Raw genomic sequence first — 72,089 nt, forward strand, 5'->3', positions numbered from 1 at the left:
CTGTTGGGGTCCCTCAAGGCTCTGTCCTCGGGCCCCTTCTCTTCTCCATCTATACCTCCTCCCTTGGCCAACTCATACACTCTCACGGCTTCAACTACCACCTCTATGCCGACGACACACAAATCTATCTCTCAACCCCCCACCTCACCCCCTTGGTCTCAGCCCGAATCACACACCTACTGAGCGACATATCAATCAAACACAGATAATAAACAATAAAACAGTGACTGTGTGCTAATAGAGCCACTGGATGGTGGCTATGAAGTGAAGGAAGTGAAACAGTCCAATGGAGGAGTGCTCTTAAGATCCAGGATGATCCTCAGACGTCCAATATTAGGAACCGTCAGGTGATAAAAAATGTAAAGACTGCGCACTCACCAGATACGCAACCTTTATGCGCATTTGTGTATAATATCACTGGACCTCCTGTGTCATCATCCTGGTCTGGTCAAATCTGGTCAGCATATCCTCCCTTGCCTGATATCCGGATAGATGCAGCTATTCCATGGATCTGGCTGGCTCCCACCAGAACTCAAATAAACAGAAAAGGCCACATAGTGTGATATCCTCAGGTATCTTTATTGTAGGCAAAGGATAGCAGGAAAACCAACATGTAAAAAATTACTGACCCAGATGCAAAATCAAAGATGGCCGCCGGGGCCCCTCGTGGTGCCGGCGGTGAAGCGTCCAACCTGCTGTAGCTCTCCCTGACGCGTTTCGAGCGAAGGCTCGTACTCATAGGGGTGCAGCTTACAGTGGTGGACGCAAATGACAATTTTAAATACGAGCGATGGCGCATGCGCAGTACGCCGTGCGCCATCTTTCCTATGCTGAATGTCCGCGCGACGGGCGCCATTTTATTGTAGCCCAACCCGATGGCGCATGCGCAAACGCCCTGTCGTCGGGTACGCAGAGACAACCAGCAGAAACGAATGCTATGAGCACCAGGGATGACTCACTCATATGCTATAAGCGCCAGAGATGATCAAATCAATAATTTGACGCTATAGATCATCTATCTAGACACGGAAATTAATAAAGTACGAGAGAAACTCATTCCATTTAAAGATAGGAATGACTATCAATCAGAATCTGAGAAACTCAAACAATTTTTAGAACACACGGAAAAGGAACAAAAGACAAAAAAATGTAAGAAATACATACGTGATCATAGGGACTATGCCGAAAATAAAGTTTTTAAATGGCAAACAGACTTAGATGAACCCACGAATGAGCCTCCTATACCCATGGAGACTAATTCATATACATCTAAACCAAAGAAAAATAATAAAGGCGGGAGGGTCCCCAATCATTCTCGTCATACATATCATCACCAATCTCAGCCATCTGGGGAAACTAGGGTCACCTATAATAGTAATATACCCACGTCCAACCGTTTTGAACCACTGAGGTCTATGTCAGACAACAATATAGGCTCAAGAAACTATGATTGGTATCCCAATCAAGGTTATAGGGATAACCAATTCAAGAAACCATTTCAACAACAGGGTACTGGACCCCCCAACAATAATTATAACAGAGGGTATGGCAATTATAACTCCCCGAGAAGGAATTATGGAGCCTCATATAGACAGGATGAGTTCAGGACACCTACACCTAGAACACCTCAGCAGTCATTTAGGCAACCACCATATGCCCCACCATATAGAAATGATACTTACTATCCTCCTACAACTAACCATTCCACATATCAAAATGAGAATTGGAATCCCACTCCGGTTCATTTTTTAGACCAGGAAAGCTCACGCAAAAGAAACGTTCGAGCAGGGGAAAAAGGGGAGGCAAAAGGGTCAACAAACCCAAAAAAGAGGAAACTATAAAGGGTAAAGGGATTTTTAATCTTAGTGGGAAAATATTAACTTCCCAAGAGTTGGATTTATTAGATAGGGGATTAAAATTTGCACCAAATAACAAATTGGACAAATTCCATACATATATTGACATACATAGATTTGTAAGATCAATATCTTTGAAAAAATATTTTCACTCGAACCCTATCGCTAGAAATAACACTAGCATGAACACTTATTCTAACCTAAGGAATGCTTCCCTATTCAATCCTCCCCCACAAAATTATAGTTATATTAATGCCTTCAAAGAAACGGTACTGAAGGATTTAGCTGCTGTGAAGGTAAAGAACCATAAAAATCAGCATGGGACTTCCAAAGCTATTAACTCCCTCCTTGACCAGAAAGACCTAGTCATAAGGCCTGCGGATAAGGGAGGAGGAGTTGTACTAATGAATAAAGATAGCTACAATAAGGAAGTATATAATATTCTTGGAGATGTAGACACATACTGCCGTTTACCAAAGAATCCTTTGAGTACATATAAAAAATCACTTAAAAACATTATTGCCAAAGGCTATTCGGATAATGTTATAAATAAGAAAGAGAAGGAGTTTTTATGTCCATCGGCTCCTAGGATACCAGTTATGTACATTCTCCCTAAAATACATAAGAACCTAGAGAACCCTCCCGGTAGACCTATCATAAGCGGTATTGGATCTCTGTGCTCTCGAGTAGGACAATACATAGATTATTTCCTACAACCGCTAGTACGGAAAACGCCATCCTATCTGAGAGACACTAAACAAGTGTTACAAGACATCCAAGGTCTTTATGTTGATAAGGATACATTTCTAGTTACAGCTGATGTGGCTTCTCTGTACACGAGCATTGACCACACAGAGGGTATGCAAGCAGTGGATTTTTATCTTAATGAATCTACTTTGCCTCTTCTTCATAAAAAATTTATACTTACCCTTCTGGATTTCGCTATGACTAGAAACTATTTTTGGTATGACAGTAATTTTTACCTACAAACTAGGGGCGTGGCTATGGGAGCGAAATTCGCTCCAAGCCTGGCAAATCTGTTCATGGCTAGATGGGAGGAGGACATTATATATGCCAGGGATTGGCCAGAATTATACTTCTATAGACGATATATTGATGACATACTGCTTATCTGGAAAGGGGATGAACAAACATTGGTTAACTTTTTCGGTACCCTTAATAACAACACTTTAAATATTAAATTAACCTTTGACTACAGTAAGATTAGTGTGAATTTCTTGGATCTGACATTAATGAACCAAGAGGGCACCCTAATAACCTCCTCCTTCTTCAAAGGAACAGATCGGAATGGATACATTCCCATTAGCAGTTGCCATCATCCACTATGGCTTTCAAACATACCGAAAGGGCAATTCTTAAGGCTGAGAAGAAACTGTACCTCTGTTGATACCTTTTTGTCACAGGCATCTATATTAAAAAATAGATTCTTGGAAAAGGGATACGATGAGATATGTCTTACTCGCACTATGCATGAGATAGGAAATATGGATAGAGATTCTCTGCTTGTTAACAATACCTCACAAAAGTCACAAAAAATCTGCCCCTTTGTTACTACTTTTTCTAGACAATACAGGACGATTTCTAGAATCATTAATCAGAACTGGAAGATTTTGAAGGCGGATCCAGTGCTAACTAATATCCTTCCTGATAGACCTGAGATTACTTATAGAAGAGCACAATCTCTGAGAAATCTTATAGCCCCAAATATTATCGACCCTCCTAGGAACACTTCCTTTTTGAATAATATTACTGGTTTCTTCCCATGCAACAAGTGTATTATATGCACCTGTAATGGCAAAAGGAAAAAGAGGGTCGACAATTTTCTATCAACTAGTACTGGCAGGACATTTAAAATTAAAAACTTTATATCATGCTACAGCAAAAATGTCGTGTATCTTTTGCAATGTCCGTGCAAAAAACAGTACGTTGGGCGCACCATTAGAAGACTTAGGGATAGACTCCGTGAACACGTTAACAACATAAAAAAGGGCTTTAAAGATCATTCTTTATCATTACACTACAGGACCCATCATAACAGGGACCCATCTTCATTGCAGTTTGTGGGTATTGACACAGTGCAAGCCCATTGGAGAGGCATAAATAAGAAAAGAGCAGTCTCGCAAATGGAAACGAAATGGATATTCCAGATGGACTGTATGCGCCCCAATGGACTTAATATAGAATTGGATATCAATAGTTTCATTGATAACAGCTGATTGGGACTATCTAGATATCTTTCTATATACACATATGTATTTTTGCCATTGATCCTAGTGTGTATTTCACTTAATATTATATAACTTTATTTCTTTGTTATTCTGATGATATATTTTTGTTATTCAGGTAATTTTAATATTTAATGTTTTATTATTCTAACTTTCTACATGCACTAATGACCGATGGGTCTACAGATGTATGTATTATTTTATATTTGTATTGATTATATATACTGTGGATTTATGTATTTTTGGATTTTTAGTATTCAGGTATAACTTTATATATATGGGTACTTATGTTTGGCAGACTTTTTGCCAACGTTTACATATGTATGACCACCAGGTTCTCACATGAATATAATCTTTTAATTTTTTAACTTAATAATTTTTTAATTCATTTATGTGAATATAGTTTTTCATACGGAGTATCTATACATTTGCATTACTGTTGTTGTGATAAACACGGGCTATATAACATGAATTTGGATCTGTTCATTAAGATCCATCTTTGTTCTTGCCCATAATTATATTATCTTGGTTGGTTTCCACATAGGTGATCTATAGCGTCAAATTATTGATTTGATCATCTCTGGCGCTTATAGCATATGAGTGAGTCATCCCTGGTGCTCATAGCATTCGTTTCTGCTGGTTGTCTCTGCGTACCCGACGACAGGGCGTTTGCGCATGCGCCATCGGGTTGGGCTACAATAAAATGGCGCCCGTCGCGCGGACATTCAGCATAGGAAAGATGGCGCACGGCGTACTGCGCATGCGCCATCGCTCGTATTTAAAATTGTCATTTGCGTCCACCACTGTAAGCTGCACCCCTATGAGTACGAGCCTTCGCTCGAAACGCGTCAGGGAGAGCTACAGCAGGTTGGACGCTTCACCGCCGGCACCACGAGGGGCCCCGGCGGCCATCTTTGATTTTGCATCTGGGTCAGTAATTTTTTACATGTTGGTTTTCCTGCTATCCTTTGCCTACAATAAAGATACCTGAGGATATCACACTATGTGGCCTTTTCTGTTTATTTGAGTTCTGGTGGGAGCCAGCCAGATCCATGGAATAGCTGCATCTATCCGGATATCAGGCAAGGGAGGATATGCTGACCAGATTTGACCAGACCAGGATGATGACACAGGAGGTCCAGTGATATTATACACAAATGCGCATAAAGATTGCGTATCTGGTGAGTGCGCAGTCTTTACATTTTTTATCACCTGACGGTTCCTAATATTGGACGTCTGAGGATCATCCTGGATCTTAAGAGCACTCCTCCATTGGACTGTTTCACTTCCTTCACTTCATAGCCACCATCCAGTGGCTCTATTAGCACACAGTCACTGTTTTATTGTTTATTATCTGTGTTTGATTTATCATTTTGCTAAGATGTAGCGCTGCACCCCCCCCTTTTTATATTTATGTCCCTGAAGGTTTGATACGGTGCCTTTCTGGTGTACAGCCGCTGCTCATTATATCTATTTCAAGCGCTCGCTTATTTTCTGTTTTCTTGAGCGACATATCAGACTGGATATTCTGAAGGACCCTCTGCACACTGGTATATACCCTTTCAAGCAAACTATGCAACAAATAGGGATATTTGGTTCACACATATTGCAATACATGTTTAAGCTGGCCAACTGCGTCAAAGTAATCCCTCTATGGCCAGTCCTACTCTGCCCTGCCTACGCAAGTGCTACTGTGGACACAATGCTAGCATAGGGGAAAAGACACAATGGGGAGAGCTACAAGGTTCAGGTCTGGCTACTGACCCAACAATACAACAAACAAGAGATCCCTGTGCTCAAATCCATACAGCTAGTGCATGCATTTATCCATCAGGTGCTAAAGGGGTGTAACCACATTAACTCTAGAAATTCTGAAGGACCCTCTGCACACTGGTATATACCCTTTCAAGCAAACTATGCAACAAATAGGGATATTTGGTTCCAGTGGCTCTATTAGCACACAGTCACTGTTTTATTGTTTATTATCTGTGTTTGATTTATCATTTTGCTAAGATGTAGCGCTGCACCCCCCCCTTTTTATATTTATGTCCCTGAAGGTTTGATACGGTGCCTTTCTGGTGTACAGCCGCTGCTCATTATATCTATTTCAAGCGCTCGCTTATTTTCTGTTTTCTTGAGCGACATATCAGACTGGATGTCGCTCCACTTCCTTAAATTGAACCTCTCCAAAACCGAGTTTCTTTTCTTCCCCCCAGCCCGGACACCACCCCCCATTGATTTCTTCGTCACATGCAACAACGCTACCATCAAACCCGCCCTGCAGGCCAGAGTACTGGGTGTCATTCTGGACTCCAACCTATCCTTCCAGCCCCAAGTCCAATCTTTAACAAACTCGTGCAGACTCCACCTCCGCAACATCGCCAAAATCCGCACGTTCCTAACCCCAGAAACCACTAAACAGCTCATCCACTCCCTCATCATATCACGACTCGACTACTGCAACTCCCTCCTCACTGGCCTGCCTCGCCGCTGGCTATCCCCGCTTCAGTCCATCCTGAATACGGCTGCCAGACTCATTCACCTTTCCAACCGCTCTGTCTCCGCCACCCCCCTCTGCCAATCCCTCCACTGGCTTCCGATTGCGCAACGGATCAAATTCAAAATCCTAACGCTGACGTACAAAGCTGTCCACCATACTGCCCCGAACTACATCACTGACCTAATAACCAAGTACCGCCCAGAACGCACACTCCGCTCCTCACAAGACCTCCTTCTCTCTAGTTCCCTGGTCTCCTCCTCCCATGCCCGCCTCCAGGACTTCTCCAGGGTGTCACCCATCCTCTGGAACTCCCTGCCCCAACCCATCAGATTATCACCTACTCTCCTCTCCTTTAGGCGCACCCTGAAAACCCATCTCTTCAGGGAAGCCTACCCCACCCCCTGCTAACTTGCCGACCTCCTCCACTCTTCCTACCACTCCATCCCCCACAGCTATCTCCTCCTGTGCCACCACCCCCTCCCTCCTAGATTGTAAGCTCGAAAGAGCAGGGCCCTCGAACCCCTCGTGTATCACATTGTATTGGTATTGTTCTGTCACATGTTCTGTCCCCCTTTGTAATGTACAGCGCTGAGCGAACTATTGGCGCTTTATAAATACTGTATAATAATAATAATAATAGTAATGTTAGTGTAACTTCCCATTTTTCTATTAGGTGGCAGTAGCACACCTTTTATTGAACAAATTTCAGTATTATGACTTTAGTGTAACTTCCTATCTGACCACCAGGTGGCAGTAACACGCCGGTTATTGAACCAGTTTATTTCATGGTTCTGAAATGTAAGGAGTGAAAACCATAGCATTGTGATGTTTTCTATCGCTAGTGTAAATTCCTATTTGTCCACTAGATGGCAGTAACACACCAGGTTTTGTACTGCATAGAATATACTTTAGCTGTAGGAAGTCACAAGTCACAGTTTCTAGGGGGACAATTTACAAAGTTACGCCCGCAGGACACAGTCCATAGAGGTCATGCGTAGTTCTTATTTTGTCTCCATTTCGGAGCCATTTTGCGGAGGACATTGCAGCCAATATGAATGGTTCTTTGGTCCTCTTACATATGGCGGTCGCCTTGGATCCTGGAGAACTCGCTGCCCCGGCAGTGCAGACATGTTTGGTTAGCCATGTGCAGGTTTGTCTTTCCTCTGGTGTTCGGTGTGAGAGGTGTCCAGGTGGAGGGATGGTGAGTGTAGTGGCTCCGGGGTGTAGGACATACAGAGTACAGAGGGTTATGGTGATTCTTATAGGTTGTCTGGATTATACAGCTGAGAAGAAAGGCTGGTGTACATGTGATAGAGGAAAGCCAGGGGCTGCCATGGCTGACCTCCTCCTACAATACACATCTCCTGGCTCTGGCTGGCTGCAGTACTTCCCAGATGACTGAGCTGAGAGAAGGATGAGGATGTCAGTGCGGCCCGCTCTCCTGTACAGATGAGTCAGGTTCATGGAAGAAAGATTCCAGGTCCCCGGAAGTGATCTAATGTGAGCGCCATCCTGTGTACTGTGAGCTCAGGACTGGCAATGATGATGCACCCTAAGGGTGGTGTGTCCATGACAACCTGGGCTCACAGGAAGTGGGCTGTATAATGCCAGCTGTCAATAAGGTGGTATTATCCCCAAACATGAAATATATTGCAGCTTACAATTCACTAGATGTGCTAAATTAGTCTTTTTTCCCCCTCTGTTTTCACCAGGTGATCTGGCCAGTAACACACCTCCTGTATTAGAGTGCCCCCACTCTGGATGAAGGAGCATAGGGGGCACGTTTGGGCACTTCCACTAGTTTCTATTAGGGAGCCTATATATCTAAATGGAAGCATTTTATTTTCCTGTGATTTATATTCCTAGAAATAACTGGATTGTGTAAACATGGAAGGGCGACCCGTTCCATCGGAACCAGTTTCATGTGAAAGGACTGTGCTGAAGAACCCCTCTGAGTATCAGTACCTGAAGATCCAGCTGTGAGTTGCTCAGGCACAATACACTAAATATAATTATAGATGAACTTGGCCATATTTGGATCCTAGTCTGAACCCAAGGAGCGAGCCTGCCAGGAAGCTGTCGCCTGTACTGGTCCAATCATCGGTGGCCGAGTAATTCCCTGCAGCTGCACATATACCAGGGGCGTGTATACATCTGGCTGTGGAGTGGGGAATGCCTTAGCTGCAGATGATTAGCCCAGTACAGGTAACAGTTCCTGATGGGCTTGCTGACCTGGGTTCAGGCTAGGATCCCAGGTTTTATTTTGCATGTCCGGCGTCACTTCCGGTGAGTGGAGCGCACGCTGAGTGGTGCGTTCCAGCGGCCATCTTTGTGGGATTTATATATGTGTGGTCTCTGTGGAGCTTCTGCTGGAACCTGGGACTGTGATGTGAGATTCTGTGAGAGGTTACCTTGCATCTACTGTTCATCTGGAGAGAAGCTTGCCTTAATAAATATGCCTTTTTAAAGTGAAATTAATGTGAGTGGCCTTAATCCTTGATTTCACATATGAAATGGTGTCTTACAATATTACACTATTTGAGATTTTTTTCTCCCTGGTCGGATGGTGGAGCCCATGTTGGAGGAGAGGATTCCTATAGAGTGGATACGAAAGAGGGTGTAGGATCCCATAAAATTCCTAAAAGGCGTTTTATTCACCTATATCTGGTGAGTGCATTTGATATTGGTTTTCACGGGTGGAAGGTGGAAGTTTCTTTACAAGAAGAATGTGAAAAGATTTCTTTCTTTTTTTTTTTTTTTTTTTCCTTTTTTTGCACATATATTTTTGAATATTTTTGAACTTTAGTTTATTTTGATGGATTTCACTATTTATATAAGAATTTGATGGACTGCACCATTTAAATTGTATTTTGTTTTACAAAAAATTTTTTTGCACTTTTTTGATTTTATGTAGAGGTCTATGTTTTGCGCTGTTATTTTATTTTTTCATATATTTGTGTTGTTCACATTGCACAGCAGCAGGATAGTACCTGTAGTAGAGTGTCTCACTAGGCGCAGGAAGATATCTTATAATAGGATCCAACCACGCCCGTGTTCATCCCTAATTATAGGAGCTCTGTGTACTTACTGATATACTTGTGTTTGGTCTGCAGAGTATTTCAGCGTGAAGGTGTCAAGCTGACTGCAGCTCAGTACAAATCACTGATTGTGTCTGCTGTAAAGGAATTGCATGGAGAGGTAAGTACCGGTTGTGTCTGATCTTCATGGACTGTCCACTTTTATGGCTTCCAGTACCAGGATAGAAGACTGAGAATTTTTCTTCACATCCCTACATGACAAAATTGTTAATCTCCCATCACCATAACTTCCTATGCTCTTTAGTAAAAAAAAAGCACACAGCCGACTAGGCTGACACTGTTCACTGGTGTTCAGATGTAATTACATATAAAGCAGTCATGTGTGCAGGGATGGATCCGTGCCTATAGACACAGAGGGGTTGATTTACTGCAACTGAAGAGGACAAAATCTGGTGCAGCTCTGCATAGAGACCAATCGGCTTCCAGGGTTTTTGTCAAAGCTTAACTGAACAAGCTGAATTTAGAAGCTGATTGGCTACCGTGCACTGCTGCACCAGGTATTGCACTCTCCAGTTTTAGTAAATCAACCCCAGAATGTCCATGTCCTGGAGCGCACATCCATCCCGAACAGCAGATAACCACTCCATGTGCAATTACATGCAAACAGATACAGACCTTGTCAGCCTGTTATTGATTTATACAGGTTTCCTGCCCTTCCACTGCTGATTGGAACACCTGTGTTACCTCCGCAGAACTATGTTGGTCTGGGCAGTGTACGGCCCAAATCAGCTGTGTGCATGAGCCCATCATTGGAATTATTTTCACTTTTCTGATTTTAGTATTTTTTTTTAATTGATTTCAAGCATACAGCATAGCAGCCACGTTTCCATGGATCTAGTAGTGCATAGTCTCAGTGCAGTGTGTGTAGGGCTCTGTTCACGCCTATGCAGGTGTTTCTGTATTTTGGTGCATCACATTTAGGGTATACATTCATTTTGTTTGGCTTCTCATGTGCAAAAGTTGACTTTTTTTCCCCTTAATCCCACTGCACCAAAACACATCACACACATTTTAGCAAGGTGTGTTGGGGTGTCGCTATGTGCCTGCAAAAAGGATGCACGCTTTTTGTTCATTGCGGGAATTCATGTGATTTTTTTTCATGCATTACCACATCACACAAATGTGAACTTAGCTTTACAGTTGTATTCAGTGCAAGACTATCATTCAGTTGGAATGATTCACGACAACTGATTCTGTTTGTGAATAATTGTCTTTATCCCTTTGGTTCTTCAATGTGGATGCTAATCAGTAAACCACTCTATCAGAGGCCACCCTATCTGTACATGAAAAAAAAGCATAAAAATGTGGCACAGCAGGCACAACACATGTAAATATGTGAACTCATAGTAAAAATGGTCCTCTTAACAATTGAAGTGGTTGTAAACCCTTAGGGCCAGTTCACACTACATGCATTTCAGTTGCTTTTTTTCTGCCTCCACATTACACAGAAAGTAGGTTATATGGTTGTCAATGTCATAGTTCACATCAGTGCTTGCAGTTCCAGTTGCAGAAAAAAAGTAGAACAGATTGCATTTTTCCTGCACAGAACTGTATTGGAACGCAGTAAAACGCACTGGAATGCACCAAAAGTGCACTGAATTGCACATGTCCCTATTTAAATTGAAGAGAAAAAAGGGTGAAAAAGCGCATCTGGACTGCGTTTCTATGGTGTGAATTGGCCCTTTCACATACCCAGTGAAGTGACTAGCCTCAGGTGATACACAGAGATGAAACAAATCCTCCTTCATAAGTTGGACCTGTTTATCTACAGCTATCTGTCCTCTAAATCCATTCAAAGTGCAGAATTTACACAGGATCTCTCAGCTCTGAATTACAGGGGTCGGGGAGCTGAAGTTACACTCAGTGAGAAGCGTTTCCAAAGCCGATTAGAGGGAAGGGACACACACCCTCCTTCACACAGCACACAGGAACATTGCCAAGGCTGTCAGTTACAGGATGTGCCCTCTCCTGTCATCTTTTTTCTCTTGGGGTCAGGAAAACTTGTCACAAGTGACTGCAGATAGAGGAACAAGGCAGCAAAAAGAAATTACGCTTAGTGCCCTGGGTGATACAAATACACAATATAGAAGGATATATGTTGTTCATATTTCATGTCAGAGGTTTACAACCACTTTAACTCAAATTGAGAACTGCCTGAGGGTGCATTGTAGTTTCCTTTTTAACTGATTGTGACATGCAGAATACTCCATTGTTACCTGTGATTTTATCTTATTTTTCTGTGATTGGTTATAATTGCCTGTCTCATTATTAACTGGTGTAAAGAGCAACTAATAGACAGACACTAAGGACTCATTTTCTGTGCGTGAATCCACCTCAGAGCTGCATGTAGGCAGCTCATAGAAGTGGATTCACACGCAGTAGCTGCACGAACACAGAACCTGTGCATTCGGATCCATGCACCTGCTTGCATGTGAAATTATGACATGTGATTGTGTCTGTAAAGCCGCTGCACGTGCATCCACCTCTGTGGGCTGTCTGTATGAAGTTCCAAGTTGGATAACACGCAGCAGGCAGCAGCTTAGATCGGAGGATGGGTCTGATCTAGGGTTGCCACCTCATCCTTTTAAACCCGAACACTTATTAATTACACCGGTTCTGAGGCTTATTTAATGCAGACAAGGCACTATGTGAGTTTAATTGCCTCCTTAATCAGCCACAGAACCTGTGTAATTAATAAGTGTTTGGGTTTATACGGATGAGGTCTGATCACTCGTATGAATGAGCCCCTATGAATAAAATATTTCATCCCTGGCCATAATATGTAAAGCCAACACTTTTTGTTTTGGAAAGAGTATCAAGAGCTAAAACCCCTTTGCAGTTATTTTGCTGCATTTGCTCATCTGGGGACATTACTTCCTGTCCTGGAAATGCAACAGAAAGTGAGAGGAAATCCATTTCAGGGAACAGAAATTCCATTTAGAAATTTGCCACAGGAACAGCTGTCCCCATTGGAAGACTTTTCCTCACCTCTTTCTCTGGAGACAACACTTACATTTTGGATTTTTGCTCATTTATTGTCATGACAGAGGGGTGAATCTACCTATCATAGTCAGAGACCTCAATAAAAACATGACAGAGGTTTTAACTTTTCCCTACACTAGCTAAAAAAAATCCTTTATATACAGTTTAGTTCATGACAATTTCTGCTATTCAGTCCACTGAGTTATCCTTTTCTTTGTGTTTTTGTTTCTAGGTGGGAGCCTCTTGTCCCTTGGACTTGTTAAAATATGATGATAAGACGTTGTGTGCAATATTGAGAATCAACAGCAGGTATGTGAAGAACGTGTAAAGGAAGTGTGTGTGTATGTATGTATGTATGTGTAAGGTATTTGCTAAGAGGCATGGCGAGTGTTTTTCAGATCTAATTTGTTGCCACATGTTTCTGAAAAATGAAGAAAGAAAACAAAACATTTTCTTTTTTTTTCAAAACCCTGGTGACAAACATTTTATCTGTAAAATACTCCCCATGCCTCTTATCAAATTCCTTGGGTGTCTACTTTCCAAAAGGGGTCATTTGTACTATGAGGAAATATGCCCTTTGAAAGCCTGGAGGTGGTCATTGGTTTTTGGGGGCATGTATGTAGCTAGGCTGCCAAAATGTCTCTCACATGTGGTATGGCCATACTTGTAAGAAGTAGAATAATGTGTTTTGGGGTGTTATTCCACATATACCCATGGCATGTGCGAGCAATATATCATTAAAGTGACAACTTTGTGTACAAAAAAAAAGTCATATTAAAACCACTTCCAGTCCGGGCACTTTTACCCCCTTCCTGTCCAGGCCAATTTTCAGCTTTCAGCGCTATCACACTTTGAATGACAATTGTGCGGTCATGCAACACTGTACCCATATGAATTTTTTAGCATTTTTTTGAGACAGATAAAGCTTTATTTTGATGGTATTTATTCACCGCTCGGATTTTTATTTTTTTTGCTATGTAAATGAAAATGTCCAAAAATTTTGAAAAAAATTGTTTTTCTTATAAAATTTTGCAAATAAATATTTCATAATAAATCTTGACCAAAATTTATTCCATTATCTCTTTAGTAAAAAAAAAAAACCCAAATTAGTCTATAACCAAAAATTATAATGTTTAAACATTTTTTTTTTTACATTTTTATTTTATTTTCTTATATTTATTTTTATATACATACTGTCACCCTAGCAGTACAGTGTCAACATGGTGACACTGTACTACTTGTGTGTGGGGGGGGGGGTGATGAAGATTATTTATTTATTTTTTTATTTTACACTGATTGCTTTTACACCCATAAAGGCTGTAAAAGCAAACATTTCTCCTTCTCTCTGGCTGCATTGTTGCAGCCATTGAGAACTACTGTGTGAGCTGTGATTGATCACAGCTTGTCACATGGTACAAGGCTGTTGTGAATAGCCTTGTACCATGTGACCTCTGTGATCATTCATAGATTTCACACATAGTAAGCAGAGGTGTCAGAAATTACATCTTGCTTACTACTCTCCATGTGATTACTGATTGGCCAATCAGTGATCACATGATCGGGACCTTGCACAGAGGTCCCGTCTGACGATCGGTATTCCACTGTACCCGGAGGACACAGCGGGCACCGGGTTGCAGTGCTGCGCGCTCCCAGGGAGCGGGCACAAGCAGGGGGCAGGGAGGCTGTTTATAAATGGCCACCTGACCCTGCACTGCCACCGTCCAGACGTTTATATACAACAGCTGGACAGGAGGTGGTTATTATGGGAGGTAGAGGGCACTATTTTGGTTAGGCAATCTACAGCTGGCTGGAAATTTGGGAGGAGGGAGGCCATCACCCAGTGGTTGGGAACCACTTCCCAGGTGAGTCAAAGTACACGTAGTACTTTGTCCCATGTTTTAGGTGCTTTTTAACCTTAGTTATGAGGTCCGACCTACCCCTCCTTCTTTCCTGCCGCAGCCGAATAAACAAAAGCTAGAAAAGAGATGATTGATTCATTGCTGCAGCTTGTCTCGGCTATCAGTACTTTCCATTGGTTGAGAATTTCTGCCATAGGGGATAGATCTGTAAACTAAAATTCTAAAGATGGATGTTTTTTATAAAGCAAGCACATAGGATCATACATTTGCAATTTTTTTCAAAAGGTCTTATACTATTTGCAAAACTAAACACATACAGTGGGGAAAATAATTCTTTGATCCCCTGCAGATATTTGACGTTTGGCCACTTACAAAGAAATGGTCTATAATTTTTATTATGGGTGTGTTTTAAATGATAGAGACAGAATATCAATAAAAAAAACCCAGAAAAATCACATGATACAAATGTTATAAATTGAGCTGCAGTTCAGCGAGTAAAATAACTATTTGATCCCCAAGCAAAACATGACTTAGTACTTGGTGGAGAAACCCTTGTTGGCAAGCACATTGAGGTAAGATGTTTCTTTTAGTTGGTTACCAGGTTTGCACACATCTCGGGAGGAATTTTGATCCACTCTTCTTTACAGATCTTCTCTTCAGGTTTCATGGCTGTTGCTTGGCAACTTGAAGTTTCAGCTCCCTCCAAAAATGTTCTGTAGGATTGAGGTCTGGAGTCTGGCTAGGCCACTCCATGACCTTAATGTGCTTCTTCTTGAGCCACTTAATGCAGCAAAGTCAACCTGTATCTTTAGTAGAGAAATGTCCCCTAAAGCATAATGTTTCTACCTCTGTGCTTGACTGTAGGGACGGTGTTCTTGGGGTCACAGTCAGCATTTTTCTTCCTCCAAACACCGCAAATTGAGTTAATGGCAAAAGAGCTCAATTTTGGTCTCATCTGACCACAGTACTTTGTCCCAATCCTTCTCTGAATCATTTAGATGTTCATTGGCAAACTTCAGACAGGCCTGTACATGTGTCTTCTTAAGGAGGGGGACCTTGCGGGGACTGCAGGATTTCATTACGGCGTATTGTGTTACCAATGGTTTGTCTGGTGACTGTGGTCCCAACTGCCTTGAGATCATTCACAAGCTCCTCCCATATAGGTCTGGGCTGATCCCTCACTTTTTTCATGATCATCCTTACCCCATGAGGTGAAAGCTTGCATGGAGCTCCACACTGAGGGCGATTGATAGTTATTTTGTATTTCTTCCATTTGTGAATAATTGCTCCAACAGTAGTATCCTTCTCACCAAGCTTCTTGCTAATGGTCTTGTAGCCCATTCCAGCCTTGCGCAGCTCTACAATCTTTTCCCTGATGTCCTTTGACAGCTCTTTAGGTTTAATGGTGAGTTTGAATGGAAGAAAGAGATTCTGTGGACAGGTGTCTTTTATACACATAACAAGTTGTCGTTGGGAGTGCCTTCTTAAATTGACATGACTGGCTATGTGCTCATGTGGTACACAGATTAGTCTGTGGGATCCAGAATTATTGTTGGTCGGTAGGGGATCAAATACTTATTTTACTCACTGAATTGCAACTCAATTTATAACGTTTTGTATCATGTGTTTTTTCTGGAATTTTGGTTGATATTTTGCCTGTATCTTTTAAAACACACCTACGATAAAAGCTATAGACCCTTCATTTCTTTGTAAGTGGGCAAACCTAAAAATTCTGCAGAGGATCAAATACTTATTTTCCTCACTGTATGTAAACAAACCTCTAATTGCAGATGAGTAAGTTAGGAGACTGCTTTAATGCAAAGAGGTAGGATTAGAATCGTTTTCCCAACATTTAAAAATTGCACAATCCAAGGGGGTCTCGTCTTTCATTGAAAAGGAGTCTTTACATACTAAGCATGAGATCTTATCTATGGAGAATTGTGTGATTAGTTTAAAGTTCTGTACTTGCTAGCAGCACACTATTGTAAATGTATTTTCAGAACTCCATATTATGTATTGTCAATGGTTTATTGCATGTCTGATTAAGTTGACATTCTTTTCTTGCAGTGGATTTGTGAAGCAGAACCAGGAGTGCTCTTTGCGTGTTTTACAGGTAAACCTATCTGACAAGCTGTCACTGTACAGAACAATAACACTGGGTTTTCATGCAGGTCTGAGATCAGAAGCTCCTGCCAGTGAACTTTCTAACTGGACAGACTTGTTCTGTGATCCTTCTGAGCTTCTGGAATGGAAACAAAACCTAACACACCACAGATTTATTGTTACTGTTCAAGTTCATGTTTGCAAGAAAGCATACCTGGTATTTATATGCAGCTATAAAGTAGCATTTAAATATTAAGGGATCAGTCCATCACAAACATATCAGGTTTTTTTTTTTTTTTTCATCATAGAATGCCAGGGCTGAACAAATCCCAGGAACCAGGTAGACAATGTCTCTAACCTTTTGAGGTCCACTCTAGTTAGTGTATCTGGCTCCTGGGTTAGACAGACTGGAATTCATCTACATTTGTTCACCCCTGCAGTATGCATTATATTGCATCCTGGCATGACAGGTCTCAAAAGCATATAAAATTACATATAAAACTATAAACGCAAGCAGTGTTTATAAAATATACAAACATATTGATTCATGTTGATTATTAAATAAAGTATTATTTTTTCTCTATATATATAGGTTTCTCCCTTCTTGTTGGCACTGGCAGGTAACAGCAGAGAACTAGTCCTTGACTAGCTATTTTGAAAAATGTTCCGCAACTTGGTCACCCGAGGAACAATACTTGGTATTTCCAGCTGTCCATTATCATCATACAAATGGTACAACTTTGCATTGTGGCGGCCTTTACACCTGCGGGTTGGTGATAGTGCTGAGCTCCTTAGGATCTTCACTCAGAAGGACGTCGCCCTGTTCTCTGAACTTACTGGGGATACGAACCCACTGCACCTGGATGAGGAGTTTGCCAAGAAGACAAGATTTGGGAAACCTGTTGTTCATGGTGTTCTACTCAATGGCCTAGTGTCTGCGGTCCTGGGCACTAAACTACCTGGGGGAGGCTGTGTGCTTCTCTCCCAGGACATTCACTTTCCAGCTCCATTACATGCTGGGGAAGAGGTTGTAGCAAGAGCACAGATTACATCTCTAAAGAAATCCTTGGCTTTTATTAGAGTATCTTGTGTTGCAACGCAAAGCGGACAGACTGTAATGGAGGGGACAGTAAAAGCTCTTGTGCCTGAAGACTGATTCTGTAGTTCAACAGCAAAGAAGGAAAAAAGCTGAAATGTGTCCATTCTGTTCAAAACCATATCTTGCCTAGGCATAGAGTGTTGTGATGGCAGACTTTGCGTCAACATTTTGGAAACAATATTTTTTACTTTCTGCTCTAAACCATATCCAATAAAAAAAAAAAATTCACGTAAAAAAAAGTCAAGTTTGTTCAGAAATTTAGGCCAAAATGTATTCTGCTACATATTTTTGTAAAAATACCAATAAGTGTACAGTTGCAAGAAAAAGTATGTGAACCCCTTGGGATTACGTGGAGTTTTGCATGAGTTGGGCATAAAATGTGCTCTGAACGTCATCTAAGTCACAACAATAGAAGAACACAGTCTGCTGAACATAATACTACACAAACATTAGATGTTGCCATGGTTTAATTGCACATAACATTTATTTTATGTCCTGTCTTTTTAGCACACTACACTTTTTGTGAATGAGTATCGGTACTATGTACCTCATGCACATGGGGGGGCCGGGATCTGGGGGCCCCCTTGTTAAAGGGGGATTCCAGATTCCGATAAGCCCCCTGCCCGCAGGCCCCCACAACCATGCCCCTTTGACAGAAGCTGGTCGATTGGCTGGCTTCTGTCAGACGGGCTGCCATACACACAGGCCGAATGTCGGCCAGTTTCTATTGAACCGGCCAATGCCACCTGACATTCGGCCCGTGTGTACAAGGCTTTGCCTAGGTACAGTGGCTAAGAAATGAAGGTTCAGCACGGAGACAACTTTGGAATATGTAGTTCTTTAATTTCTTATAATTCTTGGCTGTGCTGATTTGTTTCAAGTTTCTGTAAATTGGATTTATTAGGCTCATGCACACTGGGTGTTTTAATAATGCTGGTATGTAAAGTCATGTTTAAAAACGTTTTTTAGCGTTTAGTGGCATTTTGCTGTATTTTTTCGTGTTTGCATTTTTTTTAGAGGTTTTTTTTACCGCGCAAAAAATTTTTTGTGGTAAAAAAAAAAGTCCAAAAACGCTGGTTTACCACGATTTACTATTTTTCAGCGTTAAAGCGTTTTTATAGCTAAAAAACTCTTCTAGAAACCAACTAGTTCTGAGGGGTTTTCCAGCCAAAAAACACCTCTGCCAGACAACATTGATTTACAGTCTATTCGTGCATGGACACATAGGATAACATGCTGGGGGTTTACTGGCTGTAGAAAAAAACCCTCAAAGCCAAAAACAGCCGCTGTAAAACGTCCAATGTGCATGAGGACTAAAAGATAACGATTCACAATACAATGTACAGTGAGGAACAGAAGTATTTGAACACCCTGCGATTTTGCAAGTTCTCCCACTTAGAAATCATGGAGGGGTCTGAAATTCACATTGTAGGTGCATTCCCACTCTGAGAGACAGAATTTAAAAAAAAATTCAGGAAATCGCATTGTATGATTTTTATGATTGTATGTGATTTTCTGAATTTTTTTTTTTTAAATTCTGTCTCTGAGTGGGAATGCACCTACAATGTAAATTTCAGACCCCTCCATGATTTCTAAGTGGTAGAACTTTCAAAATCGCAGGGTGTTCAAATATTTCTGTAAGTCAATAAAAATACAGAACAATTGGAAATTAAATGTGCCCAAGTAAGGAATATAAGAATAAATCTAGTGTGGAGTAATAGTGTTGTTTTTTTTAATGCTGGATGATTGCTCTGAGAATTAGCTGTTCATGATTCTTCTGTCATATAAATTATATGTCTGCCCATTCATTTCATGTTCTACAGAACTATAGACACCTGCGCTGATTCTCTGCACACAGATGTATGGATATTGGAAGAAGTGCTGTACTGTCACTGCTGAATTTCACACTAAAGTCTGTTTCCTCTCTTTCCGCACAAGGTCTAAGGACCATGGACCTGGATGTACTGAATATGTTCCTAATAGCTGGAGGTACTTTGCTGATCCCGATTTTGGCTTTTGTGACTTCCTTTTTCCTGTGGCCCGCCGCTCTCATCAAGATTTATTATTGGTAAGGCTGCGCTATTGAATGTGAGATGAAAATGCACGCACTGTAATATAGGACACTAGTATATGGTACCTGGAGCCCAAAAGTAGTGATTCTGATGATTACAAACGCCCACTGGTGACTGTTCTCTTAAAGGCTGAACTCCAGGAAACTTGAAATCATCCCTTGTAGCACACTGCAAAGGTTCAAGTAGAACTACAGGCAACACTATTTTACATTTTAGATAGAGTAAGGGAGGTTATTAACCCCTCTCAGTTTATTTTTTGCCATCTGTGTCCCATTGAGGAGATTTCCCTTCACTTCTTGTCCCATTGTCAGACAGGAAGTGATCGGAAATCCCTGCAAATTAAAGGAATTCCTTGGGGACGTCCAGGTCACCAGAACTAATGTCCCCATTGGAAGATTTCCCCTCTATTCCTTTTCTGGGGACAGCCCAAAATTAACCCCTCTCAGTTTATTTTATGCCATCTGTGTCCCATTGGGGAGATTTCCCTTCACTTCTTGTCCCATTGTCAAACAAGAAGTGATTGGAAATCCCTGCAAATTAAGGGAATTCCTTGGGGACTTCCAGGTCACCAGAACTAATGTCCCCATTGGAAGATTTCCCCTCTGTTACTTTTCTGGGGACAGCCCAAAATTTGAGATTTTCTTGTACTTTCACTGATAAACCGAACAAACAGAGAAGGTGAATCTCCCTAACTGGGACACAGACTTCAATAGAAAACTGACAGGGGTTCTAATCCCTCTCCACTCTATGCAAAAACTAAAAGAAGGTTTGCCTAGTTATACTTTAACTGTTTGTTTATGTCTAGGGGGTTGTTAAAGCAGTTTTACCTACCCGACCCTCTGCTCCTGCAGGCTCCTAAGCACTGCTAGACCAGTCCCCACAGCCTCTTCTCCCTGCACTCTTTTAACCTGGATCTCCTCCCTGTCTATGTACAATGATGTACTTGTCTGTTTTTTATACTATGCTTTCATTCTTAAATATATGAAAATCAAAACGTTAGCTGTTTGGAGTGCTGCCTACTATTTATTTATGGAAGTATGATTCCTGGGTCTTTCTTGAGGAAAACCAATCTGTGGTTCTATGGAATTAACCCTTTATGCACTGAGGTTGTGATTTGGATGTGCATTAGGTTACCTTTTGTTTTACACAACCACATGGTTGCCCTTTGCATGGTATAAACTAAGCTAAAGTTCCTGGGAGCCAGGACTCAGGATGTCGAGAACCACAATAAACATGGTCAGGGGGCTGACCCCAGGGATTGACTCCCCATACCTTGATCTGCACTGTGTCTCTATATCGAGGCATATGATGATTCTGTATACTATTCTTATGTTATTTCTGCCTGTCAATATTTTGCCATATGTTGTGCCCATTCTGAAGCCCATCACTCTGAAACAAACTGCCAAGAGACTAACCGGAATCTCCTTGATAATTAACTACCAAATGAGTATTTATTTTAACAGATTTAACAGTTTGACAAGATCAATGTACAGTCATAGGCATAGTTCTCATTATAGCTCAGCCCTAAAATTGATTTGATTTCATTAAAGTGTTACTAAACCCACAACAGTAAAATCAGTCTGTATATGCAGTAAAGCATGCTTGTTATACTCACTGTGGAACCTAAGGGGTTAATCCTCCGCATTGTGTAAAAAGGCCCTTTGACCCTTTCTTCTCTGTTCCTCCTCTTTTTCAAGCAACCTGCTCTTATCTCCTGAGAAGACAGACATTTTGCACATGCTCAATTTGGTGTGTATTGCTAGAGAGGTTTTTTTTTTTTTTTGGGAGAGTGCATGTGATCAGCACAGGGCCAATCAGCACAGGTCAGGGGTTTTGCATCCTCCTAGAGCAGAATGAAAACTCCTACAAGCTTTAACATGTGCTCGGCTGGACACTGCTGGAAGTCACAAGACTGCTGTAACTGCTGATGAGAAAAGGTATTTAGCAGTTTATATTCACTAAAATGGTTGCACTTCCATGTGATGTGTACTGTGGAAGACCAGAAATAGTGAATGCAGGGTCCTGGGTTTATTAACACTTACAGGAAACTGTGAATGAATGATGTGGCTATTTGGGCGGAGCCCCACATAGCCTTGCTAATTTTAAAAAGTGACAGCGGGTGCAGGGAGTGGATCCCCTGCCAGATGTCACATGGAGGGAGTGGATGGGGGGAAAGAAGGTGCAGGAGCTGGAACATGCTACATGTTCCACCCTAAAAACTTGACCTATACTAAACTTCTCCTACAAGCTTTAGCTAGTGCTTGGCTGGACACTGATAGAAGTCACAAGACTGCTCTCACTGCTGAGAAAAGGTATTTAGCAGTTTATATTTACTAAAATAATTGCATTTCCATGTTCTGTGTACTGTGGGAGACCGGATATAGTGGATGCGGGGTCCTGGGTTTAGTAACACTTTAATTTGTCTGATTGTGATTTCCAGTGCTGACACGTGTTCTTTGTTTCAGGTACTGGCGCAGGGCCTTGGGAATGCAAGTAAAATTTGCCAACTATGGAAACTACAGATTCTGCTACACATGTTGAGGTAGACCGGGGCCCAAACCATCCATCCTTATGTTACATGGATTTTCTGCCCATAAGGACATGTGGCTGGCTATAGCCAAGGTGAGAGAGGACATTAACCTTGTTTATTGGAATATTTAATTGCTCATAGCTATATATTGGAAGTGAGTTGATTGAAAAAAAAAAAAAACCTGATAAACCATATGTGAAGCAGAAGTGGACCAGTTCCCTATATTCAGGGCTTTATTCATCGTAATGGTACTTGCAGGCCAGTGCCTAGAGTAGCATGGTAAGGGGTGCAGAACCAATCCTCAAAATTAGGAGAGGAGTCCTAAGGCTCAATATAGTTCAAGAAACATTTTTTCCTTCTCCTATTTGGTGCCTAGCTATATGAAGTGCTGGTGACTATACAAAGTTCCAGCAGTTCCTAGTGGTGAAGGAGATTGCCAGCACCCTCATGTCTCTACCATATTTCTGCTGGCTGTCGAGCCAGATAATAGTAGGATTGGGTGTAGAGATGTTGTGTGAGGAAGGGGCCCAGCTCTGACACTACGTAGAGGTGTTGAAGCTCTTCCCTTTTAGAAGAGACCAATTCAGGTGTAGAGGGGTAAATGAAAGCTGCTGCAGTTATATTTCCTTGTGCATAGGACATGAAAACAAGGCTAAGTGACTCCACTATGCAAGAAAACATAGGAACTGGGTGCAGAAAAATGTCAGTCGGTGCTCTGGACTGATGAATCAAAATTTGAAATATTTGGCTGTAGCAGGCAGCAGTTTGCTTGTGAAGAGCTGGAGAGCAGTGCAATGAGTGTCTGCAGGCAACTGTGAAGCATGGTGGAGGATCCTTGCAAGTTTGGGGCTGCCTGTCTGCAAATAGAGTTGGAGAATTGGTCAGGACCAATGGTGTCCTTAATGCTGAAAAATACAAGCAGATACTTCTCTATCATGCCATACCATCGGGGATGCGTATGATTGGCCCCAAATGTATTCTACAGCAGGTCAACAACCCCAGACATACAGCTAATGTCATTAAGAACTACCATCAGTGTAAAGAAGAACAAAGTGTAAAGAGTCCTGGAAGTGATGGTTTGGCCCCCACAGAGCCCTGATCTCAACATCATGGAGTCTGTTTGGGATTACATGAAGAGACAGAAGGATTTGAGGCAGCCTACATCCACAGAAGATCTGAGGTTAGTTCTCCAAGATGTTTGGAACAACCTACCTGCCGAGGTCCTTCAAAAACAAGAGTACAAGTGCACCTATTACTATTATACAGGATTTCTAAAGCACCAACAGTTTTTGCAGCGCTTTGCAAAATTAAGGCAGACATTACAGTTCTAATACAATTTGGTACCAGAAGAAACAGAGGGCCCTTCTTGTTAGAGCGTACAACCTAGAAGAATTGATGCTGTTTTGAAGGCAAAGTGTGGTCACACCAAACTTTTGTTTGGTTTGGATTTCTCTTCTGCTCATTTACTTTCCATTTTGATAAGTGGAACTAACACTTTTTCTGAAATAATTCTTATTTTACAATATTTCTTACACCTGCCTATGACTTATGCACAGTACTGTATATATACTGTATATTGCTGATGTGAATATAGTCCGTTTAGAAATGCTGTTTATTTACAGTTCCTTCCTAAGAACTTGCATCTGATTTGTGTGGATCTACCCGGTCATGAAGGTACCACGCGCTCACCCTTCGATGACTACTCAGTCATCGGACAGGTGAACCGGATACACCAGGTACTTGCTTATACTATGTTATGTCTGTAAATGGAATAGGGTGAATTAACTAATAATGATTGGGGTGGATGGAGGGGGTGTTTCATGTTGTTTTAGGTTATAAGATTTTGGAACATTCTTATATTCTGAGATTATATTTTACTGTTCATCTTGAAAGTAAAAAGGCCATTGTACCCAAAACACATACCGTATTTTTCGCTCCACAAGACGCACTTTTTCCCCCTCAAAAATGGGGGGAAATGTGTGTGCGTCATATGGAGCGGCTGGCCTGGTATTCCCGCCGCTGCTGTGTCAGAATACCGGGCCGGCCGCTTGGCTCTACTGTGCAGAAGAACCCGCTCCTTGGTCCTACCTGTCCCGCGGTCCAGTGGTGTTCCGCTTTCACCGGCCGTCTTCTCTCCCTCACGCCGGCATCTTCAGTGCCGGCACCCGGCTGTAACAGCTTGCGCTTCACAGCCGGGTGCCCACTGTGCATGCGTGAGAAGCGCTGCACTTTCTGAATGGCCCCATAGTCTTCAGGGACCTATCGCATGTCCCACAATACTACGGGGAGGGAGGGGGGAGGACATCTACACGGAAGTAGTAGTGGGTACCTGTCAAATTCGGGTACCCGCCCCCCCCCCCCTCCCCAAAGGTCTGCAGTCTCTGGTCATCTCCTGTACTGTATCCACAGTCTCTGGTCATCTCCTGTACTGTGTCCGCAGTCTCTGGTCATCTCCTGTACTATGTCCGCAGTCTCTGGTCATCTCCTGTACTATGTCCGCAGTCTCTGGTCATCTCCTGTACTATGTCCGCAGTCTCTGGTCATCTCCTGTACTATGTCCGCAGTCTCTGGTCATCTCCTGTACTATGTCCGCAGTCTCTGGTCATCTCCTGTACTATGTCCGCAGTCTCTGGTCATCTCCTGTAGTAGGTCCGCAGTCTCTGGTCATCCCCTGTAGTACGTCCGCAGTCTCTGGTCATCTCCTGTAGTACGTCCGCAGTCTTTGGTCATCTCCTGTAGTATATCCGCAGTCTCTGGTCATCTCCTGTAGTATGTCCGCATTCTCTGGTCATCTCCTGTAGTACGTCCGCAGTCTCTGGTCATCTCCTGTAGTACGTCCGCAGTCTCTGGTCATCTCCTGTAGTACGTCTGCAGTCTCTGGTCATCTCCTTTACTATGTTCACAGTCTCTAGTCATCTCCTGTAGTATGTCCGCAGTCTCTGGTCATCTCCTGTAGTATGTCCGCAGTCTCTGGTCATCTCCTTTTACTATGTCCGCAGTCTCTGATCATCTCCTGTACTGTGTCTGCAGTCTCTGGTCATCTCCTGTACTATGTCTGCAGTCCATTGGTTCAGAATATTTTTTTTCTTGTTTTCCTCCTCTGTTTTCCCTCTTCTATGCAAAAACCCATTCCTCTCATCTCAGAAGGTCACTATACTCTATGAGCTGTGAGTTTGTAGTGTATCGCTCCAAACTCTCACAGGACTCCTTTTAGAAATGCAGTCAAAACGCAGTGCAGTTTAATTGCATGTATGTGAACCACCTCCATAGGAACACCTACTATCTGGCCTGTCATGGGAATCTGTGTCCATGAAAATGCATCACTCTTTGTTTAAAAGTTACCATTCTCGGTGGATTGGATTGGTGAATTAAGATGGGCTAACATAAAGTTCTATCCAGGACAAAATGCTGTTCTGGGTATCCTCTTTTGCCTACTTTGGGGCCAGTTACCTAGTTATTTAGTAATGTGATTTCTGTTGAAACTATAACAATTAAATGAGATGATTTTCTCCTTCAACAATATTCACATGAACAAATGTCTAGGTAGGAGGCCCTTTTATTTTACTTTTGGATAGAAGGAGGAAGAGTTAATACCTATCTCAGGTTTATATTGCTGTCTCTGTGTTTTTATTGAAGACTTTTCTCTGGTGACTGCTATTCCAGAGACAAGGTATAATGAGAAAAGTGGTTGTACACTGCCGAAATAAAAAAATGAACAAAGCAAACCATTCTATAGTGTGTACATGCCTCAATCCAAAACACTTAGTGTGATTTCTGTCTCCTTTCTCCTTCCTCTGCTATCTGCACTTCTGACAGTTGATGCCGACTCCAAGGGATCCAGGGGGAAGGGAAGGATGCTCCAGGACACAGCCTGTGATAGACAGCCTCAGCTGTCCATGTTTCCTTATGAGACTGTGATGAGGGGGGTGTCCATTCCACAGCTGTTCCCTCTGTGCTGTGGAGCGTGACATCAAAGCCCCCCAACTTCTGACAATCAGAAATTCTGTGTAAAGTGTATACTTTAGAAGGCTGTACAAGACAGAGGGCTGCAGATAAACAGGTACAGCTTACATATCATCTCTGTGTATCATCTGAGGCTATTCTCTTCTCTGGGTATATGTAAGGGTTTACAACCATTTTCAACTTGAAAGAAGACAGCAGTAAAAAATCTGACATAGATTGTAATCCTTCTTCAGTCTATTTAAAACTAAAATGTAAGGCATGGACGAGAGCTACTCTTTAAGAGATGCAAACTTAGGCTTGAAATGCGAAACGTACTTCATACTGAACCCTACATGAGCTGAAGTTTATTTTGTAGGATTCATTTGAAGATCATCACATGCAATGCCTAACTAATGTAATTATTTGGTCAGAATTCTCCCCTGATGACAGCAGTGCTCACAGCTATGAATTAGTTTGTGGCTTTCTAAAATATTATCATCTGATGTGATATTTAAAAACAGAGGACTGGTGAGCCCCTAAGCTCTGCTCAACCTTGAAGCCAGCTTCAACACAACTACGTAACTGTTCCATAAATGTATTTGTGAATGTAAATCTGATGTGAGGAAGAACAACAAAATCACATTAACAGCACTCTGATAAATTGCTCTTGCTGATAAACACGTCACATTCTCTTCTACAGATCTGCCACTGCTCCCTAATTCTTCCCAGATTAAAATCTTCCCTGTCATGCCACGTCTAAGATGATTACATTCCATCTGCTTCATCTTTCACTTAATAGAATCAAAAAGCTCAGGCAAAGTTGTGATGAATTTAACAAAACACATCCTCGTGAATTAATGTCATAATTATCATTTCATCTTTGAATGTACTACCATTGTAACCTAATTACCTGAAAATGTTACTAATTCAAAGGTATGCTCCAAGCCATCAAGATTTACCTCTTAATTTAGAAAATACAGCTCAGAAGTACTTCTTTTATTGCCTACATTTGGCATTCATTTTGTCCAGCTAGCTACCATGTTTATGAAATCCCTTTGAATGTCAGTATTCATGTTTTGTTAAAAACCCAAAATCTGATCACTCAGAACATCAGGCCAAGTGTTTCCTGGCTCTGGGCACCACCCTCTGTAGTTCTAAAGCTTAATGAGAAAATTGGACGACCAAATGTCTGATTTTTCATAAAAGCGCAAATCATGATGTAGTCGGAATGGTATTGACTTGTGAGAAAATGCTAGCCTGACAAAGGAAAAAGTAGGCAAATGTAGCTACGTACTAGTAGAAGAGGAAGTGTAGGGTCCTTCTTTGCTTCTGATCACGCTCATTTTTTTTCTATTCAATTATTTCCATATGATTACTGTACACATTAAATGAAAATCGGACATTGTGTTTACGTACAATAAAAGTTTTATAGCTTGCACCCTCAGTTTTTGTTGTCCGAAAAGTCGGAATTGGCTATTGAAAGCACAATACTAACTATCAGATAATTGGCGATTGTTCCTCGTACGGAAATTGACACAAAATTTTCTTATCGTGTGCATGGGTCATTAGAAAAGGATTTCAAGGATTAATGTTATGCAACCAACTTCCAAAAAGAGAATAAAAATTTGGCTTCTAGATAGTGCTCACACAATCGACCACACTGTATTGTTTATGGGTAACGTAAGTAAAGCTGACAGGTACACTTTAAAGCAATTGTTGTTTGTCAATGGGAAATGGTGAATGAAAATGTTTCCAAAATCTTCATGGGTTATTCCTCTCTGACAGATCATTTTTAATGCACTTTTACATGTACTTAACATAAATTAAGAGCCTTGATCAGCTCCCACTCTGCCTTTTTTTCTTTACCTCCTATTCCATGAGCAGCAAACACTCTGCCTTCTCTCTCATCTCTTTCCTGATTCATAATCTGCTCCCATTTGGTCTATTTTCTTTTTCCTGATCCATGATCAGCTCCCACTTTGCCTTCCCTCCCCCCCCCCCCCCCAGTCCATGATCAGCTCCCATCTTCCATCTTTGTCTTCCCCAGTCAAAGATTGACTCCAGCTCTTTCACCTTCCTCTTCCTCCCCAAATCTATAATCAGCTCCCACTCTGTTTCCTCTGCTTTCCTCAGAAAGTCCATGATCAGCTTCCACTTTGCCTCATTTCTTTTTTTCCCCATATTCCTTTCTTTACTCCTACCTCTGCCCTTTCTTCCTGGTCTATGAAAAGCTGCCACTCTGTCTCCCCTCTTTTTCCTGGCTCTGGAATGTCTTACGCACTTCGGCAATAAGCCTTAGTCATGGCTATGACTAAGGCTTATTGCCAAAATGCGTAAGCCATTTTATATGCACATTTTACTTGTTCAATAAAGTTTATTATTCGGGAAGACGAGTGCCAGCTATACCAATCTTAATCATTCAGTTGCATCTCTGCTGGGAAAACACACAGAGCCAGAGCACCGACATTCCACCTTTTGTGGGGATTATTTCTTGGCATAGCACCTACTTCTTAACATGCTCAGCTCTTACTCTGCCTCCTCTCATTTTTATCTAGTCCATAATGAGCTCTCACTCTGCCTCCTCTCATTTTTATCTAGTCCTTAATGAGCTCTCACTCTGCCTCCTCTCTTATTCCCATGGTCCACAGTAAGCTCCCACTCTGCCTCTCCACCGTCCTCAATAAGCTCCCAATCTGCCTCCAGCCATCCTCAATAAGCTCCCAATCTGCCTCCAGCCATCCTCAATAAGCTCCCACTCTGCCTCCTCTCTCTTTCCCTCTGTTCACAATAAGCTCTCACTCTGCTTCCGCTCTCTTTCCTGCTTCCTCAATAAGCTCCCACTCTTCCTCCTCTCTTTAGTCTCCAATCTATGATAAGCTCTTTCTCTTCCTCTTCATCTTTCCTCCTGGTTAAAGATCAGCTCCTACTCTGCCTTCTATCTCTTCTCCCCGTGTTCTGTGTTTGGCTACTCCTCTTTTCTACCTGTACCATTTGTCTGCCTCTTATAGAGTCTCATCCATGTTCTTCAACTGCTGCTACTTACAATTGTGTTGTTCTGTGGTGTCGGAGCCTCCCCCAGAAAACTACCGGCAAAACCGATTTGCATTAAGCTAATGTGTCATATTTAGGATAACACGTTTTCTTCCTTGACAGTTTGTTGAGAGCATAAACCTGAACAAGAGGCCTTTCCATCTTGTTGGTACATCGATGGGTGGTAGTGTGGCCGGGGTATACGCTGCTCAGTATCCAAAAGACATTGGCAGTTTGACTCTAATTTGTCCTGCAGGTAAGTCCCAATAATCACATGTTTACCACTTCTGGGCTGGATCAGTTGTGCTTTCCTGTGATGTATGAATGTAACCCTTAATCATGTTATTATGTAAAGTATCAATTGGAATGTCAGATACGTATATGACCTACAGGCTGACAGGCTATTGTCGACTTTGTAGGCACATGTTAATAAAAATAACAGGGTGTACTTAATAGAAAAGTATAAGTATTTCATAATTATTTAGCATTTCAAGTTGTTTTTCTAAATTATGAAATAAATATATAATTTTAAATCCCCCCCCCCCCCCCCCCCAACAAAAAAAAATAGTGTAGCTATATTACAAAAACTGTTAATTATGTTTTTACAGATCCTCATAGGCATAAAAATGATTATATAACCACCACTTGTTCCTAAATGTTATCTCACTGCTTGCTTTCTGATGCCTTTACTTTACCTTCACTATTCACCACCCAAATCCTAGAGGTACCAGCATTTCAACTCTGTAGATCAGAGCACTGTGACACGAAAAGGACTTTCTTATGTACTTAAGCATGCAGCCAAGCAAAGGGGTGTGTTTGCCTGCACAGGACTGTGCATCTGCATGCAGGCAGTCCCTTTCATGTCAACTGGGATGCAGCAGCTGAACAGACACAGCCACTGCGCCCAATTTGACATCCATGCGGGTGCAGATGTGTATCCCAGAATGCAGACAGTGTGAGTTCAGGGACACACACCCAAATGCACCAGCACCCACACTGATGTACAATAGGTATTAGTGGCTGTGTCCAGGCAGCCACTGCATCCCAATAGATATTATTTTATTTATTTATTTCAGATACTTGGATAGCGCCGTCAATTTATGCAGCGCTTTACATATATGTTGTACATTCACATCAGTCCCTAACCCTCAAGGGGTGTACAGTCTAAGGTCCCTAACTTACATTCATTCATACACATACTAGGGAAAATTTAGACAGGATCCAATTAACCTGCCAGGATGTCTTTGGAGTGTAGGAGGAAACCGGAGTACCCGAAAGAAACCCACGCAGGCACAGGGAGAACATGCAAACTCCAGGCAGGTGGTGACATGGTTGGGATTCAAACCAATGACCTTAGTACTGCCAGGCGGAAGTGCTAACTGTAGCAATCGTGCGCACAAATATGGACGCGGACGTCCATGTTGCTAAAGATCCTCCATCTTGTGTCATTCTCACTACAAAACCAGCCCCCTCCCTTTCTGTTGAGTGGCAGGTGGTCTGGTGTGGCTGAGTTCAGGAGTGCACAGGGCACAGCTGGATACCCTTCATGGTTGTAAACCCAATTAGCTGATGCCAGGGTGTCTGTCCCACTCCTTGCTCTGAAGCTGATCGTAAAGCTATAAACCCGTCAGTCACTGGACTTCAAAAGCATTCCGGGATAGCAGTAAAACATCTCATTTGGAGACCATACACTTTCATAATTTCTCGTAAGAAATACGTACAAGAATACAAAGCATATATTCAGAGAGGTCAAGTCACCTGATACCTTACACCCCTAGATTTCGTCTACCCGGGAGCAGAAAGCTATATCTCTTTAACCGTCACAGCCAGATATGTCATATCTGGTGTCTGGACGTTCAGAATATCATTCTGAATATTATCTTGCCAGTGGCTAGGCTGCTGCATGCACCTATAGAAGGTTATTGACCATGATATAAACTGAGAGGGATTTGGTCATAGCCTGAGTTCCCCGCCTAAACACCCCTCCCCAAATGAGGCAATTGGTTCTCTGCTTTAAGGAGACACCCTGCTGGGTTCCTAGAAAAAGGCTGGTATGCCTGGGGAAAAAGATGAAGAGATTTCTTCACATCAGGAACCAACTTTGGGAGAAACGGTACCCTCTTGCTCAGGACCCTTGAATCTGCTGAAACCCATTAGTCTGGCAAGTATTCTACCTCTCTAAACTTCTCTGCTGTGTTATTGCTCTCTGTATATATATATATATATATATATATATATATATATATATATATATATATGCTACAGCTTTTTCTGTAAATATTTTTATTGCACCATTTTGACCTTTTTAGTAATAAATCCTATTTTCTGAAAAGTGTTTAACTGTTTCTAAAGCTCTTTAATGCAAACCAAGAATCCCTGTCTCTGAAGAGCGCTACTGTGTGATTTAAACTTCTGCATACATCTGCCTGCGGTGGCAGTGTGTATACAGATGCTTATTCAAACATCATAGTGTTACTACTAAGATTGGCCAGTTTCCTCCTACTCTGTACAAAAAGGCGGTGGTGGCAGTGTGAAGGATTAATTGCGTAATTAACCTGACCCAGTAACAATCGCTCTCAGGCTGCGGCACATGGATTGTGGTCCAGTGAGCTGGAAAATCTTTGTGCAGGTTGTAGCTGAGCGTGGCATTGTTACGCACGTGACAGCGCGGTTTTAGATTGGCTAGTCCTTCAGTCACAAGTTGGTGAGAAGGGCTGGGGGTCTGACGCCGCTGTGCTGCCCATAAATTGGGCTGCCTGCATACAGATGGACAGAACACCTATGCATCCCGTGTCCATAGCTTGTGTTATAAACTTTATTTATATTTGAAAATGAGCTACAGAATGCTTATGAGCAAGGAGTGTGTGTGGGGAATGGGGGACTGGGAAGAGGCAATATCGAGTGTTTTTTTTTTTTTTTTTTTTTTCTTTTGGAAGCCGGCTGAAGTTCAGCTTTAAGGATTTTTTAATGACTGCAGAATTTGATTTATTATGAGGTTTTTATATCTACCTGTAAATCTGCTTTTCAAATTATTCTTTAAAGTGACCTTGTCGACACAGGACTCATTTTATAGAATTCTAAACAAGCATGTTAATACAAGAGTCACTATACCTTTTCAGTGGCCCATTTGTTAAAACGCTGCCAGTTCCAGGTGTGTGAAATACCTGTTCCCTGACCGCATGCTGTGGATTTCCCGTCGTCTCATACATCACTACAGGACATATGAGTTGACAGGAAGAACCACAGCTTGTGGGGAACCAGGTATTCCACCCATCTGACCGGTCAAATACCTGCAGTGCCAAGTAACTAGCATAGAAACGGCTTTTCAACAAATGGGTCTACCCAAAGTACAGTGATTTCCTTCAGCAGGTATGTAATTCTATATAAGTGAGTCTGTGCTGATGGTGTCACTTTAACCCCCAAGTAAGCCAATATTAGTCAAATTAATGCACGTTTAACCAAAAAAAGTCAATACTGTATATGACAGTTTTTTGGTTTTTATTACTCCGCGGGGTAATGAATCTCTGCGAGTTGGTGCTGACCGAACCTGATGAAATAAAAGGCTATCTAAGGCTGGCCATTCATTACTCAGAAAAAAACTGAGCTGGTTTCCCCATCCACACAGTCGAGGTGAATGGAAAAATCCTCCCCTTGTGTCTTTGTAATCTGACAGCTGACTCTCCCTTCATCAGAATACACTGATCAGTGCTGCAGCCCATTGGCAGCATGGCTGATCAAGCAGGGAATTTCCAACAATCTCGTTTATGAAAAGTCAATCGATAGATCGACTTCTCCTGAACAGGAATTGCCATACATGTATTGAAATGTGGCCATTTCTTGTTTATTTTTCTTGTCTTTTTTAATTCTCAATGATTAGGTCTACAGTATCCGACAGAAAGCAAATTCCTGAAACAGCTACAGGACTTAAAAGAATCTGGAGAAGAAAATCCAAAAATCCCCCTCATTCCATCCACTGCAGAAGAGATGGAGCAGATGATGAAACTGTGCTCGTATGTCCGCTTTAAGATTCCACAGCAGGTAAATGGTGCTGACTACACAGAACTGGGGGACATTTATTGAGTAAATTGGTGACACATATAATATTTATTTATTTATTTCAGGTACTTATATAGCGCCGTCAATTTACACAGCGCTTTACATACAAATATTGTACATTCACATCAGTCCCTAACCCTCAAGGGGTGTACAATCTAAGGTCCCTAACTTACATTCATACATACACATATTAGGGCCAATTTAGACAGGAGCCAATTAACCTACCAGCATGTCTTTTGGAGTGTGGGAGGAAACCGGAGTACCCGGAGGAAACCCACGCAGGCACAGGGAGAACATGCAAACTCCAGGCAGGTGGTGCCGTGGCTGGGATTTGAACCATTGACCCTAGTACTGCCAGGAGGAAGTGCTAACCATTTAGCCACTGTGCCCGTATAGCCCGTATAGACTCAGATCAGGTTGCCTCTCATTTAGCCTGTGCAATAGTTTTATTTGCGGACCTCCACTGCACCAATGAAACTGGGAAAACATCTGAGACAGATTTACAAATTCAGATTTATCACTGTAGACAAGACAGTTTTTTATTCTAAACAGACGCAACTTTGGGATAAGCAAATATTGTCTAAACACAAGTGATCAGGTCTATTGGGTCCCTCCTGCACACGTACAGCACAGCAGTGATGACACTGCTACTTTTAATAAGGTAATAACTGGGTTTGCAAAAGCATTTGAGGAACACAAAGTGCATTTATATTCTTTGTGACTATTGAGTACAATATTTAAAGCAATTCTAAAGGGTTTTTTTTTTTTGTAAAATAACAAACATGTCTGTACTTACCTGCTGTGTGCAGTGGTTTTGCACACAGCAGCCTGGATCCTCCTCATCTTGGGTCCCCTACAGGCTCTCATGGCTCCTCCTGTCTGTCGGGTGCCCCCACAGCAAGCAGCTTGCTATGGGGACACCCGCTGCTCCGTGTGTCCAATCACACACGGAGCTACCCTCTCCTCATTGGCTGACTTGCCGTGATTGACAGCAACAGGAGCCAATGGCTCCCGCTTGCTGTCTCAGCCAATAAGGAGGCAGAGACTCAGGACAGCCGAGGCTGTCATTCACATTGCTGGATTGCAAGGCTCAGGTAAGTATTGAGAGGGCTGGGGGGGGGGGCGGGGGGGGCTGCTGCACGAAAAACCTTCAGGTAAAAAAACCTTCAGCCTTTACAATCACTTTAAAGCTGAAGTTTAATCTAGTAGTTTTGGCCTTTTCTGGCACCTCCTTTTCCCCCCTCAGCAACATTTTTATTTGCACCATTTTGCACCGACGTAACACAAATATGTGGCCTCACAGAACTGGGCTTTTTAGGGTGGGGTCGCATATTTGCACACCTGTCTTTGTGCTGAGAGCGCACCGCACTGAGAGCACCGGGTCCCATTCTAATGATCGGGACTCGGGACTCTCGATTCTGGGTCACATGATCGCTGTGATAGCCTCTGATTGGCTATCACAGTGATCAGTCACTGTACAGCACGGCCCCCTTGTTTTTTCTCTCTCTATGAATGGAGGATAGAGATACATTGTATCTCTAACTCCTGGCATAGAGGGGAAAAAAATGTTTGTAAAATAAAAAAAAATATAAATAAATATTAAAAAATAAAAGAAAAAATACCTAGATCAAGGTTTGATCTAGTTCAGTGCCAGGGTTAGTGTTTGGGTCAAGGTCAGGGTCAAAGGTCAGGATTAGTGTTAATGTCAGTGTCTGTGTGTTTTAGGTAAAAAAAAAAAAGACAAAAACAAAATGTGCGCTATTGTTTCTTGGCTGTACTACGGCTACAAACAACAAATAACAAACACATATATGGTATCGCTGCGATCGTCAAGAGCTGTAGAATTTCTTTTGGGTTGTTCTTTGGTGGTAGGTTATGGTAGTAGCAAGAAACACACTGCTAAATAAAAAAAAAGTATTTTTTTTTTTTACTATTTTGGGCCAGTTTTCCTTTGATAATAAAAAAAAAATCAGGAGATCTCCATTACCATTTACCACCAAATGAAAGCCCAATTTGTCCTGAAAAAAACAAGGTATAATTCACCTGGATGTACAAAGTAGTTGTGATGATATGTACAGCTTTACTAACACATGTCAACGTTGCAAAATTGTGCTTAGGCATTTAGATTTGTTTTACCCTTAGGCGTGAAGGGGTTAAGAAACTCTTTTAAATAAAACATTTCTGTTTTCATTACATATCTTATTTTAGACCCAGTGACATGACTGGTCTCTGTGTATCTCTATGCAATCTGGCAGATCATGACAGGTGGGAGGGGCTGACAGGGTGCAGGCATAGCTTCCTGAAAACAGGAAGCGGTGCTAATGCCTGCATGTGATGCTGAGCCTCATTGACTGAAAAACTTGAAATCCAATAAGGGGTGGGCTAAGGACAGGCAGGCTGAGGAAAAAAGTGCTAGGTGATGCTTGATGTCCTCCAGCCAGAAAATGAAGCTGACTTGATACGACTTGCTGCAGCTTCTAGTGCACATGTGGAAAGCTCACAGTGTGCAGTAAAATCAGAATAAGTAATTCTCAGTACAGGAGAACCTGTTTACAATAGCTACATGAATCTGTTGCCCGCACCAACATTTGTGTGGAGTCACATCAGAATTTTAAAGAACACCTTAGACACTTTTATGAATTCCCCTAATAGACTTTGCAATGAGAACTTTATGTATTGCCCAGAGACAGTAATTGAACCATCCACTGTCCAAATGTAATGTTCCTGGTTTGAATCTGATTAGTTGTTCCCCAGACATAACAGACATATTGATAAATGAGACCCATCAAAGCACCTGGTGGCAAGAAAGTTTTTCAAGCATCATTTTTATTTATGACAGTCCAGGAAACGCTGTTGTTTGTTAGATTTGACCACGTGACGTTTTTTTCAGATCTGCTGCTGATAAAATCTCTCTTCGTATGGGTAGACCGAGCTAATGTTCATTTCATAATACAGCATAATCTGAGCTATTTTCAGCCTGGTCTGCACAGATGGCAGTGGGTAGCAGGGATTGACAGTGAGAACCATGTGTGCGTCTGGGGGCTCTCAGCTAGTGCCTCAGCCATAATACATAACTCTGGTCTATCTGAGTAGAAAGGAGGCAAAACTGTATCTAGGAAACCTGGTCATTTCCTTATCTGGAACTTTTCTGTATGGGAAATTCCTATAGGAAACATAGAAGTTACACCTTTTACATTTAGTGTTACTAAACCCACAACAGTAAAATCAGTCTGTATATGCAGTAAAGCATGCTTGTTATACTCACTGTGGAACCTAAGGGGTTAATCCTCTGCATTGTATAAAAACGCTGTTTGATCCTGACTTTGATCCTCCCCTTGATCCTCCCCTTCTTCCAGTCTCCCCCTCTTATCTCCTGATAAGACATATGGTGTGGAGACACTCTGCACATGTTCAGTTTGGTGCGTATTGCTAGAGAGGTTTTTATTTTTTCTTTTGAGAGTGCATGTGATCAGCACAGGGCCAATCAACACTGTCCAGACAGAGGTCAGGAGTTCTGCATCCTCCTAGAGCAAAATGAAAACTACAAGCTTTAACATGTGTTCGGCTGGACACTGCTAGAAGTTTGCTCTAACTGCTGATGAGAAAAGGTATTTAGCAGTTTATATTTACTAAAATAAATAATTGCACTTCCATGTTCTGTGTACTGTGGGAGACCAGAAATAGTGAATGCGGGGTCCTGGGTTTAGTAACATTTAAAGGGCCATTCCACTGAAATGTGATATTTTGGTTAGGGCTGGACCCAATGAGCCACTCTTTTCTAAAATGTCATGAAAATGATACTCCAGCAGTGAAACTTCCCTGTCATAATTCCGAACCTAAAGCAGAACTTAAACTGAAAATGTTTTTTAAAGGCTAAGTTCACCTTTACATAAAAATAATAAATGCAAATTTTTTTTGCAGGTAAAAAATGTGCATTATTTTTTTTTTAAATGGGACATGGTTTATAAAACTGGGAGCTGATCGCAGGTGCCGTGCCAGGCTGCTGCACACACTGTGCAGCTCTGTTGCCCGTACCTCTGTATGCAGTGTGAATGAACTATGGGCATGCTGATCAGCAAGCACACAGTTCATTTAAACTGCAAAGATGTCTGCCACAGTGGGTGACAGTACTTGTAGTTTATTCAGTCACAGGAAACTGTGAATGAATGATATGGTTGTGTGAGCGCAGCCCTGCACAGCCGTGCTACATTTAAAAAGTGACAGCAGGTGCAGGGAGTGGATCCTCTGTCTGATGTCACATGGAGGGAGAGGATCGGGGGAAAGAAGGTGCAGGAGATGGAACGTTCTACATGTTCCACCCTAAAAACTTGACCTATAATTAATTAATATTCATATAAAAGCAAACAACACCCATCCAACTATGTCTCCATGCTTTATTTTGTTGAGAAATTGCTCTGAAAAATACCCCCCAGCATTTCTAGCTGTAGCTATCATCAGTAAGGGCAGATGATTCATGGAGCAGCATTTAGTTCTTGGAATCCTTTGCTCAGGTGTGAATTCAGGAGGGTGTGCTTAGTTGAGAAATTCATTGCTTCCCTCCTCCAGATGAATAATATAATGGCAATGAAGACTCTTGGGATTCATGAAATGATTTTTGCCTAGGCCAGGAACCAGGAAGCAACTGAAGACGTTAAAAAAAAAAAGTTTAAAATGAGTAAACATGATATACCTTCCTATCTATTTACTATTGCTAGCAGAAAAAGGATTAAAAATAGTTCATGTGGATTGAGAGAGTCTAGTTCCACTTTGAAGGTATAATCCACATCAGTGATATGTGTGGCACTACCCCATAAGGAGCCACTGAGTTTTCTGGTCCCCTATAGCTGCACAGCTAGGCAAAACACATTTTTCAACTTCCATTCAGAGTCCGTATCTAGTCCTTTGGGCTTGTTTTTGTTGTTTTATTTCACGTAAACAACTTGGATAATGTCTAGGGGTATATGGCAGGGCTCAAAACTACTAGCCAGGCCTTAAGAGTTACTCGCCACCAGTTGCCTTACCAAACCCCTACCTTGCCCCGCTCCTAATTCCGTCCCTAAACATGCCCCCATAAATTATCTCATGAAATTACACTGTTAAATGTTTTATGCAGAATTAAGGTACAAAAATAGGTGTCCCCCTTTACATAGGTGTCCCCATCAGAGTCTCCCTTTACATCGGGTGTCCCCATCAGAGCCCCCCGTTACATCAGGTGTCCCTATCAGTGTCCTCCTTTACATCAGGTGTCCCCCTTTACATCGGGTGTCCCCATCAGAGTCCCCCTTTACATCGGGTGTCCCCATCAGAGTCCCTCTTTACATTGGGTGTCCCATCAGAGCCCCCCTTTACATCAGGTGTCTCCAAATGGTAAGCATCCACTTACATGAGGGACGATTCTGATCTGCAGGCTCAGTTGTATTCCTGTTTGCTACCTTGCCAGCCCATTATTACACATCCAGCTGGCAGCTCTTTGTCTTGGCTTTCTCCTCTCCTGCTCTTGCTGCTGGGGGGAGACATAATAAAACAAGACTGGGCTGGGGATGGAGCAGAGTCTCAGAGGAGTGAAGTCCCTAGGCGGGGGAGAGCACTCTTTTCCCGCAGGGAGCCGCCACACAGCCAGTGCACAATCAGGAACCCACAAGAGCATTGAGTCCCGTACCGACATGCAGGAAATACAAGCAGATGGAGGGCTTAGGCGGAGTTGTGGGGGAGAAGGGAGAGAGAGCAAAACATTGGGGGAGGAAGAGGCACCGGAGGAATGTCAGCAGCCGCTCCTATCCTGGTGCCCTAAGTGGACACACTCGCCCCACATTATTTTCACTTGCCAAATGCGAGCAGGTGAGTGATAATTTTGGGCCCTGGTATATGGGACGCCAAATTTGACTTAAAAACAGCAACTCTGATGACAAACTTCCTATTTTATGTACAAAAAGGATGGATCCTGGACTCTACTCCCTCCAAAGTGACTTTTGTCTCTTAATGGATCAGTTACAAAGTCTCTTTAAAGGAGCACTTGGTTCCCTTTAAGTAAATCTCTTCAGACCCCAGCTGGAAACTACCCACCCACCTGGCTGCCTTGAAGAGTATCTCAGAGCAAGGAATTCCATGTATGGCACCTGGCAGCCCTCTCCCTTGTATCCTATGGTTTTGCATAAGACTGCTTGTTCAGGCCTTGTAACTGTGCTAGTCCTACATGCTGAACAAGGTACCCTCTGGATAGGACTTGTGGTGCAGGTCCCAGTTCCCTGTAGTCCCTTCCCAGGCTATACGAAAGCATCTCAACAATCCATCTTTCATCCAACTCCCAGACTCCTGCTGCTAGCAAGGCTCTTCCATACTTATGGGTCTGTCTGCCACACTGCCAGGCCTCCTGCCTGGGGTTGGCCAGACTCCCATGGATATGCAGATCTCAGTCTCCACCCCTCCGCCCAGTAGCTTGAAGAATATCCTGGAAGACTCCAGAACCTTGGGGATGTACTAGAGACCTGACCAGTAGAGTCCTCTAGCCTGACCTAAAGTAACACAATCAGACTTGCTTACTTCACTACTGTGAGCCAAACTGAATTTAATTCTCTAGCACCCATAGGGGGCACTACATATGTATTTTAGTTAGGGCCAGAACCTGATGGCGATATGTTTTGAATATTACAACAATGGAACCTCCATGCCTTAATTTCCAGCTCCCAGAAGTATAGTTGTACACCTGTAGCTGTTTGCTCTAATTTGAATACCTCCAAATATGTCACTGATGCCTGGTGCAGGGATGAGTTGTGAGGATGGCAAAGTAGCCCTGGATTTCTTTTAAAGGAACATTGAATTATGTTAAACTTGTCTGCTTAAAAGCAGGACTTTTATTTTGCACAGATACATAGCAAGCAGTTTCCCATGATATTAGGGCCCATTCACACTAGAGCAGTGATTTGACATTTTTCAAATTGGAAGAATGCCAGTCATCACTAGGGCACATAGAAAATATGTGGGTATTGTAGTCAACAATAGACATATTATTGGCATTCAGAAATAAATACATATATTATTAAACCATGAAAAGCCAATGGCATTATCTGTAGCCCTCAGAAAATAACCTTAATTGTTGTGAGATAAAAAGAGAATATTTCCAAGAAATTAATCCAGCTGAGAAAATGTGAAGATCACAGGATAATAGGATGTATTGCTGCGCCAAGTGTGTAGATCTATCCACCAATTATAGGGGAACAATATCAGATGTACACAAAGAGACTAAAATAAAGGTGAAGGATTTTGTTTCAAGGCTAGCATTCCAGCAATTCCAGAGTTAACTCACTGTGTTTATTTCAAAGCTTCCTACAAAATGCCCTCTATCAAGTATTTAGGAGAGACAGACAGTTTGTCCAATAATGTTACCTAGGTTTGTACCCCTGAGGAAGAGGCTTCTGGGTAAACATCATTGTTATATACTTGATCCACTGCATCAGACACTAGGAGTTTCATTATAGGTTAGTCCAGTGGTTCTTAACCTTGAGATCAGGGCCCAGTAAATGTAGCCAAAACTATGACTGGGAATACAAAACATGTATTGAAAGTCTGGAAGGGTCTGGATGGGGCTGGTTGTCACTGTGGATGGGAATTCTGGAGTTGGTAGGGGGACTCTTCAGCAGACTTGGTGGCCGTGATGGGGATGAGGTTTCGGGAGGAAGCTGGGGGGCACTGTGGGACACTGATGTGGTATGAGGGCACTCTGAAGGTCTGGAAGCTCTACAGCAGGCTGTGGGCACTGTGGGAGGCTAGTTGGCACTGTGGGAGGTTGGGGGGCACTGTGGAGGCTGAGGGCTCATAGTAGGCTTGAAGGCACTGTGGGCCACTATGGGCAGTTAGGTGGCACTATGGAAGCTGGGAGGCACTGTAGGAGGTTAAGGGATCCAAAGCTGACTGGAGGCTTGGGAGAAAGGAAGGAAGGGCCCAGCAGTGGGCCGCAGCCATGTCCTGTGGTTGAGAACAACTGAGTTAGACAGTATGTGAAAAAGATGACTGAAGGGTTTGGTGGTTTTCATATGTGCTTTGATTTTTAGCTTCTTAAAACAGATGCAGTTAATTTTGCTGGGGAGCATTGGCAGTCCTTGCAAACATTTCCGTCTCCTGAAATCTTTGTACAAATAAACTGTACCTTGCCACTATATATTTGGCACTACTGCTTATGATGCATGTGATTTTACCCCAAACCTCGTTGTGATCTATAATCTTCAGCAATTGACCTAACCTACGTTTTCATCTGAAAATCTAAACCTTTACCTAATCCTTATTCCAATTTTGCCAAAAGTTCTAATCCATCCTAATCCTTTTTTGTGCACAAAAAAGATGATAATTTTCCCAGGGCTGTGTTACCATACCTTTTTCTCTTGTGTCTTGTTGGAGGGGGCAATTGGTAGTAGAACAGGGCTTTGTTTCCCGCCATTTTGAGGGCTGTGATCTTATGACTGGTGTGGGATGGGGATATTCAGGAAGCAGCAACAGAGGTGGAGGAAGCACAGATCAGCAGAATGAGGGAAGCAGAAGCAGGGAGATCCTTGCACTGTAGATCCTCTGGTTTCCTACAGCTTTCTCTCCAGTAGGCCATCAGGTGAACAATGAGGGAGCAGTAGTGACATCACCAAACTCAATTCAAATATAATTACTAGATCAGTCATTAGAGGCAGGTGTCGGTAGGATATACCTTAAATATTCTCACATATGTGCAACAATGAGGCTGTAGATCCAGCAGTGCCTAGGCAGAGTCACATGTCAGGATGTGCACTATTTTGGAGAAGGAATTAAAAATGGTAGTATTTTCTAAGTGCTGCTTAGGCACAATTAACCTTTTCCTTTAAGATGGCAAATCTTTAATTTTTTACTTGTAATTTAAAGCGTTGCTTAACCCATGACCCTGCATTCACTATATCTGGTCTCCGACAGTACACACAACATGGAAATGCAATGATTTAAGTAAATATAAACTGATAAATACCTTTTCTCATCAGCAGTATATAGCAGTCTTGTGACTTTTATCAGTGTCTAGCTGAGCACTGGTTAAAGCTTGTAGAACGAGTTTTCATTCTGCTCGGACTGTCCTATGAGGCTGCATAACCCCTGACCCTCTGTCTATAACATTTTTTTCAACCCACTGTAGTGCAAGGTGGCACAGCCTACCTGAGAGTGGCAACTCAGCCCTGATTTCAGGAGCAATGCAGCATCATTGCCACACCATCACAGGAAGCTGCATTGGCTGATTTCACTGGTAGGTTCAACAGGTATTTGTGGGCCCTTGCAGGGGGACTGAGAGAAAACTGTAAGTGCAGATACAGATTATTATACAGGAATTATATAGCGCCAACAGTTTGCTCAGCGCTTTACAATATAACGGGAGACAATACAGTTCAATACAAGAGAGTTAGGAGGGCCCTGATCCTTGGAGCTTACAATCTAAGAATGCACATACAGTATAATTAATTGCTGTGATTTATATTCTTTAATGAAAGGTCCTAGTTCAACTACAAGGAAGTGCTATGAGAGTGTCTGTCTGCTACATTCATAGCCCCAGTGTTGTAAAAAGAGAAAAACTGCAGAGGAAAGCCATGAAACCAGTCTGCACTTAATTATTTCTAAGTTGAATTAGTAACACATCCTTAATGTTTAATCCAATTGAAACATTTTTATTCCTAGGTGCTTCAAGGACTCGTTGATGTTCGCATTCCTCATAATGAATTTTACAGAACGTGTAAGTGACAGTCTATCTGCTGTAAGAGATTAGAAAATTACTGTATTCGGCTAGGTTCACATGGCAGCAGTCTTTAAAAAGTGATCCATATTGGATAAATATGTACAGTCCTGAATGCCTTTTTTTTTTTATTTTTTTTCTTTTTTTTTTTTTTGCCAAATGTCAATTTTGCATGGAACGAACACACCAGAACTACAAGCCAAGCATTATTTGACTTGCAGGTGCAGCACTGTCCCATGAACTTTAATGGACAGGTTTGACAGGCAGCACCACCTGCCAATACAACAAGCCAAGTTAAATAGTGTGTATGATCCCCTCTTGCTGCCTTGTTAGGCTTTTGGGGGAACGGAAAAATGCACCAGAAGCGCCCATATTAACAGCCTGTTTGAATAAGGTCTAAAGACGTTGCTACTTTTTACCTCCAGGGAAGGTTTTATTTTCCGCAAACACAGTGATTTATAAAGAATAAAAACATATATTATTGTATGTAAACAATGAATGCAATTAACATATATATATATATAGTAAACAGACTTCATCTAAAATAAAGAAGGCTGGCCATGCATACATTTTCTTTCGTTCTATCAGCGGGTTAAACAAAAGAAAATAAATCAATTCCCCCATCCACAAAGGCATCCGCACCATCAGAATACACTCATCAGGACCTCTGGCGATAGCCAGCAACACTGATCAAGCAACAATTTGTCAACAGGCTTCCAAAAGAAGTTCATTGAGAGACAGGCTTCTGTACAGCAACCTGCCCATAGATGAATCAAAATTTGTCAGGTCCCTGCTGAACCAGTTGAATTTTGATCCATCTATGGCCCGCTTTACGCTAGTCCACAATCTTACAGATTTACACAGTGCTTAAACTCAACATGTTTCGTTATATGTGGTTGCTTCTTTGGGATAGGCACTAAAATATGGGCTTATTCATATTAATCCAATCAGAAGTCTGAATAATATGACTGCAAAAAATTATATCAAATCATTTTACATATATTACACATTAGAGTCACAAAAACATAAAAAAAATAGATTAGAAAGGTTGTCCACAAAATCCATGACGTATAAAAGAAAAAGGGAAAAAAAGGGGGGGGGGAATCCCATAGTGAAGCATGAGGACATTGATACTTTTAAGAGTACATAAAAAAGGGAGAGAGCTGAAAATAAAATAGAATAGAGTGGAAAATTGTTGGCCAATCAGCACCCACATCCAATTAGATGATGAAGATTCCTCCATCTGCACTGTATACAGTGGAGACTGTATCAGCTTTTTCCAATAGTGTATATCCAGCTTTACTCTACAAAAGGCCCCATTTAAATCATAACTAAGAACAAAAATGTAATATTTTACAGTTTACCAGTACTTCGACAAAGACCAAGAAAAATGCTATCTTTCATATGTAAACTACTAATGTAAACTACTAATCCCATCACCCCACTCAGGGATAGGAACTGTGCTATTTGCACGAATACCATATAAAAATAAAGTTAAAAAAATCTTGAAAAAAGGAAACTATCGCAGCCACCATCTAAGGTTTAGTAAGCTGCTAATTATTACATTTTTGTGTTTGAGTTTAGCTATGTTTTAATTGTGAGCATATTGTTGTTGAGTTGATAATGGTGACAACTAACAAGCAATATTTTGTTCAGTGTTTTTAGATTTGGTTGCTGAAAAATCACGTCACATTCTTCAAAAAAGCATGGACAAAATTACAGTTCCCACCCAGATCATCTGGGGTCGACAGGACCAGGTGGGTCTCTTTGCTCTATTTGTGACATATGTATAGTATATAGAAACATAGTTAAAAGTGTTCCTAAATCCAGGACCCTGAATTCACTATATCTGGTCTCCCACAGAACACAGAACATGGAAATGTTATTATTTTAGTAAATATAAACTACTAAATACCTTTTCTCATCAGCAGTATATAGCAGTCTTGTGACTTCTATCAGTGCCTAGTTGAGCACTGGTTAGAGCTTGAAGGAGGACTTTTCATTCTCCTCTGACTGTCCTATGAGGCTGCATAACCCCTAACCCTCTGTCTGGACAGTGCTGATTGGCCCCTTGCCGATCACATACACCCTCCCAAAGAAAAAAACTCTCTTGCAATACACACTAAACTGAGCATGTGCAGAGTGACTCCTAGGGCTCTGTACCATCAGCACATGGATTGGGGACAGTTGAAGAAGGGGAGGAACAGAGAATACAGGATCAAACAGCCTTTTTACACAATGTAGATTATTAGCCCCTTAGGTTCCACAGTGAATATAACACGCATGCTTTACTGCATATACAGACTGATTTTACTGTTACGGGTTTAGTAACACTTTAAGTGAGTTTTGTTTCATACCTGGGTGTACAGCATGTTAGATCATGTCGCAGGGTAAAATTCTATTTTATAATGTTCAACAATGCCCCCAAACTCTAAAGCTTCCTAAACTAACAGTAATTTTAGAATGTCCAACAATGTTCCCAAACTCCAAAGCATCCCAAACTAGTTCTACGTTCTATAACCAGTGCATAAGCTAACCACCGCTTCCAGTTTATGGATTTCCCTGCATCTTTAATATGTTTCATTCATTATTCCTCTGTCACAGGTCTTGGATGTTTCTGGAGCAGAAGTCTTGTCCAGTGCCATACCTGGAAGCCAGGTGGAGATCCTAGAGAACTGTGGTCACTCAGTAGTGATGGAAAGACCCAGAAAAACAGCCAAGCTCATGATGGACTTTTTATCCTCCCTTCAAACCACAGAGAACAATAAAAAACATGATTAACAATCAGGAAATGCCTGGGACAACTCTGCTCCTCTCTGTATACTGTACCACTCTGAGTTTCTCAGGGGATCTTGTAGAACTCTTAGGAAAGTAGTTTAGTTCCTTGTGAACACAAGACTGGGACTTCAGTATCTGCCTGTAAAGTCCACATGCAGATCCCTTCCAATGTGTCAGAGGCTTACGATAATGCATGTGACGGACATGGATGATTATGGTATGGTATGCTGATGGTGATTCCAAAGTCAACATGATCTTTTAAAATTTAAAGCGTGCAAACGGAAACCAGTCACAAATGTGATGCACCGAAACTCTCCACCCAACACTTTAAAACCACTATAAATGCAGGATGATCTTTTGAACCTGTTTATTATATGCAATGTACTGCTGTTGCAGAAATATTTGTTGATAGGGCCTCAAAGGTAGAAGACTTCCCTTACTGTGATGCTGGTGAGTCATTGTGCAATGGAAGTACCAGTCCTTCAAGCTGCTGAGATATACAAGTATGAGCACACTGCTTGGAATGTGTGCAATATACTATATGAATATTTTGGTACCGTGCCTTCAAAGCAGTATTGTGTAGACAACACAATACACCAATCAGCTTTGATAACATGCGCACTGTGATCTAAGGGACTGCATGATGTAAATGATCAGAAGCCACACCTGCTTCCATGAAATATCACACTCAGAGAAATACAAATTAATGTCCTTAACTGATATGCAAATTTTCATGTTCACATCAGCCACAAAAAGGACTGAACAATTTACAGAGCTGTATTTTAGTATTTGCCATTGAGACTGAAGATCTTGTATATGTCTCATAATATGGATATTATTTGTTATGTAGATATTACAATCGGATGTTCTTACCAAGACGTGGGATAAGAATATTGAGGTTGATTTACTAAAGGCAAATAGGCTGTTCACTTTGCAAAGGAAGTTTCACTTTGCAAAGAATACCCAATCTTGTACAAGGAAAATAAAAAACAAACAAACAGCTTTTTGTGCTTGCACATGATTGAATGATGGAAGTCCGGGACAAATTCCCTTGCAAAGTGAGCCATCTATTTGCCTTTAGTAAATCAACTCCATGGAGTTTAATTCAAATGACTGCCATGGTTCATAGAGAAAGCTAAAGTGGCCTATCAAGTTATAACACGTGTGCCTGAAAGGTGACTTTAGCATGCCTAATAGTACCATGGGCAAAATCAGAAAATACATATGTGATGCAGTATGTATTAGCATTAACACAGCTGTTTACGTATTTCTCAGCTACACCCCCCTCCCCCCCCCAACATAGAATTATTACCTATTGATCCTGGCAATAGCTGTTTTTTTTTTTCACTTCTTTTAACAGGCCAAGCTGTCCCGCACAGGTATCAGTTGTAGGGGTTGGAACAAGCTGTGTAAAATCGAGAGGGGTACTGATTCATATGATTTAGGCTGGGTTCACACTGTTGCACTGAGTTAGTGCATGTGTGTTGCTGCTTGTGATCCTGATCATTACATGCGTTGCATTCAGACAGTCTATTCATTTGAATGGCCTGCTTACTGCACCAAAAAAAGGTGCTTGTACTATTTTTGTATCATGAAATGCTGCACACCGCACAGTAGTATATTACTGTCCATTGTGCTGCGCTGCAATGTACATTTGTTTTTAAGGTGCGTTTCGGTGCCTTTAAGAATGAATGGCATCACAGTGCATCAAATCACAAAACACGTTTTTGCATGTTGCATTAATGTACACTTAAGCTAGGTTCACATCTGTGCAGGTGGTGCCTCTGCAGATCTGCACGAAAATCCATGCAGCCGCACCACCCGCACAGAGAAATGCGGACCCGTGGACGGGTGCCATTAGTTCTAATGGCACGCCGCCCGCACTGGAAAACGCAACCTTACTGGGACCCGAGGTTCCCGTGTGGGCTGCGCGTTCAGGAGAAGTGCAGGGATTTCTTCTCTGCGTGCTGTAGGGCAAGGGAATCCATTCAAATGAATGGGCTCTCGTGCCCGCGCAAAACGCGACACGCACGGCTGCATATATGTGAACCAGGGCTAATACGTGTTACCACAGTGCAAGAGTATGAACCCAGCCTAAACCATTTTTCCACAAGAAAAAAAAAACTGTTGTAATGGCCTTTTTAGTGTAATCACCAGTTTGGCTTTAATTTTGTTGACATTTCTTAAAGCCCAACTTCAAGCAGATAAAAAAATGATCCCTTGCAGTGGTGCTGTACACCCCAGACCCCCCCCTTTACAGCTCATTTTGTCTAGGGAAAAGGGGAAAGTTTTATTTACCTGATCCTCCAGCAGACAGTGCTCCCCTGCCATGGTGGACTGTCCTTCGGCATCCTCACGTCCAAAGCAGGTCTATGGACCCTACTCTGGTCTTCATGACCTCAGGGAATGTAGGGGTGCAGAAGCTGCAAGGACTAGTCTAGGGGGGGAAGGAGCAGAGGATCGAGTAAGTATATTTTCTGTTATTATTCCCCTAGACATAAATGAGCAATTAACCCTTGCAGTGTGGGCACAGCCCTGCTGCAAGGAACAGTTTTTTATGTGCCCGTGGTTGGACTTTACAGTCAATGTAGGATTACATGGTTTGAGACTACCCAATCGCAGGGTGACAACACTCTATGTGATTTAACTGCAGAGCGAACTGTGTTGTCCTATTATAGGAAGTGAAAATACAACAGATCTACTGCCATGATCAGGTAATAAAACTGTTACGGGGGGGACCCTGAATAACAAAACTGCTGCTAGTTGCTAGTGACATGTTCATCATATACAGTATGTAATTTATTATGTCACCCACTTTATCTACTTGATGGATCAGAGCCAGTGGTCGATTCCCAGGTCCCTGCATCCCCTGATGTCTACTGTAGCCACCTGGGTTATTGCTTGGAATGTTGGCAATGATGTGGGTTGGGGCTGTATGTATTACTGCCTAAAGCAATAAAGATGACCTGCCACTTTCTAATATGTTATTCATCTATCAGTTTGATGAAAATAAAGACAATTTGAAAGCAGTAAAACACTGGTTGTAGGTGGAGGAGAGCGGTGTTTGATCGGCGGCAGGGTTGATCCTTTTGTTTTTAAGAATTTTGAAGTCCCCTTAAGACTGCAATACATTAACAACCACTAATGAGTTATTACCAGCCGCTCAACAGCATAACTTATGAGTGTGTCACAATTTCTGGGGACCATCACCCTACGTGAATGAATGTATGGAACAATAAACTACCTTTTGCATTAAAAAGCAGAACAATTCCACCTGTCAGCCTTATTTATGAACAGTGTAATTCTTATTGAGACTGAACACAAGACCCAACAAATTGTCTGGCATTTAAGTCCTGGCACTGTGCACATTTTCCCACAATTGACGTTCGGTATGAAATTATGATCTCCACACAACGCCTACCCAAATTTGTTCAATAAACAGCAGGTTGCTTAGTAACTAGGCATTTCTTACCATCAGAAATTAAACCGTAAGATAGAAATACATCAATCATGCTATAATAATTAGCACTGACATAGAAAATACTGTTATCTAATGTACTTTATATGCCAAGTGATTTCTTCCAATCTTCCTTCTAACCGCTTTCATCCCTCCTAACAAGGCCATGTCCTCCAGTCCTACCTAGTCTGGAATTATTGTGTTTAATGTCAAAGCAGACACTTTTCGAATTTGAGAAAACCCCACTATATGTTTGTTATATGTTCCCATTCACACAGCATACCTAAAAATATATACATTTTACCCTTTAGATCAGTCATTTTCAGCTAGGGTTCCGCCAGAAGTTGTTAGGGGCTCCTTGAGCTGTGGTTAATTGGTCTCCCATCTGATGGTGCCTACAAAGTTCCAGGTCCATCATCACTTGACAGAGCCAGGTAGAATGACACCAATGATCTTTAAAGCTGACTTCAAGGGTGGCATTCTAACCACCACTATAAGGGGGACATTCATCCACGGACCACCAATGTAAGATAAATGTTTTCAATTACCATAGTAATGAAAGTGCCATGTGTACATAAATGTCTATGCAGAACAGCAAAAAAGTTCATAGGAGTCAAATTTTTCGAGTTACCTGCAATGGACTAACCTTAGCAGGGGTTCCCTGAGATGTGACAATTATTTCAAGGGTTCCTCTTGGTTAAAAAAGGTAGAGAAAGGCTGGTTTAGATGTTCCCCAGGAGAAGGCCTCATGACAGACTGCAAACATTTTTGAACAATTTCAGAATGACTCTGCTCCAAAGGATCTATTTATAAAACATTTGTTGGACAAATGCCCACCCATTTGTGCAGGTCACATGAATTTTGGCTGTAAATTCTGAAATAGATTTATTCCTATAATAGTCACCTCCGTCTAGTAGCCTGGATGTGGTATATTTTCTCATTATTTCAGAAAACTATGTTGCATTTTGGCCACTACATGGAGATGAAGATAATATAAATGAATCTATTACAGCAATTATGGCTAAAATTTGAAATCTGTGATATTCATGCAACAAATGTTTTTAAACCTTTTCCCGTCCGTACTATAGGCATTGCTCCCCAGTTCTGGGAGGACATCAATGGACATGTGCGCCTCCCCCTGGAGCATGCATTGAGTGCACTCTGTGACCGCTGTGTCTTTTGGACAAATGTCCAAATGTCTTTTGGGGAAATCACAGCAGCCCTATACAATGAGATCAGCTGTGTCCAATCACAGCTAGTCACATGTAAACAGGCTTGTCTGACAGGATACAGTGAGTACATTGCTTATACTGATAATCAGGGCATAATCGTCTGATAAACAAAAGATCTGTCATTGCTGGCAGCGATGCTGCCACCAATGTCCACAAAAAACAATAAAAATAAATGTGGAGATCCGCAAAAAACGGCCGACGGGCTGGAGTGCTTATTGACCGATTTTTCGTGCGGACGAAAATTCGGCCGATAAATGACCCGTCTATGACTTGCCTTAATAATATGTAATAATGGTAAATAAACAAGACACCTAAAGAAGTGTCACCTTAAAAACATGCTGGGTAATGGTTAGCTTCTACTTCCTCTTCCTTATCCGTCAGATAAAGGAAGGATTTAGATATGGGACAAGCATTGAAAGGTCTTGTGTCCTGTTATCACCAGGTTCAGATTTATACTTTCTTCCGTTCCGGGTGAACAGTCTTGTGCCATCCACCTCATGCCTAACCATCAGTGCCACCCAAGGCACACTGAAGCTGGAGGCGGAGAGGCTGACGATTAGAAGAGAGGTGCAAGGTGTTGCCTGTACTGCTCACATTGCACACTGTTCTTCAAAGCATCAACAATAAACATTTAACAAGCTTAGAACCACTTGTTCAGAACCAATCTGAACACAGATTGTAGAAGGGTGCAGGCTGTAGCTTTAACCTCCCTGGCGGTATGATTATTTCAGATTTTTGGTGCTGAAAGCGGTACCATTTTTTTGCATGGAAATATGTATTTTTTTTATTGTAGGCTGTAATTTTTAGGAAAAACTCACTGAAATCTGTCCGAACAAGAGTCTAGTAAACATCCCGGGTATGATAAAATTTGAAACACAAAATCATAAATTATAATTTAATAATCATAAAAATAATATAAAAATAATAAAAAATTTAATTCAATAATATAATCAAACCAAAAACACTGAAATGTGAAATAGAGCGCCAAGTTCGCACATTGCTGAGCTCAGTCGCAAAATCGTTTTCAGTTTCTGATGACGAATTTCCCCCACGAATCATTATCACTCAATTCTGCAAGTGGTTCTGATTTACTATCGCTGTTCTCTAGCTGATCTAAACCGCTTTTGACCTAAAGGGACACTTTTTGGACGCCATGGACATTTCTCAGTTTCCAGGCAGAAAGAACAGACAAAATGCAGGCAGGGCGCAGGACAAAGCACTAGGGACAATATGTATGTGAAATAGGTTGAAACAGCAATGTTTTACTGTGTAAAATGTAAAAAAAAAAAAGTGACATTTTTTAAAATTTTTAAATTTCCCGCCGGCGGCGGCGGCGGCGCCTGTACGTCCCGACGTCACAGGGACAGGACACAGAAGCTGGATGCCGGCATCGGCCGGAGGAGATGGCCGGGGACGCTGCAGGGGACACATCGTGGGAGCGCAGGGTAAGGTAAGTGAAGAACACATGCCGGAGCAGTGCCGCAGGGTAAGCCCGAGTGTAGCTCGGGGTTACCGCTTTTGGTACTGAAATGTTACCCCGAGCTACACTCGGGAATACCGTCAGGGAGGTTAAACCAGATTTTAGCAAGCCAAAAGTCTTGTAAATGCTTGTGTAAAGCTAAAGTCAGTACATTTAGCTGGATTCACACAGGGGCTTGATAAAAAAAAAAGCAACTAGCTCCTGTAAGCACAGTATAATAAAGTATGTATTGGAGGACCAATGGCCTTCGGCGTGTATGAGAATCAGTGGTCCAAAGTTAGGTCTTGAAAGGCAGCTGTCTGTTGACAGAGGTATGACAATGATATCTCGGGGGTAGTCTGTGGGGTATGTGAAAGATGAGAGCATCACAAAAGTTTGATAAGTCCAGTGAGAAATTTTATTTGGCATGAAAAGGAAGAGGTCAACACATTTCCAAGGCTCAAAACTCCTCTCCCTTCATCAGGGCTGGGAAATGACATCTTAGTTGCTGGTGAAGGGAGCGTTTTAAACCTCTAACATTTGTTGGGTTGTGGCACTCTCATTTTTCAAATATTCCACATTTATTTACACAAGGATATTGGAAGTTTTTTTTCTGGGACAAAAAGACACACCAATCAGCCATAACATTTTGTCCACTGACAAGAAAAGTGAACAATGATTATCTTGTCACAATAGCACCTGAAAGTGTGTGAGATATATTAGGCAACAAGTGTACATATTGTCCCTGAAGCTGATGTGTCAAAAGTGGAAAAAACCCAGCAAAGCATGATCCAATTTGCTCCTGCAGGGAAAAAACATCCTTCCTGATCCCTCGAGAGCCAATCGGATATTCCCTGGATCAAGTTAACATGTTAGTAACCAGTTATATTCTGTGTATCTAAGAAAAAATACAGGCCTTTTTTAAAGCAATCCACTGAGCTGACCAGAACCAACACTTGAGTCCATTTCACATTTTCACAGCTCTTACTGTAAAGAAACCTTTCTGTATTTGGAGATTAATTTTCCCCCAGATGTAAAGAGTGCCTCCTTGTCCTCTGCGATGACCTCAGGGTAAAAAAATCTACACCGAATTCACTATATGAACCACTGATGTATTTATACATGGTGATCATATCCCCCCCTTAAATTAAATTCCTTTAATATTTTAAATTGGATCATGCTTTGCTGGTTTTTTTTGCCTTTCTCTGGATCAATTGTGGGTATAGGATTATAACTTTTTTTTTTGAACTGGATGGTCTTTTGTCTTTTTTTCAGCCAGACTAACTATGCAACTATGTAACTTTCCTCATAACTGAGCTCCTCCATGCCTCTTTCCAGTTTGGTTGGCCTTCTCTGCACTTTCTCCAGTTCCCCAATGTTCTTTTTGTGAATTGGTGCCCAAAACTGAACTGCATATTCCAGATGAGGTATTACTAATGATTTGTACAGGGGTAAAATGATATCCCTCTCTCTGGAGTCTATACCTCTCCTAATACAAGAGAGGATTTTGCTCACTTTAGAAACCGCAGCTTGGTATGTGAGCATCAAACTGGACAGATACCACAGCATCCCTACAGAGGTCCAGTGGAGTCAATGCCTCCATAGGTCAGGGTTTTTTTGGGGTCAAAAGGGGGACTTCCTCAACATTAGGTTGGTGTTCATAATTTTCCAGCTGATCAGTGTAGGTATATTTTAGAGATCTCTTCCAGCAAGACTGGCAGGACTCTGCATTGAACCCTGCACACATCTCATAACCTTTATCCCAGTGTAGAGAGAATTATAATCTGGCTACATTCCTGACCTATAGTCTAGATCAGCGTTTTTCAACCACTGTGCCGCGGCACACTAGTGTGCCGTGAGATATTGTCTGGTGTGCCGTGGGAAAAATTCCAATTTCATCTGTAACATGTGGCTTCGGCTCACAAATAGACCAATCATTAGAATCTAATGATTCAGTGGTCGGCAAGCCGCGGCTCGCGAGCCACATGCGGCTCTTTACCCAGTCTAATGCGGCTCTTCTGTGTGCCGGGCGCCTGCTCCCCTCCCTCCTCTCGGTCGGCCGCTCCCCTGCCTCCTCTCGGTTGGCAGCCCCAAAAGTCCGCGCGGACCTTTTAATCCGGCTTGCGGATGTGGCTGTCAGGATGTGTGTAGGCGGGGCAGCGTGCCGAACGTGAGGGGAGGGGAGCTAGGCTCCTCTCACAGTCCGCCCTGAAGACCCGAACGGCGCGGGAAGACAGCGAGAGGAACGCAAAAGGTAAGTGAATTGACACGGGGGACTTGGCTTACTAGAAGGGGGGGGGGGGAATAGTACTGTGGGGGATGAAATACTATATGAGGGATGAATTACTTTATGAGGGATGAAATACTATATGGGGGGATGAAATACTATATGGGGGATGAATTACTATATCAGGGATGAATTACTATATGAGGGATGAAATACTATATGGGGGGATGAAATACTATATGGGGGGATGAAATACTATATGAGGGATGAAATACTATATGGGGGGATGAAATACTATATGAGGGATGAATTACTATATGGGGGATGAATTACTATATGAGGGATGAATTACTGTATGAGGGATGAAATACTATATGGGGGGATGAAATACTATATGAGGGATGAAATACTATATGAGGGGATGAAATACTATATGGGGGGATGAAATACTATATGGGGGATGAAATACTATATGAGGGATGAAATACTATATGAGGGATGAAATACTATATGAGGGATGAATTACTATATGAGGGATGAAATACTATATGGGGGGATGAAATACTATATGGGGGGATGAAATACTATATGGGGGGATGAAATACTATATGGGGGGATGAAATACTATATGAGGGATGAATTACTATATGAGGGATGAAATACTATATGGGGGGATGAAATACTATATGGGGGGATGAAATACTATATGAGGGATGAATTACTATATGGGGGGATGAAATACTATATGAGGGATGAAATACTATATGAGGGATGAAATACTATATGGGGGGATGAAATACTATATGAGGGATGAAATACTATATGGGGGGATGAAATACTATATGAGGGATGAAATACTATATGAGGGATGAATTACTATATGGGGGATGAAATACTATATGAGGGATGAAATACTATATGGGGGATGAAATACTATACGGGGGATGAAATACTATACGGGGGATGAAATACTATACGGGGGATGAAATACTATACGAGGGATGAAATACTATACGGGGGATGAATTGCTATGGGGGATGAATTACTATATGGGGGATGAATTACTATGGGGGATGAATTACTATATGGAGGATGAATTACTATATGGGGGATGAATTACTATATGGGGGATGAATTACTATGGGGGATGAATTACTATGGGGGATGAATTACACTATGGGGGATGAATTACACTATGGGGGATGAATTACTATATGGGGGATGAATTACTATGGGGGATGAATTACTATATGGGGGATGAATTACTATATGGGGGATTAATTACTATGGGGGATGAATTACTATATGGGGGATTAATTACTATGGGGGATGAATTACTATGGGGGATGAATTACTATATGGGGGATTAATTACTATGGGGGATGAATTACTATGGGGGATGAATTACTATATGGAGGATGAATTACTATGGGGGATGAATTACTATATGGGGGATTAATTACTATGGGGGATGAATTACTATATGGGGGATTAATTACTATGCTTACTATGGGGGAATATTACTATACTTACTATGGATGACACATACACATCATTCATCTACTCTTGGTCCGGCCCCCGGGTCCAATTATAAAATACTTTATTATTTCATAATAAAGTAATTATAAAATAATTTCTTTGTGTTTGATTCCTATTCAAGAGAATTACTTTATATATAGTCAATATAGGCACAGAGGTAAATTTTTTTAACATTTTCTAATGGTGGTGTGCCTCGTGATTTTTTTCATGAAAAAAGTGTGCCTTTGCACAAAAAAGGTTGAAAAACACTGGTCTAGATCACTGTGCTCTGTGCCATTATCTTATCGCTCGTGTAAAAAGTCCGACCTCTAAGGCCATAACATGTATGAAATATACAGAATACATTGTAATACAGACTTCATATTAATAAACATTCTCACGGCACAGCCTGTCCAAGACTAGGGCCTTGGCATTGTCAGTAATTATTATGTGCCAGGCCCAGCCATAGACAGCAATGGGTTTCTCATGGCATGTGCCTGGGATGACCAAAACTCTCTGTAGCCAGGCCTAGTGCATGCATAAAAGGTACAGGGAATGTCAGACTCCATGGAAGGCTGCATTCACACTGGAGCATTTTGTGAACGCTTGCAAAAGCGCATTTTTGCACGCAGGGAAAACATGTCACACTCATGATGCCATTCATTGTTAATAGCACCCCAAAAACAGCAAGCAGATGTGCATTTTCATATGTGATAAAACATATGTCAAAGTGCATGGTTTAAAAACGCATGAAGTTCAACTCCCAAAAGGGTACATGAGTTACTCTGGCGTGTCTGCAGCATGTAGGGGAGTCCATTGAAATGAATGGGCTGCCTTATACGTGTAGCATAAAAATGTGCCACAAAAAAACCCGCACATTTACAAAATGCCAGGTGTGAACCTAGCCAGATGTTGGCCAATAGGAGGGAAGAATTCAATGCTGTCGCTGGGGATGGAAGAGTGGCTGATCGGACAGACAGCTGGAGCGGCCGAGGGGAGGGACCCTGTAGGAGATTGTTTCATGTTAGCTCCTGTCCACAGGGTGACAACGATGCTGTGCATTTTCAGTGCAGAATGAACAGTGTGGGCACCTGGTGAAGGAAATGGAAAAATAACAGATCTACTGGCAGGTGATATGACTGTTTCTGGGGAAGGGGGTGTAGAAAAAAGAATGTTGCATTAGTAGTAGAACTGTATTTAAAAAACTAAAAACAGGTCGGCTTTTTATTGCAGAGTACATGCAATATCTCTTCTACAGTAAAGTACACTTACCTGTCTATTCGCAATCCTCTGCAGAATGTACACTGTGCTGTGCGTGTCCAGGCAGCGTGCCGGGCTGACTGTATTCCTGAGCCAACCACTCATAATGGCTGTAGACTGGCACCCAGAAGGACCAAGGGGGAAGATGCCAGGAACAATGCCAACGGGCTTGGACCATTGGAACCAACTGATGGAAACTGACAAGCAGATTTCACTTGCAGAGACATCAGTTTACATCAGTTTTCATGCGCTCTGCAATGAGTATTATACACGTTGCAGATTTCTGCACAGTAAAAATCTGCACGTGATACTAGTGTGGTGTGAACAGGGCACATAGAGAACAATGAATTCTGTTGTGCCCTTGCAGAACGCTTGCAGAAAACCTGACGTCTCTACACCATAGTGTGAATGACCCCTTAAGGCTTGGTTCACATATGCATTTTGCGTTTGACGCTCTCTCCAGTGTTTTTTGCAGTTGGTTTTGCGTTTTTCTACATGCATTTTTGACGTGTTTTTACAGAGTTTTGCGTTTTGTTTAGCTTTTTTTTTTGTTGAAGTGGAATTTTTTTTGTTGCTGGGCAGAATAAAAATGCAAAATGCGGCAAAAAAGCACTACCATGCATTTCAGCAGCTTCTCCATTGAACTCTATTGCAGCAAAAATGCTGCTTTTTGCTTTTAAAAAAGTCCCTGACCCTTTACAAAAATGCAGCAGCTCAAAAAAGCGTAGATGTGAACATGTTCCATAGGAAACCATGTTGAATGGACTGCAGTGCGTTTCTGCAAAAAGCACTAAAAAACACATTGGTGTGAACAGAGCCTAATGCTAGACTGCAGCATGCGTCATTTTTTAATTTGCCTATAGTTCCACTAACCTCAACTGACAGACTCTTTACAAGAGATCACTGAGGAACAGGGGCGTACTGACCATTTGGAAACTCGGGCACTGCCCAAGGGCCCAGGGTCAGCAGGGGGCCGCGTGAGATGCCCCTGGTACCTTTTTCATAGGCTTTTTTGAGTTTGGGCAAGGACTAGTGGTGTATTTAAGTTTTGTGCTGCCCTAGGCAACACAACCCCCATGGAGAGACCTTGACACCAGCAAACACCCCCCTTCCCCACGAAGAGAGCCTGACATTGACCAACAACACCCCAGTCCCCCGCCCATCCCCAGGTGAGAGAGCCTTCCACTACCACCGCCCCCCATACACTGGCAAACCCCCCCCCCACCTTGGCAAGAGATAAGACACCCACCTTCACAGCTCCCTGGGAACAAGAGTCGGGCTCTGCATACACCATCAAGCAGCCCGCAGCCTCTCTCAGATCCCACATGGTCCCCATGCTGCGCGTGTCCCTTCTTCCTTTCCTTCTTTCAGGGGATGGCACTGCCCCCCTGAAAAATGCCACGGCCCCCTGAAAAATGCCGCTGCCCCCCTGAAAAATGCCACCCTAGACAACTGCCTTGTTTGCCTTGTGGTAAATACACCCCTGGCAAGGACACAGGGGCCCCATGATCCCCTATTGCCCGAGGGCCCCATGAGTTGTCAGTCCGCCCCTGCTGAGGAAATAAAGTCAACTGACAGTTATAGCAGACTCTGTGCAGCCTTACATTGAGGGAAATTAAATCAAATGACAGTTGACTCTTTGCAGTAGTTCAATGACAGATGTTTAAGGGCAAATTATTTTGTACTATATAAAGCGGGTCATCTTAAAGGGTCTACTATTTGTCAGTCAATAAAACAAGGTGGAAACTATGCAAAACTGTACATAAATTAAAAGACAGCAGCGAACACATAAGAGCATATCCTCTCTAATTACATGCAATACAATAATACGTTTTGCGCTGATAAAACTAATAAAATGATCAAAATTGTTTACAGAAATATTTTAAAAAAATTGTGCATAAAGGAAAGTCCACAGAAAATGAAAAGGATGTAAGCCTCCTCTGAAAAAAAACAAATATAGTATTATAAACTATTATAAACAAATTTAGTCCACATTGAGTGAATCAAAAGTATTAGTTCTCCACAACATCTCTCTTCATCCGCTAACATCATTGTCACCCACCACCACAGTGAGGATTAGATAGAAACATATGTTTGTCCCAAGCATGTTTGAAGCTATTTACTGTTGACTGGCTCACTCCATCTGCTGGAAGTTTATTCCAAGCCTCAACTATTCTTTCAGTAAAATATTACTTTCTGAGATTAGTTTTGAACTTTCCTCCAGTTAGTTTAGGGTCATGTCCCCGTGTTCTTGATTTTGATTTCCTGGTGAAAATGCTGCCCTCTGGACTTGTTCTCTTGATTTTATCAATATATTTATGTAAGTGAGGTCTCCACAACTGGACACAGCATTCTAAATGAGGTCTAATTAAAGAGCTATGTAGGGGAATCAGGACCTCTTTCCTCCTGCTGGTGACCCCTCTAGTGATGAATTCTAGCATTCTATTTGCTTTCCCCACTGCCTGGCCACACTGTTTGCTCATTTTGCAATCATCTGAAATAAGTACCCCCAAGTCCTTTTCCTCTGTAGTGCTGGCCCATGTTGTACTCTCTCTAGGGATTCTTTCTCCCTAGGTGCATTATTTTACATTTAGAAACATTGATCTGCAATTTCCACTTTTTTGATTAATCTTCCAGCAATGCTAAATCATGTTCCATGTTAAACACCTCCAGGGATATCAACCCTATCACACACCTTTGTGTCATCAGCAAAAAGACAAACGTTACCCAACAAACCTTTAGTTCTATCACTATACAATTTTCTTACAATTTTCTTACAATTTCCTTTAGATTTACCTTCAACTATGTAATGCAAGGGCCTGTCTAATTGCATACAATTGAAAGTGTCATTTAGGTTTGACCTCATATTATATGGTTTTTGGCTCAAGAAAATTGTATAATGTATGGCCAGTCTTACATATAGATTAAATAGAACAGGATTGTCAAGGTCCTACCTTTTCCCAGAGGTTATGTTACTCCATGTGCTGGCATCCATCTTGGATTTCTGCTGAGCATGATGGGAATCTTTCATGCCTTCAGGTCTCTGAGGTCCATCCCCCAGAGGGGTGTGGCTGAGTACATATAAGCCTGGGATCTGCACATGCTCTTTGCACTTGTGTCTTGTGTCTTGGTCTTGCTACAGCTCTGTGTATATGCTTGTGACTCTTCTGGTATTCTGACTCGGCTTGTTACTAAGACCATTCTCTGTGTTTTCCTTCGATCTGACCTTCCGTTGCTGAACCCGACCCGTGACCTGTGATTCTCTGTCTACTGTTCTGTACTGTTTTGTCCCGTTGTTGTTGACCCGGCTTGCCTGACTACGCTATTGTCATTCTCACCAGCTACACGCCATTGGCGGCGGCCATTACCGCAGCTGGGGTGTCTCGGGGGCCGCGACCTGGTTCCTGGCTGCGTCAAGTCCATCCCCACCATCAGGGGCCCTGGTGAAGGGCAGCCTGGGACTTAGACTCCGCGCCCTGAGGGACTTCGGTCTGTTGCTGGTGGTTGTCGTCAGCCAGTGCGTTACCCTGCCACTAGGCCTACCTGTCCGTTCCACAGCCCTGCCCTGACAAGGACTTAGTACGGAGCCTTGATATAGACCACTAGTGACTGGTCTTTGTTCCGAGTGAACCCCATTTACAGCCACACTCTGGTATCTATGCTTTAGTAAACTGCATATCCACTGAACCACCCAAGGGCTAAGTCCAAGTTTGTCCAATGTTTGTATTAGATGCGGCCTTACCAGATGTAAAGACCCCCATATTCAGAGTGGTTTTAAGCCCTCTATACGTTCAACCTCAAAGGCAACTCTCCACATCAGTCCCAGCACTATTCACCAGTACTGCTCTTCAGATGTATGGTAAGCTCAACATAGGTAAGTATAGTCATCCAAATATGCATACCCATCACGTTTACTGACCAAAGATATTTTTTTATAACCTTCTACCCATCCAGTCCTGAGATTTGTTCCCATCATACAACAAACTCCTGTCTGCCAGGGCGGGAGACCTGATTTCCCTCCGCTAAAGTTCAGTAACACTTCCTGGTCTTGTCCCTCCCCCAGCCTATAATTGGACAGTGAAAGGAGAAGTGGAAAACTGGTGAGCTCATCTCTCTATCTCTCTCATAAGGTCTACAGCACAACTGATTGGTTTCTTGTGCTGCGTCTCCCTCTACCAGTCTTAGCTATACTGTACAGGGGATTTTATGAGAATGATACTGACTCAAATTCAAATACTTACCCCACCTGCATATAAAATAATAACATGGTAATGAATACAGAGTTGCATTAATTTGTGTCTTTTTTTTTTATTAACCACTTGCCGACAGCAGATAGCTGAATGACGGCTTCGCTGCGGCCAGCCAGTTCTGGGAGGGTGTCATATGACGTCCTCCTAGAACGTGCCCACCCGGCAATCTCTTTGAATGCTGTGTCCTATGGACACAGTTGATCATGTGAGGTGGTAAACGGCCAATCACAGCGGCCTTTCACCACGTGATCAGCCATGTCCAATGACACAGCAGATCACCGGTAAATGCAGTTGCCAGTTCTCGGCTGCACTTTCTTCACACTGTCACAGCATGAGGAAAGTACTGCCAATAACCGACAATTGTCAGGGGAGGGATCAGCACCGATCATCAGGGCACTGATGATCAGTGCCCTGATGATCGGTGCCCGGCAGTGCCACCCACCAGTGCCGCCTATCTGTGCCCAGCAGTGCCACCCACAAGTGCCCAGCAGTGCCACCCATTAGTGCCCATCAGTGATGCCCAGCAGTGCTGCCAGTCAGTGCCCAGCAGTGCTGCTAGTCAGTGCCCAGCAGTGCCGCCAGTCAGTGCCATCAGTCAATGCCACCTATCAGTGCTGCCTATCAGTGCCCATCATTGTTGCATATCAGTGCCAGCTCATAAATTGTGCCTTTCAGTGCCACCTCATCAGTGCCGCCTATCAGTGCCCGTCAGTGCTGCCTATCAGTGCCCGTCAGTGCTGCCTATCAGTGCAGCCTCATCAACGCACATCAGTGAAGGAGAAAAATTACCTGTTAGCAAAAATTAAAAAAAAAAAAGTTTCTCTTTTTTTCTATTATAAAATTTTGCACTTTTTTTGTTTATAGTGCAAAAAATAAAACACCCAGCGGTGAGTACATACCACCAAAAGAAAGCGCTATTTGTGTGAAAAAAATGATAAACATTTCATATGGGTACAGTGTTGCATGACTGGGCAATTGTCACTCAAAGTGCGACAGTGCCAAAAGCTGAAAATTGGCCTGGGCAGGAAGGGGGTAGAAGTGCCCGGTAGTCAAGTGGTTATTTGTTTCATATGCAAAAAATATGCACAGGGCCTTTGTTATAATTCCAATCATTTTTCCAGATAGCCTACGTTTTCTGCCCATCATGGTGCTATAGGTAGGGGGTGGAGGGGGATGGAGGGTCTTCCTGTTAGAGCCCCAGGGAGCAGAGAAGACCTCCACAGAATTTGTTCTTTGAATCCTACACAGACTGTGCAAATGATTAATTTTTTAAATAACTTTTGTAACTTCCCATACTGGAGATTGGGATCTCATGCTGCAATAACTACTACAAGAATAGCTTTGTGGGACATGTTGACCAATATTACAGAGTGTGCAGCCAAGACAAGTGTTTATTACACATATATTGTTAGCGGGTTAAAGGTGGCATTACAATTTTGTTTTTCTGTCATGCAATAACAATATTTCATAATATCCAAAGAAAACCTTTTATTCAATTATATGTTAAAATCACTTTTCTTTTTACAAAACACACAATAATCATCTTGATTTAAAGCTGAAATCCTGAACACTTTCCATGTAAATAAATTCATCAATAGCCATAAAGGTTATATACTTTTTGTGCACTAAATGCCTTTACAAACCCAGGTATTACCTTGTAAATGTAGCGGTGCCATTATCACTGTGCTGTACATAGCTTGTGCAGAGAACAGAGCTATGGGTGGGGTTCAGCACAACCCATCCACTACAGGCTGCCTGCGGAAAACTACAGGAGGGGGCGGAGACAAGACCAGACACCCTGCACAAGGAAAGAGCAGCAGTGACTGGTCTTTATTACAGGAAGGTCCTGCACAGAGGTAAAGTGTCACACTGAATTACTGCACAGATCCGGAAGAAATACACAAAACACACCACGATTCAAGTAATAATACACATGTATTTCATATTTAGACAATATTTTCTTATTCTGGAGTTATGCAATGCAATCCAGTGTTCCTCAACTGGGCTGCCATGGCACCCTGGGGTGCTGTTTACGTTCCCTTGGGTGCCGTAAGCAGTTTGCCCTGGAGCAGTGGAATGAGTTGCCATGTTGCAGACGGGGCCCACCACCAGCACCATAGCAACCAATGATGATCTAGGACAGTACACACAGTGTTATATGGTGCTAAGGTGACCAACCCACCCGCTCCATGGCTACTCATGACACTCATCCAGAGCAGGCGGCATACAGGACCAACTCCCAGCACTCAGGAGAGGATAGAAGTCTGGTTCCCCCAGACCTATTCCACCTTCTGCCCTCTGCTTGCCCTGCTGGAGCCAAATGGTAGTGCTCTGATGGGGAGAGGGGATTGTGTGATGGGGGGACTCTGATGTGATGAGAAGACTCAATGATGAGGTGAATCTGATGTGATGCGGGGCTCTGACGTATAGGGAGAACTCTGATGAGATCGGAAGACTCTGAAGCTATGGGGGTACTCTGACATGATGGGGATACTCTGTCATGGTGGGGGTACTCAGAAGTGATGGGGGAATCTGACATGAAGGGGCAAATTTGAAGTATACAAAAACTCTGTTGAGATGGGGGACACAGATGTTATGGGGGTACTATGACATTATAGGGGACTCTAAACATATAGGGGGGACTGTGATATATAGGGAAAACTCTGATGAGATGGGGGACTCTGACTTATAGGGTGAAGTCTAATCAGATGGGGGTACACTGACTTTGTTGGATTTTTAGACACATATAATACTTCTAGTGTCTTGAGGCGATAATGAATGAAAGAGCCATTGAAATAAAAATGAAGTGTGATTTTATTCTATCACACAATGGTGTAAAATAAACAATGTAAAGCGTATTATGAACAGTTCCATGTAGATAAAACTACTGTAGAAATAAAAGGCAACCGTTTAAAGATAAAGTCACCATTATCTGTCATGGCTGTCCTTGCCATGTGCGATTCTCCATGTCCTTGTCCAACACAGAGTCCGAGAAAGAAGAAGCCGGACGTGACGATAATGATGATCTCTTGTCTTGCAGCACCTGTTCCAGCATCTCAGAAAGTTCTTATGAACAGCCATGTGTGTGTGTGTTATGTATGAAAGAGTGTCGTGTTAGCGTGAGTGTGAGCGAGTTCCTTCTTGTCTTTTATGAGGCAAATGTACGTCATAGTTAGTGATCTTAATACCTTCTATGGAAATTATTACTGCTTAGCAAAGCCATTTCATATAAGGAAGGGATGCTATACATATGATGTTTGATGGACAGGAACATATGTATGCTGATGTACTAATGATGTAACCCTCAGCTATATATTTAAAGAATAATATAGCTTAAGAACATATCAATGTATAATCACTAAACTATATATGTATCAATGTTAGAAACGTATACTAAATACACACAGATACTATTAAAATACATAATGTAATAGTAAGTCACTTCTAATAACCTTGACATACTGTAACTACCAGATACTTTATGCCTAAATATAGTATACTCAACCTTCAACTGATTTAGCTAGTTCAGCTTAACTTATTCATATCTTTTTCAGTCTCAGTTTAATTGAAGAATACTAATACTACCATTTGTCAAAAGACCATTTACACATATTAATATTAATTATGACTAATCATAAAAACCAAATATTTTGCAAGCTTGCCATCAATATAAGTGCCGAATCATAATTTAGATTTATTACAGACTTTATGGAGGTACTCTGATGTATAGGGGGACTCTGACATATGGAGGACTCTAAACATATAGGGGGGACTCTGATATATAGGGAGAACTCTGATGAGATGTGGGGACTCTGGCATGATGTGGGGGACTCTGATGTATAGGGTGAACTCTGACGTATAAGGTGGACTTTGACTAATAGGGAGGACTCTGATGAGATGGGGAGACTCTGGTGTTATGGGGGTACACTAATATATAGGGGGATTTGGACATATAGGGAGGACTCTGACAAATAGGGAGAACTCTGATGAGACGTGGCACTCTTATGTTATGGGGGTAAACTCTGATATGACTGGGGACTCTGGCGTTTTATGGGGGTATTCTGATGTGATGGAGGGACGCTGACATATAGGGGGGACTCTGACAAATAGGAAAAGCTCTGATGAGATGAGGGGATTGATGGCGGGACTCTGATTTATAGGGGGGGCTCTGATATATGGGGATAACACTGATGAGATGGGGGACTCTGACGTTATGGGAGTACGCTGACATGATGGGGGAACTCTGAGATGCAGAGTACTCTCATATGATGGGGGGGACACTAACATTTAAGGGTTACTCTAATACATATGGAGAACACTGATGATATGATGGGGGGGGGGCTCTGATGTGATTGGTGAATCACCATGATGGGGCTTCTGATGTGAAGGTACTTTCATCGAGGTGGTTGTGTGCATTGTTCCAGGCTCAGGTTACCCTTTGATTGGTAACATTTATTTTTTTTACATTTTAGACTGGGGTGCTGCGGCATTTTGCATACTACAAGTATGCAAAATGCCGCAGCACCCCAGTCTAAAATGTAAAAAAAATAAATGTTACCAATCAAAGGGTAACCTGAGCCTGGAACAATGCACACAACCACCTCGAAAGGGTGCCCTGACTGAGAAAAGGATGAGAAACGCTGGTCCAATCAGGTGCAATATGTGAACAGGGATATGCTGAAGAGAAAATTCACTTGATTTGTTGTGTGAATATTCTCAACTCCTTTTGTACAGCAGTCATTGAGTAAGAGATATAGAGTTATGCAGGCCATAGATGGGTTGAAAATCGGCCAATTTTTGCACCGTTAATGGGTTAATTGGTCGGCTGTTTTTCTGGATTTTGTCAGATTTTTTTGATTGGTTAATTTGGAAAAAAATTTTGCCGATTTTTTTTTGGAAAAAAATTTTGCCGATCGGCCGATTTTCGCAGCAATGATGGGCAAATCGGCCGATCTTTTTACCGATAAAAAATTTGATCATGAGCCATGACCTGCAAGAAAAAGAAGAAGAAAATTAAAAGAGAAAGAAGAAAAAGAAGAAGAAAAAAAATAATAATAAGAAAAAAAATAATAAGAAGAAAAAAAATAAGAAGAAGAGGAAGAGAAAGAAGAAGAGAAAGAGAGAAGAAAGAAGAAGAAGAAGAAGAAGAGAGAAGAAGAAGAAGATAAAGAAGAAGAATTCCAGTCCCCTATGTGGGAGCTCGCTTCAAGTGGTAGAGCTCTTCTTCAAAACACAGCAACTCGCATCTGTTTAAGGGCCTTTTTGCCCAATTTTATTTACAAGAAAGTTCAAATAAACAAGAATGCTTCCCACGCAGGGGTATCCATCATCAAGCAAATTAATAGTATTCAGCCTCCTGGCTTGCAAGCAGTTTTAAGTCTGCCTCCTGCAGACTCTTCCCAAAAGGTTCTTTTGGCACCCAGCGAACCTTTAGCACACAGCTATTCTGTAGCAGCCCCTTGCTGCTTTTGGCTTCCACCTCTCCTAGGTGTAGCCCACCTGACTCCACGGCAGAGACCTCCTGTCTGCCGGGGTGGAGCCCGCCTGACTCCTATCTGCCGGGGTGGAGCCCAGAACTATGGTCAGGACTCTATAAAAAGGCCTGCACACACCTGTGCAATCACTGTGCTAGGGGTTCTCAAAACCCGGACCCCGGATTGGAGATTTCATCCCTCCCAGATCTCTTTGAAATCTCCAGGCTCCAGATCCCAAAACAAACTTAATGGATAAATGAGGAAACGGAAAAGCCAGTTTCCTCTGCAATACATTAACTCTCTGGAGCCCCTCAACCTGCCTGGTTGAGAATCCAGGGTTTTCAACGTGAGTTTGACCGTGGCAGGACACCGCACTGCCACACCTATTATATTTGACATCAAAAAGTATTGCGGTTGCAACAATGTGTCTATTTGTATCCGGGGAAAAAACCCCATCTGTATCCGAAATGGATATAAATAGATACAATGTTGCAACCACAATACTTTTTAATGTCAAATATAATAGCGGGGCTCTCTTCAGGGACAGAAGTAATTAAATGCCGGCTGTAGACGGGAAGAAAATCGGCCGATTTTTTTTTTACTGTTGGTGGTAACGTCGGCCTATAGAACGACCGATTTTTCATTTTTTTTGTTAAAAAAAGTCCGGTTTTCTCCCCGTCTATGGCCTGCATTAGGCTCCGTTCACACCAATGCGTTTTTTAGTGCTTTTTGCAGAAATGCACTGCAGTCCATTTAACATAGTTTCCTATGGAACATGTTCACATCTACGTTTTTTTGAGCTTCTGCGTTTTTGGAAAGGGTCAGGGACTTTTTCAAAAGCAAAAAGCAGCATTTTTGCTACAGTAGAGTTCAATGGAGAATCTTCTGAAATGCATGGTAGTGCTTTTTTGCCACGTTTTGCATTTTGCATTTATATGGGCAGCTCAGTGGCTAAATGGTTAGCACATCCGCCTGGCAGTACTAGGGTTGTTGGTTTGAATCCCAACCACGGCACCACCTGCCTGGAGTTTGCATGTTCTCCCTGTGCCTGCGTGGGTTTCCTCCGGGTACTCCTGTTTCCTCCCACACTCCGAAGACATGCTAGTAGGTTAATTGGCTCCTGTCTAAATTGGCCCTAGTATGTGTATGTATGAATGTAAGTTAGGGACCTTAGATTGTACACCCCTTGAGGGTTAGGGACTGATGTGAATGTACAATATATATGTAAAGCGCTGCGTAAATTTACAGCGCTATATAAGTACCTGAAATAAATAAATATTCTGCCCAGCTAAACAAAAAATCCACTTTAAAAAGCAGAGAAAAAAATGCAAAATGCTGTAAAAACACATCAAAAAAGCGTGTAGAAAAATGCAAAACAAGCTTCGAAAAGCACTGCAAAATGGACAAAAAGCAAACTGCATAGGTGTGAACGGAGCCTTACACAGCACTGATTCACCCAGCAGACCCACCCACCCTACATATGAGGTTCTCTCTGGAATGTGGATGAAGTGACTTTCTCCCGTTAGCACTTTTGCAATGTTTTCAGCACAGCCTTGGTATCTCACTGAGCAATCTAATTGTACTATACCTGGTGATACAGAGGAGACAAGAAGCTTCCAGGACCAAGTTGGTTATCACTCCACCTTGTATAGGTGTTATAAATCTGTATATAGCCCTACAGAACAGACAGTGCACATGTGCTTTTGTGCTTCACTGCAACAAGGAAGCAGGAAACTTTATTCAGAGAAAAGACATAGAGTATACCATAGATGCAGCTACAAACATATAAACACTGCCACCTGCTGGTTGAAGAGCATATCTCTACTGAATACTGATGTAGTTATTGCACAAAATACATGAACTCTGTATTCCAACAATAAGCATCTTGTATGGAGCATCTACACAAAACTGAAATATCAGTTCTGGACAGACTGACCCAAGAATTAAACCTTCTTTTTATGAGAACACTAAACCATCAGCTTCTGCCTTCTTATCATACCAACCATTCATAATCCTTGAAGATTAAATATTTTGTGAAAATAATCTTCCAATCTTCTAAATGAAATAGCAGTCGCTGGGAGGTGACTCAAAGAGTGACCATTATTCTCTGCAGCCATGGGCTGTGGGCCCTCTGTGGATGCTGGTAATGTAGACCTTCAATTATTACAAATACAAATGTATTATTATTTCTAGTCTAGTAACATTCCTAAGGGTTGGATTCTTGCAAAACCTTCTGCAGGCAATAATGCTGGGCTGGGTATGGCCAGGAAGTGAGGGAAAATCTCCCCAACGGGGACACAGGCAGACAATAATGAAAATAATCTGTAAAATAAATTTTATGTTATTCTTACATACCATCATGTAACAATTCCTTCTCTCCCTTAGCTGTACGAGACTGTAGAGACTGGTAAGACCATTTTCTTCTATATCATGCTAGTGGTTTTGGTGTCAAACTGCAGCCCTCCAGCTTTTGCAGAACTACAAATCCCATGAGGCATTTCAGGGCTGACAGTGGAAACCATGACTCCCAAAAGCAGAAGCATGATGGGACTTGTAGTTTCTCAACAGCTGGAGGGATGCAGTTTGACACCTGTGGGTGGCATTGGACATCACTCAGAAGGCGTGTATCAAAAAAAAGAGTAGTCCATTGAAACTGCATGTACTGTACATATGTTCTGTGTGAATTAACCTGCATTGGATCATTAGTTTTAGGGATTTTTTGTACAATGTATAAAGCTGTGCCTGTTCTGCAAATGAGACAAAATCGAATGTTCTTAAGGTATTGTCATTTCTGCTTGAATGGTCTTAGGCTGCGGTCAAAAGGTATTTTCTCTTCTGGTCAAATGAACTGTAGCTACTGTTTTAGGCTTTTTTTAGCCCAAAGACAAGACAAGTTAAGTTAAAAAAAAAATTGCATAAATGAAAAACATTTGCAAAGGTAATACTTTTATTATTTATTTTATGGCCATTTTTTACTTATATTTTATATATTTTAATATTATATATTCTATTATTATTTTTTATAATATTTAATAATATATTATTGTATATCATAAACGTGTAGTGCTGTAAACTCATGAAACATAAACATCTTATATCATACTTGGATAAATGACATTAGCAGTTTTCACTGCCTGCTCTATAATATTTGTGGTTGTCACGGACTCTCAGTGATTCATTTATTTATTTGATTGCACTATTCACGCACTTGTTTGCACTTTATATATTCGAGTATGATATAAGTTATTTATGTTTCATGAGTTTAGAGCACTGCACTTTTATGATATACGTTTACATTGGGACAGTTAGCGATACCTTAACTGCTAGCAGCTATTTAATTTATCCGTAATTAATTTATTTACATAATTTTACATATAATTTTTTAGAACTTGTTTTTATACTCTCTTTTTGTGTGAATTTATGAATATATAAATTATTACCTATACCCTACAGTACTAACGACTACTAGGTATAACACTAACTATTAGATCTCATTATATGCATTCGCTTATATTTCTTTAAATAATATATTATTATATATTAAGTATATATTTATTTGTATTTATTTAAAAAAAATTTCCATTATTTCTAATTTATATTTATTTTTATTATTTTATTTTATTTGACTTCTATTCAAATGCTGTATATTTAGGCAGCAATTTTTTTTTAAATGAAACCCTCTCTTTACAGTGTGAGATGCCTAAAATTTGTGAAGGCTTCTGGCAAAAACAGTGAGCCAATCACACAAGCAGGAAATGAGAGTTCTGGGGCCATTGTGTACACCAACAATGCATAGAACATCTCTTGGTTACAGTATCACAAAGAAGCAACCTTGGTAGCTTAAGGTCTGTAAAGATTAAGGGTCCATACACACTGTCTTAAAAAAAAAACGCCAGTGCTCCTGGCAGAAATAAATCTCTAATTTTGAGCATTTTTTATACTAGCATTTAGGAGCGTTCAGCATTGTTTCTGCCAGAAAACTGCTCTCAAAAACGCAAAACAGAAGTTTTTTTTTCTGCCTCTAAACGCTGAGCTTAAAATATGCCTGTAAAACGACCTAACGTGCATGGACACATAGGATCACATTAGTTGCTTCTACAGGCAAAACACTAAATTCCTCTAGGAGCAGCCTTTTTGTAAGCCAGTGTGCATGGGCCCAAAAATATAATAGAATATATAACTACCTGATTGTGTTGCAATTTGTTTTTTTAGCCAAGATTGAGGTCTTCTCAAGGCTAGGTTCACATATACTATATTGCCAAAAGTATTGGGACGCCTGCCTTTACACGCACATGAACTTTAATGCCATCCCAGTCTTAGTCCGTAGGGTTCAATATTGAGTTGGCCCACCCTTAGCAGCTATAACAGCTTCAACTCTTCTGGGAAGGCCGTCCACAAGGTTTAGGAGTGTGTCTATGGGAATGTTTGCCCATTCTTCCAGAAATGCATTTGCGAGGTCAGGCACTGGTGTCGGATGAGAAGGTCTGGCTAGCAGTCTCCGCTCTAATTCATCCCAAAGGTGTTCTATGGGGTTGAGGTCAGGACTGTGCAGGCCAGTCATGTTCCTCTACCCCAAACTCGCTCATCCATGTCCTTATGGACCTTGCTTTGTGCACTGGTGTGCAGTCATGTTGGAACAGGAAAGGGGCCATCCCCAAACTGTTCTCACAAAGTTGAGAGCACAAAATTGTCCAAATTGTCTTGGTATGCTGCCGCCTTAAGATTTCCCTTCACTGGAACTAAGGGGCCAAGCCCAACCCCTGAAAAACAACCCCACACTATAATCCCCCCTCCACCAAACTTTACACTTGGTCCATCAGATTGCCAGACAGAGAAACGTGATTTGTCACTCCAGAGAACATGTCTCCACTGCTCTAGAGTTAAGTGGCAGCGTGCTTTACACCACTGCATTGAAGGGGCTGCTTACGCACAAAACACAGCTCGCAATAGGGTGAACCGAGCCCTTATTATGTGTCTAAAATTTGTTAAAACAGTATCATTTGAATTCAGTAGTATTGTTCATGTACAAATGCTAAATTCATTACATTCATAGTCATTCCACTTTTGTACTGAGATGTTCTATAGAAGCAGGATGAGAATACAAATCAATATCTAATTATTCACTTCATTTATTTTTTTCTGTTTCATTTGTTTCACAATATGACTAGGAATGACAGTGAGGGCAGGTAAGATTTTGGTGATGCTTGTATTTTGTGTATTTCTTTTAGCAGTCATGGACTGAATTGAAACCTTCCTCTTGAATTAGATTTTGAATAGAACTTTCTGCCATGTTTAAAGCTCAACTGAACTTTCAGCTAAAATCAGCTAAAT

The 72,089-nt window shown here is 41.8% G+C and overlaps 3 protein-coding genes across 5 annotated transcripts; all 3 read left to right on the plus strand.

The window, feature by feature from the left end:
- Positions 1–7,618: 7,618 nt before the first annotated feature.
- Positions 7,619–17,375, plus strand: LOC149434108 (ribonuclease P protein subunit p14-like). 3 transcript variants are annotated; one of them, XM_089664101.1, is made up of 6 exons: positions 7,619–7,752; positions 8,469–8,581; positions 9,716–9,800; positions 12,915–12,991; positions 16,609–16,654; positions 17,237–17,375. In XM_089664101.1, the coding sequence occupies exons 2-6, from the start codon at positions 8,490–8,492 to the stop codon at positions 17,291–17,293; spliced, it is 357 nt and encodes a 118-aa protein (XP_089520227.1). In that variant the 5' UTR covers positions 7,619–7,752; positions 8,469–8,489; the 3' UTR covers positions 17,294–17,375. The 3 variants fall into 3 exon arrangements, with proteins under 3 accessions (XP_089520227.1, XP_089520224.1, XP_089520225.1); XM_089664098.1 differs by having other exon boundaries at positions 7,739–7,803; XM_089664099.1 differs by lacking the exon at positions 7,619–7,752 and adding an exon at positions 7,817–8,102.
- Positions 17,306–17,982, plus strand: LOC149434109 (hydroxyacyl-thioester dehydratase type 2, mitochondrial-like). Its single transcript, XM_089664097.1, has one exon. The coding sequence runs from the start codon at positions 17,306–17,308 to the stop codon at positions 17,798–17,800; it is 495 nt and encodes a 164-aa protein (XP_089520223.1). The 3' UTR covers positions 17,801–17,982.
- A 1,342-nt stretch (positions 17,983–19,324) lies between these two features.
- On the plus strand, positions 19,325–49,154 carry LOC149434110 (monoacylglycerol lipase abhd6-A-like). The gene is given in 8 exon segments (XM_089664096.1): positions 19,325–19,811; positions 22,281–22,437; positions 23,968–24,081; positions 29,441–29,573; positions 33,195–33,355; positions 43,049–43,103; positions 44,760–44,860; positions 45,708–49,154. Coding segments are annotated over 8 exon segments (1,104 nt in total). The 5' UTR covers positions 19,325–19,605; the 3' UTR covers positions 45,885–49,154.
- Positions 49,155–72,089: the final 22,935 nt, after the last annotated feature.

Source organism: Staurois parvus, unplaced genomic scaffold (assembly GCF_062004578.1).
Source record: "Staurois parvus isolate SC_StPar_1 unplaced genomic scaffold, SC_StPar_1.0 ptg001834c, whole genome shotgun sequence".
NCBI lineage: Eukaryota > Metazoa > Chordata > Amphibia > Anura > Ranidae > Staurois > Staurois parvus.

Coding starts and splice junctions, on each gene's coding strand:
- LOC149434108 (XM_089664101.1), top strand. CDS start 8,490: ATGGAAGGGCGACCCGTTCCATCGGAACCAGTTTCATGTGAAAGGACT. Junction 8,582..9,715: donor CAGTACCTGAAGATCCAGCT/GTGAGTTGCTCA, acceptor TTTGGTCTGCAG/AGTATTTCAGCGTGAAGGTG. Junction 12,992..16,608: donor ATATTGAGAATCAACAGCAG/GTATGTGAAGAA, acceptor CTTTTCTTGCAG/TGGATTTGTGAAGCAGAACC.
- LOC149434109 (XM_089664097.1), top strand. CDS start 17,306: ATGTTCCGCAACTTGGTCACCCGAGGAACAATACTTGGTATTTCCAGC.